The sequence below is a fragment of the Lycium ferocissimum genome, chromosome 5, assembly GCF_029784015.1.
Source record: "Lycium ferocissimum isolate CSIRO_LF1 chromosome 5, AGI_CSIRO_Lferr_CH_V1, whole genome shotgun sequence".
Lineage (NCBI taxonomy): Eukaryota > Viridiplantae > Streptophyta > Magnoliopsida > Solanales > Solanaceae > Lycium > Lycium ferocissimum.
The window spans coordinates 29,190,544-29,251,904 of NC_081346.1; the positions used below are offsets into that span (position 1 = coordinate 29,190,544).

General features: G+C 37.7%; 5 protein-coding genes across 6 annotated transcripts; 4 read left to right on the forward strand and 1 right to left on the reverse strand.

Moving 5' to 3' along the window:
• Nucleotides 1-6,717: 6,717 nt before the first annotated feature.
• Nucleotides 6,718-7,347, forward strand: LOC132057699 (uncharacterized). Its single transcript, XM_059450313.1, has one exon. The coding sequence runs from the start codon at nt 6,718-6,720 to the stop codon at nt 7,345-7,347; it is 630 nt and encodes a 209-aa protein (XP_059306296.1).
• A 4,576-nt stretch (nt 7,348-11,923) lies between these two features.
• Nucleotides 11,924-12,696, reverse strand: LOC132057700 (uncharacterized). The gene is made up of 2 exons (XM_059450314.1): nt 12,154-12,696; nt 11,924-12,043 (listed from the first exon to the last, which is right to left on the reverse strand). The coding sequence occupies exons 1-2, from the start codon at nt 12,694-12,696 to the stop codon at nt 11,924-11,926; spliced, it is 663 nt and encodes a 220-aa protein (XP_059306297.1).
• A 12,899-nt stretch (nt 12,697-25,595) lies between these two features.
• LOC132057701 (protein YLS7) lies at nt 25,596-31,225 on the forward strand. Its single transcript, XM_059450315.1, has 4 exons — nt 25,596-25,907; nt 26,205-27,056; nt 27,765-28,039; nt 30,476-31,225. Exons 2-4 carry the CDS (start codon nt 26,480-26,482, stop codon nt 31,223-31,225), a joined length of 1,602 nt encoding a protein of 533 aa, XP_059306298.1. The 5' UTR covers nt 25,596-25,907; nt 26,205-26,479.
• A 3,796-nt stretch (nt 31,226-35,021) lies between these two features.
• On the forward strand, nt 35,022-39,855 carry LOC132056655 (65-kDa microtubule-associated protein 3). The gene is made up of 13 exons (XM_059448940.1): nt 35,022-35,233; nt 35,945-36,032; nt 36,136-36,342; nt 36,540-36,791; nt 36,899-37,108; nt 37,211-37,366; nt 37,487-37,646; nt 37,739-37,890; nt 37,978-38,065; nt 38,386-38,459; nt 38,564-38,638; nt 38,740-39,064; nt 39,221-39,855. Exons 2-13 carry the CDS (start codon nt 35,961-35,963, stop codon nt 39,649-39,651), a joined length of 2,202 nt encoding a protein of 733 aa, XP_059304923.1. The 5' UTR covers nt 35,022-35,233; nt 35,945-35,960; the 3' UTR covers nt 39,652-39,855.
• Nucleotides 39,856-40,754: 899 nt separating this feature from the next.
• Nucleotides 40,755-46,171, forward strand: LOC132056656 (AT-hook motif nuclear-localized protein 6). 2 transcript variants are annotated; one of them, XM_059448941.1, is made up of 5 exons: nt 40,772-41,668; nt 43,086-43,153; nt 44,745-44,876; nt 45,114-45,275; nt 45,623-46,171. In XM_059448941.1, the coding sequence occupies exons 1-5, from the start codon at nt 41,335-41,337 to the stop codon at nt 45,893-45,895; spliced, it is 969 nt and encodes a 322-aa protein (XP_059304924.1). In that variant the 5' UTR covers nt 40,772-41,334; the 3' UTR covers nt 45,896-46,171. The 2 variants fall into 2 exon arrangements, with proteins under 2 accessions (XP_059304925.1, XP_059304924.1); XM_059448942.1 differs by lacking the exon at nt 44,745-44,876 and having other exon boundaries at nt 40,755-41,668.
• Nucleotides 46,172-61,361: the final 15,190 nt, after the last annotated feature.

The window sequence follows — 61,361 nt, forward strand, 5'->3', positions numbered from 1 at the left end:
TGGTTGCATGCTATGCTTACTTTAGATATTATCATTTGCCTTATGATGATTACCTTGTTTGTTTTGTGAGAGAGTATGTACTCATTCTCTTCTACATTTTGCAAGGTACAAATTCGAGGACGAATCCTTTTGAAGAATGGGAGGATGATACGATCCCGAGGAGCACACATGAGCCAAACCAAGCATATGACGTATCGATGATTGCTTGGTCTTGTGGAGCGAAGATAAGATGGGGGAGCATGATGGTGGCTAGCTATGCAAGAGGCTATTTTTGCAATTCAAGCCATTATCCCTAAAGTAGACTACCAAACAAGGCCCTTACTTCATTAAGGGTATCTTTGTAATAGCTAGTCTAGTCTTCTTTAGCCTAGTATTATAAATACTCTACTTAGTTTATTTCATTACTTAGTTTATGAATTATGATAAACAGAGAGTTGATAGGATTATCATAGTTTGTTTGGCTTACTAGCCTTTAGGTTTAGAATTAGTTGATGGAGTGTAATTCCATTGTTGCTTTTGAACCCATTTTCCATTGATTTCATGAAGAGTTGTTCATTTGTGGATATCAATTGAATTTCTCTTGCCTTGATTTCAAATAGTATAGGTTCTCTTAGGTTGAATTCGATTGGGAGGGTTTGGATTTCATATATCCAAGTTTGCTTATAAATCCAATCTTAATTGGGTCTTGCTTCTATCCCTCTTTTCTCATCCCCTTGTTTAGGGATGGCAAATGGGACAGGGCAGGTCAAAGGTTAAAGGGAATTTTACATAGTGTAGAGAAATATAATAGATATTTATATTTAGTGACTACAGTTTAGTTTAATTACATCTAGTAGCTAAATATTGTATTTCAATTACATAAGGTAACTAATTCAAAAACTATATCTCCTCTTATTCCATTGTATCAATCTTTTTGCTCCACCCCCCACCCCCCCTCTTTTGCAACCACTTGCGAACCAAAAATCAGCCAGCTACCTTCATCTTCTTCCATTTTGCTCGGCAAGAGCCTCTAGCTCGGTGAACGGAGGATGCCACCACGAACAACGACTCCGATCAAACGGCATTTGGGAGTCTAGTTAACTTGTTTTTCTTGTATGTGTTGATAGGATATTGCAGATCTGAAAACTATCTACTGGGTTATTTTATTTTCACTGGTTCCAAAACGTTACACTTCTAGATCTGAAAAAAAATTGAAGAACACCGTTTCCGGTTCCCTGGGATTGACGTCTTCGTAGCTTCGATTCAAAGGAAAGTTCGTCTCTAGTACTCACTTGGTAGTGATTTCGTGGTTCCAATCTGAAAACTTGATGAAAAATTTGCGTTGGGTTTAACATTGGAGCCGTTTGCTACTTGAAACTCCTCTGTAGAGTTCAGATTCGTAATACTAAGGTGTAGTCACCATTGTTGAGTTCTTCGACGAAGCTGGGTAGTTCCCGATCTAAAAATCTGGTTGGATCCTTACCGGACGACGACGCTGTTGCCGGCGATGGAAAATCTCTAGCGGTGTATTTTAAGATCTGAATATATTTTATTTCTTGTATCTCAAATCTGAGTGTATTTTTTTTCTTGTATCTCAAATCCGAGTGTATTTTTTTCTTGTATCTCAGATCTGAGTGTATTTCAGTGTATTCGTTATTTTTTTAGTGTAAAATAGAGTGTTTCTTTATGTATTTTTCATTTGTATTTTGAAAGAGATTTTTTTTGTATACAAGTGAATACAGTGTATTTTGAATACAACTGAATATCCCTGTATTTTTTGGCATTTGTGTTGTTTGAATACAACCGAATTTAAATATAATAAGTTGAATATAGTGTAAAAGCTGTTACGAATGAATACAACCAAATTGAATACATCCGAATTGAATACAGCCAAATTGGAATACAGCGAAATACAGCCGAATTTGAATACACGTTACTGTAGCTACGAAATATAATTAGCAAAAAGTGTAGCTATGCCTAAAAAAAAAAACCTAAAATGTAGTCATTTGTGTAAGTTGCCCAAGGTTAAACGGGACAGGGCAGGGCAATGCTTAAACGGAGCAGGATAGGGCGGGGCTGGTCAAAACACATTTTCAGAAAATTCTAAATAGGGCAGGGCAGGTGATAGGGCAAAGCTTTCCATGTGGAAATTTAAAAATAAGCTGAAACTCAGAATCACACAATAATTTGCTATATTTTTTTAAAGAACAAAGTTCACATTCAAACGTGCTTCCTTCTCTTACAGATATAAGTATTTCACCAAAATTCAAGATTCCCCACTATAATCTCCAAAATTCAAGATTATGGTAAATTCTCCATTTTACCATAATATTTAGTTGTAACTGTGAATATTTTATGAATGCATAAAAAATATACGTATCGTTGTACAGGAAAATTAATATTCAATGCGAAAATCTCTTCGATTGCTAATTAAAAGTTACTAATGAATGGTTACCAAAAAAAAAAATGAATCCTTGAGAAAATCACATTACTAATAAGATAATGGAGATTGTCTGATCAACTTCTCTTCCAACTTATCTCTATTAATTTGACTATTCAATATTAAAAAGTGAAATTTCAAAGAAATTCTCCGAGTTTTATTCTTGCTAAGCCGCGCATGTTCGTTAACCTTTGTCTAAGAGAAAAATTAAGCTTGTAGTTCATTATCATGCAATGGCAATAAAATCTAGGATTTACTTGCACAAAAATAAATCGAGTTCATTATTACTTGATGTCAATAAACTGATTGTTCATCCAATTTATAAAAATAAAAAAATTAAAATAAATAAATATACTAAACTGCAAAGTGAAAAATAAAGAGAAGAAAACTCAAAGATAACATACACAGGGCAGGGCGAGGTAGGGCAATTTTTTTATAAAATGCTAAACGGGGCAGGGCAGGTCGGGTCAAAATCTTAGCAGGTCAAGGCTTGCCCTGCCCCGCCCCGCCCTAACCTGCCCCATTGCCATCCCTACATGGGCCTAATGTAGCTACCCGGTGATTTTCTCTTACAAAAATGATTTTGAAGGCAAGTGGTCTTTGAATCTTGAACTTTTGACCTCGCTTGGAAAAAAATTCATATTTAATAAGAACCAAACTTTTGACTTTTGAAAGTTTGTCCATAGAGCAAGCAGGGTCAAAAGTTAAAATAACTCATTTTTAAGGTCATTAAGTGTAATATTCTACATATTGTAAGATAGGTTTCATCAAGGGTGAAAGTGCACAAAATAACCATATTTAGGACCCATATTTAATGAATAATGAAGTTTTTAGAGTGAGGTTAGAAAAAGAGAAGAAAGAAAATGAAACGTAAATATGTAAAAAAATACAACAACAACAACATACCCAGTGAAATCCACAAAGTGTGGTCTGGGAGGGTAGAGTGTATGCGGACCTTACCTCTTCTACGACATAAAAATAAATAAATAAAATAAAAAGGAAAATAAAAGTAATAGATATAAAAAAATAAATTTAAAGAAAAGTAATTAAAATAAATTTAGAAGAAAAGAAATTAAAATAAAAAAAAGTTAAAAAGTTTCCATATAATTACATGGTGTAATTATACCCAATTTTTAACCCTCCTTGAGAATTGAAGGTGTAATTACACCCTCTCAATTACAGCAATTCCCTTCTAACTTGGGAACTACTTACCAAACAAACATGCCAAACTAAGCCAATTCCAATTCCCTTGTGTCTTTCCAACCAGGCTCTTAAATGTAGCTCTCATATTGACAAGTGTCAAAGACTATGGTCAAAAATGCTATGCAGAGGAGTTGGCCAAAGAGGCAAGAAATAATTCTCCGTCCCATATTACTTATCCACATTACTAAAAATATCCGTCCTAAAATATTTGTCCATTTACAAAATTAAGATAGAAGTAATTAAAGTTTTCCTATTTTGACCTTAATATTGATTATTTTTTAAATTATTCAATATTGATTAGAGTATAATTTATTGGAGAGAGATAAGGATAATGTTGTAAAAAGTACACTTTTATTTATGATTTCTTAAAGAGCGTGTAAAGAGAAAAGTGGACAAGTAATTTGAGACGGACGGAGTACGAGGTGCGATTATTGACTCCTTAATTTTCAGTGCAGAAGTGAAAGTTATTACGTTACTGCTACTCAGCTACTTAGTACAGTGTTTGAGGTACATAGTACACGATTTTAGTCATCACAGAAATCATGCCTACTTTTTTTTTCCTTTCACACAGAGATCATGCCTCGATTGTAGGGATTGGATCCCCTCAAGTATTAGTGTGTCCAGTAATCTCTGGTATAGGCTTTGATTGGTAACATCTGTCCACTTTAAATTTTAAGGATTTAGATCTATGTAAGTTAACAACCACTTTAACCATAGTTTACCTTGTGTATACGGGCAAAACCGAGGCAAGGGTATCCTCGATTTCCCGACAAGAAAATTAAGATCATGATGGTTTTTGCTGGATCGGGCAAGTCCCGATCGGGGTCAAAGTTAAGCGCTGGATCGTAGCCAGACCGACCACATCTGGTCCCGGGTTGTTGAGTTCGGTTGGAGCTAAATACTGAGATAGGATGGGAAGGCGGTTAATCATGATAAGTGAGGATCCGAAATATCCGCCATCATCCGGATATGGCGGCACCGATCTTGCTTATCAGTTACTGAAGATTTTTTTACCTTATTTAGACTTGTACTAGAGTTAGGACTCCTCTACTATATAAAGAGGAGGACCCCCTTTTCTTTTGACCAGTTCTTTCACACGCACAAACATCCTAAGCAATACAGTTTGATTCTAAGTGTTCATTATTCTCTCTAAGTGTCAAATAATTGATGATTGGTCACTGTAACTCGAGCTCGGTTCAGCGGACCCGAGCCTACCGATCGGTTGCTTCCCAAAATCAATCGTTGTTTTGCTGTGGTTTGATTGTTCTTACTCGCTTTTGCATTATTATTTATTGCTTTACAATCATTAGTATTAGATTAAACCGCATATCTTTTGAACTGCGTATAAATTTAATTGTTATCCATTTTTATGGGTAAATAGTTTGGTGCCCATCGTGGGGCCTAGGATAATAGTGGTGGTTTAATACGAGTTTTGATAACACACGATATTTTACGCTTGTTCTTTGAAGTTTGATTTCAGATCTACCCAACATGTCAGACTCTCACTCTGTCAATTTTTATGCTGAACTGAGCCACCACGAGGAAAACAACAATGGGTTACCTAACAACAACGTGCCCCCAGTCGATCCTAATCAAACCGGGTCATCAGTAGGGGATGTGCCAGTAGATGGGGATAATGGAGCCACGTTGCAACAACTCAGGAACCAGTTGGAAATGGCTATGGAACAATTGCAGGCCCAACAAGCGGTTATAGCACAACTGCAAAATCAAAATCGAGCACCCAATGCTGCCCAATTTGAACAGACCGAGGAAACTGCAAAGGCACATTGCTGGGAACAACGGAAACGACCCCGGACAAAATGTCGAGCTGATAAGAATGCTCGATGAACTAACGAAACAAGTAGAATCCGGGGACAAAAAGATAGAGGCAAATGACAAGAAGGTGGAGAACTATAACGCGAGGGTCGATTAATTCCCGAAGCGCCCCCGATATTGAAAGGACCGGACTCGAAGAAGTTTCTTCAAATGCCTTTCCCACCGAGTGTTGCACCAAAGCCGATCCTAAAAAGGTTCCGCATGCCCGATATCCCAAAGTATAATGGGACCACTGACCCAAATGAGCATGTGACCGCGTACATATGTGCTATTAAAGGCAACGACCTCGCAGAGGACGAGAGGGAGTCGGTGCTACTTAAGAAGTTCCGGGAAACCCTGTCGAAGGGAGCAATGATATGGTATCATAATTTACCCGAGCATTCAATTGATTCATTTGCTATGCTTGCAGATGCCTTTGTCAAAGCTCATGCTGGAGCCATTAAGGTTGAAACGAGGAAGTCGGACTTGTTCAACGTCAAACAGCGAGATGATGAAACCCTCCGTGAGTTTGTGGCCCGATTTCAAATGGAACGCATGGATCTACCACCGGTTCAAGAAGATTGGGCCGTTCAAGCTTTTACTTAGGAGCTCAACCCAAGAAGCTCAATCACGTCTCCAAAATTAAAGCAAAATTGAGTATCCAGCAATTGCTTGGGCCAATGTACACAACAGATATCAATCGAAGATCAGGGTCGAGGATGATAAAATTTTGAGGGCTGCATCGGGATCATGGCGTTCCAAAGAAAGGGAACGATCGTTCGAGGTGAATGACAGATCGAGAATCGAGACCATCCCATGATAGGTATCAGCCTTATCTACCGGATCGAAGTGGCAATGGGCGCAATGCTGACTTGGGTAAGAACGATAGAAGGAATGATCGTGGTCTGAATAATCGAGGATTAATGAACAAAAATGTGATTGATAGACCATCGGGTAATAAAGAAGCCCTAAGATTATTGGAGTATAACTTCTGCGTCGATGTGGCGACCATAGCAGCAGCTGTCATCCACAACAGAGAAACGAGGCATCCAAGGCCTATCCAATCTGATCCAGAAAAACAAGCTAAAAGCCTGATTTGCAAGTACCATCATACCCATGGTCACCGAACCGAAGATTGTGGAAAACTAAGGGAGGAGGTCGCTCATCTATTTAATCTGGGTCACCTTCGAGAATTTCTAAGTGAATGGGCCAAAGCTCATTTCAAGAACGTGGATGCCAATAAGCTAGATGGATAGGAGGATCCCCAACATGTGATCCACATGATTATTGGGGGAGTGGACATTCCTCAGGGGCCAATAATGAAACACACCAAAGTTTCCATCACTAGAGAAAAACGTACACGGAGTTATGACCCCGAGAGTCCCATCTCGTTCAGCGACGAGGATATAGGAGGCATCGTTCAGCCCCACAACGATGCACTGGTAATATCTGTCCTTGTTAATAAATTTAGAGTTAAACGTGTGTTGATTGATCCAGGTAGCTCGGCTAATATCATCCGATGGAGAGTCATCGAGCAGCTGGGACTACTAGACCAGATCGTGCCAGCAGTCCGAGTCCTCAACGGGTTCAACATGGCCTGCGAAACGACGAAGGGTGAAATCACCTTACCAATCAACACAGCTGGAACCATGCAGCAGACCAAGTTTTATGTGATAGAAGGAGACATGGGATACAATGCATTATTTGGAAGACCATGGATTCACAACATGAGAGCGGTGCCCTCAACTCTGCACCAAGCATTAAAGTTCCCGACCCCAGAAGGGATCAAAACCGTTCATGGTGAGCAGCAAGCCGCAAAGGAAATGTTCGCGGTCGAGGAAGCGGTTTCGGCAGCTAAGAATCTAGTGTTGAAGGACAGGAAGTCGAACAAAGGGAAAGACGCCAAATAGCAATCATAGGTTCCGATCCTGGTGTCCTTGGAAGATCGAGATAGGAACGCACCAGATGAAGAAATCGACTTTGGAGTCCCGAGATCCTTCGTGGTACCCGATGATTCAGACGCCACTAAGTCAACGGTCGAGGAACTTGAGCAAATTATATTATTCGTTCATCTACCGGACAGGAAGGTATACCTGGGCACGGGGTTAACCTCCGAGCTCAGGAAAAAATTTATTAAATTTCTTAAAAATAACTCTGATTGCTTTGCCTGGTCCCATTTAGACATGACAGGTATCCCACCGGAGGTGACAACTCATAAGCTGAGCCTGGACCCAAGTTTCCCTCCAGTTAAACAAAAAAGAAGGCCACAGCCCAAGGTCAAGCATGCGTTCATCAAAGACGAGGTATCTAAACTCCTTAAAATAGGATCCATTCGGGAAGTTAAGTACCCGGATTGGTTAGCTAATGTTGTAGTAGTACCTAAAAAGGGAAACAAGTTTAGAATGTGCATAGACTATAAAGATTTAAATAAGGCATGCCCGAAGGATTCATTTCCTTTGCCCAGCATCGATCGTATGATCGACGCTACGACATGTCATGAGGAATTAAGTTTTCTCGATGCCTACTCCAGGTACAATCAAATACAGATGGACCCGGAGGACTAAGAAAAACTTCTTTTGTGACTAAGTTTGGCACATATTGTTATAATGTAATGCCTTTCCGCCTGAAAAATACCGGTGCCACTTATCAACAGCTAGTCAACCGCATGTTCAAACCCCAACTAGGAAAATCAATGGAAGTTTATATAAATGGCATGGTTGTCAAGTCCCTCATTTCTTCAGGGACCATTTAAAGTATTTGTAGGAAACTTTCGACATATTAAGGAAATACAACATGAAGCTGAACCCCGAAAAAGTGTGCTTTTGGTGTCGGCTTGGGTAAGTTTCTTGGATTCTAAGTTTCTTGGATTCATGGTATCGAATCGAGGGATCGAGATCAACCCGGACAAGCTAAAGGTAATAGAAGATATCACCGTTATAGACGACATCAAAGGGGTACAAAGATTGACCGGGCGGATAGCTGCACTAAGCCGCTTCATTTCCAGATCCTAGGACAAAAGTCATCGATTTTTCTCATTGCTGAAGAAAAAGACCGACTTCGCCTGGACCCCCGAGTGTCAGAAGGCTTTAGCAGAACTCAAGAGGTATTTATCGAGCCCACATTTGCTACACACACCAAAGGCAAACGAGCAGTTGTACCTGTACTTGGCGGTATTCAAGATAGCGGTAAGTGGCCTTCTGGTTCGAGAAGAAGAAGGCACGCAATAACCAGTTTATTGTGTGAGCAGGACTTTAGGTGACGCTGAAACCAGGTACCCACACTTAGAAAAATTAGCACTTGCTTTATTGAGTGCATCTAGGAAATTAAAACCTTACTTTCAGTGTCATCCCATATGTGTCCTAACGTTATACCCCTTAAGGAATGTTATGCATAAACTCGAACTCTCACGACGGTTAGCAAAATGGGTTGTCGAGATTAGCGGGTACGATAATGAATATAAACCCCGAACTGCTATCAAATCCCAAATACTAGCAGACTTCGTGGCCGACTTTACACCGGCCATGATCCCCAAGGTCGATAAAGAATTACTCCTTACCTCGGGGACTAGTTCGGGGGTGTGGACCTTATTCACAGACGGTGCTTCCAATATGAAAGGGTCCGGATTGGGGATCGTTCTTAAACCACCCACGGGTGATATAATAAGGCAATCTATTAGATCTATTAATTTGACTAACAACGAAGCCGAATACGAGGCTATGATTGCAGGTTTAGAACTGACCAAAGGCTTGGGAGCCGAGATCATTGAGACCAAGTGTGATTACCTCCTAATGGTCAATCAAGTAAACGGTACATTTAAAGTCAAGGACGACCGGATGCGGAGATACTTAGAAAAATTACAGGTGGTACTACATCGATTCAAAGAGTGGACGCTGGAGCACGTGCCTCGAGATCAAAATAATGAGGCCGACGCCCTGGCAAACTTGGGCTCATCGGTAGAATCGGAAGGATTCAATTCCGGAGCGGTGGTGCAGTTGATAAGTTTGGTAATAGAAACCGACCATGCTGAAGTAAACTCGACAGGTTTGACTTAGGATTGGAGGAACAAATATATAGATTACCTTGAAACGAGGAAACTGCCATCCGATCCCAAAGAATCGAGGGCCCTTCGAGCCAAAACAGCTAGATTTTGCATGGTCGACGGCCTGTTATACCGAAGGTCATTTTACGGTCCCATGGCAAGGTGTTTGGGTCCAGGAGAAACCGACTATGTTATGAGGGAAATTCACGAGGGAACTTGTGGAAACCACTCAGGAGTCGATTCACTGGTGCGCAAGCTGATCAGAGCCGGTTACTTCTGGAACAAGATGGAGAAGGATGCGAAAGCTTTCGTCCAAAAATGCAACGAGTGCCAAAGACACGCTCCATCGATACATCAACCGGGAGAGGAACTTCATTCGGTCCTTTCTCCATGGCCATTCATGAAATGTGGAATGGACATAGTAGGGCCTTTGCCCTGGGCTTTGAGTAAGGCACATTTGCCCCGTTGCTTGTGACTGACTATTGCTCTAAGTAGGTTGAAGGCATTCGAGAAGGTTAGAGAAAAGGAAGTCATCGACTTCATATATGACCACATAATCTGTCGGTTCGGGATACCCGCGAAAATTGCATGTGATAACGGGAAGCAGTTCATAGGCAGCAAAGTCAGCAAGTTCTTTGAAGAATACAAGATCAAAAAGATCTTGTCAACCCCGTATCATCCAAGTGCGAATGGTCAAGCTGAATCGACAAACAAAATCATATTGCAGAACCTGAAGAAAAAGTTGACTGGGTCTAAACACAGGTGGAAGGAGATTTTACCCGAGGTCTTGTGGGCGTATCGTACAACGGTAAGATCCAGTACCGGGGAAATCCCGTTCTCCCTAGTGTATGGAGCCGAGGCACTAATACCCGTCGAGGTCGGTGAACTAAGCTTAAGGTTTCAGCACGCCACAGAGGCATCGAACCACGAAGCAATGACCACTAGTCTAAATCTAGTAGATGAAAAAAGAGAAGCTGCCTATGTCCCGTTAGCAGCCCAAAAGCAAAGGATGCAAAGATACTATAAACGGAGGGCCAATCTTAGGCATTTTCAGATTGGGGACTTGGTCCTGCGAAAAGTCACACTCCACACTAAGAACCCCAATGAAGGGAAATTGGGCCCGAATTGGGAAGGACCAAATAGAGTCACCGACATAACCGGGAAAGGCTCCTATCAGCTCGAGTCTGAAAATGGAAAACAACTTCCAAACAATTGGAATGTGGCGCACCTAAAACGATACTATTGCTAAGGTATGAACAATCTTTACCTTTCCATTCTTTTAAGTCTAACCATGCAGGCATACATCGAAGTGGATGTCGAAAGCAGCACAATGGAAGTCGAGAAGTCATAGACTTAGGACTGAAAGCACGTGCTAAACTCTTTTTCCCTTCGACCGGTTTTGTCCCAAGGTGGGTTTTCGGCAAGGTTGTTAATGAGGCAGCGCCATACAGCGTGCTACTAACATTAGGAGGACCGGTCAAGAACCGGGGACTGGGGATTGCCTACGTCGGATCAATAATACTTGAGCCCTCATATTTAGGACTCCGGATTAGGGACTATCATACCCTCGAGCCCTCACATTCACCGGGCAAATCGATACCTATTCAAAGCCAAGGCTTGAACGATAGGATTTTTTGTAAGGGTCAAACGGTCGATTGAATCGTGCCCGATTAGTTTGTTCTTGCCACGACAACTATTGTAATCTTGTCTCGATCGATCAATAAACATGGAAAATTTTCAAAGTATCATTTTGGATGATACTATTCCTTTGCATTAATATTACATTTTATCGGACCCCCAAATATCCGAAATGTGCAAACTAAAGGCCAAATGCCTAAAGGTTAAAGGATAAAGGAGTCTAAATTGTTAAAGGACTACGGTCTAAAATATAAAGGACTACGGTCTAAATTGTTAAAGACTACTATCTAAAAATCCTAAAAATACAACCCAACTTGTTTAGTCGACTACGGTCAAAACGAGGTCCGAAGTCATTGAGATTTCAACCCGATCACACAATGCGACTCAAAGACGTCTAAGTTTGCAAATAGAAAAATAAGGCTTTTTGCATGCCACATATTCATTAACTTGTTAACGGTTAACAAATAACCTCGGGATCAACTCTAAAATTCGGTACTAAGGTAATATCATGTCGGTAACACTCGAGACTGAGTCACTACCACTTTAAATTTTATTTTTGCTAAGGCAATAATACATGCTAAGGCAATAGTGCATATCGGACAAGTACTAAACCAAGTCAATGATTATTCTAATCCTTAAACACAGAAGATAAAAGAATATAATGCAATGAAAAACGGTGAATAAAACCAAGCAAAAGCTTTCTTATATATATGTCAAATGTTTACAAAGGCTTAGAAAACGGCCTTGAGTTTCAAAAACATAAAGAATTACATAGAAAATCGCAAAAAGCAAAAAGAAATCTAAGGCTCCTAAGCCTGATCTTCATCCGAGCCCTCGGCATCACCCTCATCCGATTCGAGGTCACTGTCCGACCCCTCAGGATCATACTTGGCCTTCGCCTCTGCCTCGAGCCTCTTGGCCTCTTCGATCTGGTCCAATAAGTCCACCCGGTGGCATAAATTTCTTCTAAAGTCTCCCTTCGGGATAGACACCGCATATACTCGGCCCGAGTGTCGCTCTTTCTCTCGGTCGCGGTTACATCGGCTTTGTACTGAGCTAACATCCCATTAAAACTCGAGATTCGGCCCAAGGCTTCATTGTATTTGGCCTGCAGATCGATGTTATCACGGCCAAGATTGTCCCGCTCCGACTCGGCCGAGGCAAGTTTCGATCGGAGTTCTGCAATTAGCTTCGACCTCTCATCAGCCTTGTCCGTCATCACACGAAGCTGATCCTTAGCCGATGCCAAGTCTTCCTTGAGAGCATCTCGCTCGGAGGCAACACCATCCATTTTACCCTTGAAGGCCTCGAGCTCGGGCTTAATCTCGTTGAGCTCCAACCGAAGCTGGTCGATCTGGGTCACATACTCCCGGGCCTGAGAAGGGGTAGCGTTAGCATCGGCTATTAACCGCTTATTATGAACTTCAAAAGCCCTTACCTTCCCTGCTAGGAGGTCATGTTCCCGTCTGACCTCGATGGCCTCATTCCGAGCCATCTCCAAATCGGACTGAAGAGTGGAAGGGTCGGGTAAGCTAGAGATAAACTCTTGACCTTGCTCGTAGAGCTTCCTGAGCGATTCCATCTCCTGAGTTTACTTCTCGAGCTGATCCTTAAGATGGTCCACTTCCATCTTCAGTCGGTGAAAGCTTTCATGATGAAGCACGGAGGCCTGAAACCAAAAGGGAGCAATAGTTAGAATAAGAAAGGGAAATAAAGCTAAGTATAAAACAAAAGAAAGGGATGTACCCGATTTATGGCTTATTGAGCCTCGTTAAAAAGATAGGAGGCATCGACATCATTCATCTTCCTCTGATCCCTTGCAGTCACTAGAGGATACAGATAACTGGCCACCCCGATCGGCCCACACAGCATGTTCATATCAGCTGACACCATAAACGAGACCCACCTTTTTCATTTCGGGTCTATGCTCGGGGCCGAAAAATTTTTCTCCAATCGGGGACCAGAGTTAACCCCAAATCGATCGTCTACAGGGATAGGTAGATGGCCGAACCCTGAGTGGCCCTCGACCGTGATAGCATCTTTATCGAGCAAATGACCAGTAGCATCTTTCAACACAACAGGTTCCTCGGTCATTTTGCCTTTAGATTTTGGGCTCTCGGATCGGGCGGCCGTTGATCGAGGCGGCGAGTCCTGTATATAAATAATGGTCTCAGCTGAAGCCACATCTTGTACGGGAAGGATGGAACCTATACCATATAAAGGTGGAATGTAAGGTACCTTCGAGCCCGAGGCGGTAGAAGCTGCCCTCGAACTGGTTGTTGTGGCTGTCTCCTTCCCCGTTCTTCGAATGGAAGAAGGCACGGTAGCAGCATCTTCGGGGACTCCCGCTTCCGACCCGATGGATTTTAAACCCACCGGTGTCGGGGCATTATTTTTCGAGCCTGACGACTCTTGGTTTGTGCTTTCCACCAAGGGTGGAATGGTTTCTTTCGAGCTTTTCAGCTCTTGGTTGGTGTTTTCCTTAGAGGGTCGGTGCCTGACTAGCACGAGGCCCTCATCATCGGAGTGATTCTTGAGTTGGTCAATCGCCTCGGGGTCCAGAACCCGGGCCCTGGTATCTTCTTTAGAAGCCTCCTTGAGGGTAAGCCTCGGCTTCTTTCTGCTCTCGGAAGGAGCACCAGAGGATTCGGAGGACCGTCTCTTCTTCTTCTCGCTCTTCTCTTTCTCGGTGGCCTCGACCCCGGATTGCGGAAGGGTAGGAGGCTTAGAAGACTGCTCTTCACCGATGGCCTCAATATCGGCCTCATCTTCCGAAGCCTCTTCTTCATCCTGCCCTCGGATCTTGGTGGCCTTTGAGAGGCCTGCAAAGAAGAAAGAACAAAATGTTAAACGAAGTATGGCATAATATAAGAGGAGGTAAAACAACACCTCGGTCAAACACTCACCATGATTCTCGGCCTCCCATATGCCCTTGGAAAGTGAATGCCAGTTACGCTCGGTTTAAATTTTTCCGATCGACTACAAATTTTCCCGATCCATTCCTCCAAGTCAGCGACCGCATTGAGGGTTCGGGGAAGGGCTGCAAACATATGAACAAAGATAAAAATCACAAATGGAACATCAGAGGAGCCACTTAGATGTTTGGAAAGATAATTCACTTACGATTCGGGTTCCACTTCTCGGGGAATGGAATCTTATCAGCGGGGATCAGATCCTCGGTCCTCACTCGAACGAATCTTCCCTGCCAGCCTCGGTCCCTATCCTCATCGAGGCTAGAAAAGGGTGCTTTCCTTGCTCGTCGTGCGAGCTTAATCATACCACCCCGAAATACCCGGGGACTATACAACCGGAAAAGGTGGTTGATCGTGAAAGATTCTTCCACGTTATTCGCAAAATAACGGAGGAGTGTAACGATCCTCCAAAACAAGGGGTGGATCTGACCGAGACAGATCTCGTACCTCCTACAAAAGTCCACGACCACCGTGTCGAGTGGACCAAATGTGAAGGGGTATGTGTAAACACTCAGGTACCCCTCCACATGGGTCGTGATGGCTTCATCATGCTCGGGAATAACGACCTCTTTGTCTTCCCAACCGCAGTCCTTCTTGACCTGCTCGAGTTTATTCAGGGAATCGTGCATATGTAGTCCGATATTTCAGCACCCCGATCCCCTTGCTGAGAAGGCCTCTCGACCTTAAAATCCTTGGTCGTGACGTAATCAGATGGGACATAATCAGAAAGTTTTAGTTCCGATTTTGGAGCCGAGAAAGACTCACCGGTTTTGGCTTTCGAAGATTTAGTCATTGTTCTGAAAATAACAAGGTTTGAAGGTTTGATATGAAGGTTTGAAGATCTGGGTAGATTTTTTGAAGGTTTGGAAGTATGAATGTATGAAGGTTTGCGTATTCAAAGGCACGATGGTAATTTTGGAGAGTGAAAGTTCTGAAGGTAAAAAAATGAAATGGAAAGTTTGACTTTTATAGGGAGAGGCCGAGACGGTTGCCATTCCGTAACCTACGACTCACCCAACCGGCATATGACGAGTGGCTGATGTCAGAACGATGTGACTGATGGGACGCTTGATCTTATCAGCTTATATGAAACTCACATGAGGAGGAACCGGATCTACTTCCACTTCCCGTCGTTTTGAGATATCTACTGTATACCGGTGAGATCGAGGTCAAATCTACCTATGATTTCTCGTTATGTTATGTAATGATTTGGACCAGTATATGGGATTGAACAGGTTCCAACCAAGGGTCCCGCAGTCAAAACTTTAACATGATCGAGGGAAAATATCGACATTGATTCAACCGAGACCGGAGATGGTTGAGTTTACTGAGTATCCATCATGACCGAGCATAGCCCAAACGAACTAAGAGCACCGAGATGGAATAAGAAGCAGTTGAATAGATAAACATAGGGGCCGTTGACGGGATGCTTTGACTTTTCCCGCGTTATTTCAAAACTTACAAGATAAGGTATCCTTGAGTTTGACGTAACGAAAACATGAACGAAGATAAAAGTTCAAACGGAGGGTAAAGGCCAACCGTATTCGATAAAAACTGGTAAAAGGCCAGTCCACAAGTTCTACTAATTTTCTTCATATAACGAATTTTCGATTTCCTCGGTTACATCAGTTCCGCAAAACAAAAAGGCCTAACTTATGATCCTAAACTAGAACAGAAAGGAATCCCAAACTGGTATAGTGAACCGAAGGTTGAGAACTTCGGTCCATAATTCTACAATATTAAGCATCAGCTAAATGGCCCCGGGATTATCCTCGGGAGTGGCCAAACCAGGGCTATTTTGTTCCGGTAGATCCTCCTCATCAAGAACTATCACCGGGGGTGGTCCATCACGAGGTATTTCCCGTCGAGTCTCCAAGAGACGGTGCGATCTGACCCGAGAGCCTATCCCCGAGGGTATGGTCGAGGTGCTTGTAGAGACTCTCCGACTGGACGTTCTCACCGATGCAGACGTAGTCCTTCTTCCCCCAATGGCATCCTCGGCACCCTCTTCGACAATGTTCTTTCCTTTTGAAGACCTTTTCGTCGAGAGCCCTGAAAATCGAAGAGTCAAGGTTAGAATATAAAATGGAAAAACTAAGGAATTCCACAAACAGATTGAAAATTACCATGGTTCTTGCCTTTCCACCCTTCGGGTGCCATGCTCCTCTAAGAATGGCCTACGTTACGAGAGGTGCCTAAAAAAGCAACCACCCATTCAAAAATAGTGATTACGAGCTCAGGTTCGATCGCATTCAGGTGGAATTCCACGTTTCTGGGAAATCAACGAACAGGGAACGGTAGAGTTGGTCCGTGTGAATCATCACGAACTGATGTAACCATCCCCTATCATAGTCGTCTTTCGGATCTATGAGACCTCGAGTCCCACGGGGGAGCAAATGAACTATACCTCCTCGGATTACCCGGGGTACGTAAATATGAATCAAATGGTCGAGGGTAAAAGAAACCCCGGCTATGTTGGCTAAAATTTCGAGGCAATACACGAGCCTCCAAATCTGTGGAGCAATTTGGCCAATACAAACACGGTATCGACGACAGAAGTCCTCAATCACTTAAGGAATGGGAAGAGAAAACTCGATGGCAAAAGGGTAGGTATAGATCATCGAATAACCAACAACATGATAATTGATCCTTACCCCGCTTTCAACAGGGTGGACGTCGACATCCGCGCCGAGGTTATAATCATTCCGAACAGCGGGGATGGTAGCATCATCGATAAAGGATTCGAATTTCTCCATAGAATCAAGATGAGAAGATATTTTACAATCGTTTGCATACTTGAAGCCGGCAGAAAGAATGTCCGCAGCAAGGAACTCCAACTCCTCCTCAAGGCTGGTCGCTCCTATCGCTGACAAGGGCAATGAATGTGGTGGCGACGAAGAATGGTCCGCACTTTGAGTTAGCAACGGTAGAGAAGTCATGACTAAGAAGAAAGCGTAGTGACAAGAAATTAAAAATAATGGTTTAAGACACAACTCAGAAGAGAACGAGAACTTGGCAGTTGCAAGCAAAGGTTTTTCCTTGTTGAAAGGATGAGGTTTAGGGTTTAGGTTCAAAGTGCATGGCAAGAAGGAAGTATATGGGCTTTATATAATGGGGAGTACAAAAAGTTTTTGAAAGATTTAAGAGTTCTGACAAGGGGCGGATTCTCAAGACTGATTAGGTGGCTGAAGAAATTATGAACTGACATCGGGCAAAGTGCAAAGATTTGATGGGAACGTATTTTCCTAGGTGACTAGGTACGACATACTCGGCTTTATCCGGATCCATTTCCCGAAGTTAATACTCCCCTCCAAAAAATGGGGGGACTATCGGTATACGGGCAAAACCGAGACAAAGGTATCCTCGGTTTCCCAACAAGAAAATTAAGATCATGATGGTCTTTGCTGGATCGGACGAGTCCCAATCGAGGTCAAAGTCAAGCGCTGGATCGTAGCCAGACCGACCACATCTGGTCCCGGGTCGTTGAGTTCGGTTGGAGCTAGATACCGAGATAGGATGGGAAGGTGTTTAATCATGATAAGTGAGGATCCGAAATATCCGCCTTCAGCTGGATATGGCGGCGCCGATCTCACTCATCAGTTACTGAAGATTTTTTACCTTATTTAGACTTGTACTAGGGTTAAGGCTCCTCTACTATATAAAGAGAAGGACCCCCTTTTCTTTTGACCAGTTCTTTCACACGCACAAACATCCGAAGCAATACAATTTGATTCTAAGTGTTCATTGTTCTCTCTAAGTGTCAAATAATTGTTCATTGGTCACTGTAACTCGAGCTCGGTTCAGCAGACCCGAGCCTACCAATCGGTTGCTTCCCAAAATCAATTGTTGTTTCTTGTGGTTTGATTGCTCTTACTTGCTTTTGCATTATTATTTATTGCTTTACAATCATTCGTATTAGATTAAACCGCATATTCTTTGAACCTCGTATAAATTTAATTGTTATCCATTTTTAAGGGTAAACACCTTGGTTGTTCACTTGTTACTCCTAGACCTCACGCTCACAGTATATGTCGTAATTCACCCAAAAAAAAAATGCATTCCATCTTTCATTTACTTAATCCATTTCCTCTATATTGCTGAATAAATATTTGTTTTATGTAATTAAACTGCAACATTGCGCTCATACGACGTATAAAAATTATTATTACTGCTTCTTCAATGCCGTTTATTTCCAAGCTTAGAAGAATACAAACCTTAGCCTATCATAATCTCTTTCATTGGAAAATGACCTCATATCAAGTTATGGTAAGATTCCAAGATACCCATCCACAATACATTACTCTCCGTCCCAAAATACTTGTCACATTTTGCTTATCGAGAGTCAATCTGACTAATTTTTTAAGCTAAATTGGATTAGATTAATTTACTATTTTAAATTTAATTTTAAATATTCAAAAATTATATAAGTTGCAATTCTTCTCCTATCAATTCGGTGAACAAAAAGACATCTCAAATGTTGATCAAAAGTTCATGTACTTTGACTCTCGAGGATCGAAACGTGATAATTTTTTGGGACGGAGGGGATAAGAATTTAGTACGGCACTGATGGTGGGTGGGACCGTTGTGAATTAGGGGGAGGATTTAAAACTTTTTAAGTCCTCTAGGGAGATTCTCTAATGTTGTAAATATGGAACGGATTTCGACTCTCTAACTATGGTTAAAGTGGTTGTTAACTTAGAGCCCGTTTGGATTGGCTTATAAGTTGCTGAAAACAGCTTTTTTGAGTGTTTGGCTAGCTAGCGTAAAGCCATTTTATACTTAAAATAAGCTCAAAAAAATAATTGAGCCTATTTGGCTTAGCTTATCTAAAGTAGCTTATAAGCGGAAAACAGCTTATAAGCCAAAAAAAAATAAGTTGGGGTGACTTATAAGTTGTTTTCAGCTTATAAGTTACTTTTTTAAAGCCCATCCAAACAGGCTCTTACATAGATCTAAATCCTTAGGGGTTGTTTGGTAGAAGGTATAAGCTGGGATATCCCAACACTAATTTTTATACCATGTTTGGTAGAAGGTATAAATTTAGTGTTGGGATATCCCAACTTATACCTTCTTATCTCACTTATATTGGGATTATTTTATACCATCTTTTAGATGGTATAAAATAATCCCAATAGATGGAGTAAATTAGTCTCAGAATTATAATCCCGGGATAATTTCGACTATCTGCCCTTTAAAGTTTAAAGCGGACAGATGTTACTTATCAAAGTCTATACCGAAGATTACTGGACACACTAATACTGGGGGATCCAATCCCTCGATTGTAGGGAGTAGGGACAACCCTTCCCCACACACTCCTATTCCCCCGTCGATTGGAATCTTCTATTGTGCATTTGCTCTTATTGATAGCATTGCAAAAAAATATTTTTGTTTAATGTTTTGTGTATTTTATTTAATTATATTTTAAGTTATGTCTCAAAATTTATCTTCTTAATTTTGAAATTTGGATAAAAATAGTTTGGGACTAGGGAGCTCTATTTTACTTTTAGGGGTCGTTTGGTTGACGATCTAACACTAAGGGAGTATAATGTACAGATTGTTTAATTATGCGGTGATAACAATATAGGTATAATAATTATGTGGCAAGTAATGATTCAGGAATATGTAGAGTTAATCATATCTAGACTAGACATATGTATTGCGAATAGAGTTAAACATATAGATAGGGGCGTATAAAGAAAACCGACAAACCGCACTAAATCGATAATCCGACTCAAATCAAGAAAGAAATCCGACTAGTGGTTTGGTATTGGAAAAAACCCGATCATAATTGATTTGGTTTGGTTTTAACTAAAAAAAGTCAAACCGAACCAAATCAACCCAACGTTACATGTATATAATTTTTTAAAAATATTTTATACATAAAACGTTATTTGAAATGTAATTTATAGATATTTTTTAAACTTTTCATAGTTTTGGTCTTTTAACTTATTATTTCAAACTTGAACTTAGAATCTTGAATGGTCAAATAAGTTGTATAGTCTATAGATGTTAGTAACTCAAATAATACCCAGATTAAAACCAAAATGCTAATAAAAGATCCACTTATTGTCGTTTGAATAATCATTCATAATCACACGGAAATCCATTCACACTTTTAATCTGTTTTGGGTATTTTTTTACAAAAATAGTTTTCTACTGCCATGTCACCACATTGGCCATATAGTCAAAATACTCCCCAACGTTTGACCAAAATGCCAACTACACACCGAACCTTTGCTTTGGTCCTATTACCCCCTTGGACAATTTTTTTCAATATTAAAATGCCCTTTTTTATTATGTGGCGTCAATATGACAACCTCAAATTATTTACGAGTCTTGTCCACACGCGCGCAGCCCACGTGCCACATCTTTAATTTCCCCTCATTTTTTATTAATTTCCCCTTCCTCCATCCATTTATTCTTCTTCAAAAAAAAAAAAAAAAAATCTCTCAATTTTCCACACTCCATTTTCGATGAGGATCCAAAAACCCATACCCAATTCTTCTTCATCTTCATCAACATCATCATCATCATCATCTTCATTAGGAGTTGAAAAAAAAAATCACACCAACTTCCTCAAATTTGATCCAAAAAAACCCAAATGTGAAAGAAAGCTTCCTAATACCAAGTAGAACAAAGTTCATCCATTAATTTGATCAAACAATTAAGAATTTAAAGAAACCCACTTGGTGTTCTTCATAGTTTTCTCCAAATTCCTAACAATGGAGTTTAATTTTCTCCCAAATCAACTCAAAGAATTAGTGCTTAGCTTAAACAACTCCAACCAAGCAACAAGTAGTAACTCCAAACAAGCAACTTTCAATCGATTTTCTTTTAACAGATTAGATTTTCAACCCTTTTTTTTTTTTTCCATTTTCGGTTTTTTTTTTTTTTTTTTTTTTGAATTTGATTTGGGAAAAAAATTCAAATGTGAAAGGAAGCTTCCTAACACCAAGTAGAACAAATTTCATCCATTAATTTGATCAAACAATCAAGAATTTAAAGAACATTTTTTTGCGCGGACTGCCCTTCTTTTGGGGTGGTCTTTAAATTTTGCCCCTCTCAAATTTGTGGTCTTTAAATTTTGCCCCTCATATTTGTGGTCTTTAAGTTGTGCCCTTCGCTTGAAAAGGTGGGCAAATACATAAAGTTACGGGTTCGAACCCCCGCTCGAAGCATAAAATAAAAAAATAATTTCGCAAGGCAGATCGGGGGAGAGTATGCCGGATCCGCATACAATCTTTAAGGAAAAGCTAAAGTTATGCGGATCCGATAACTAAAAGTCCGCCCCATAAGGCAGAATTTTTCCTAAGACATAGTTTAGTTATGCCTTGTAGGGCGAAATTTTAGTTAAGGCATAACAAAATTATGCCCCGTAAGGCAAACTTTTCCTTAATGCATAGACTTTGCCTTATAAGGCAAAGTTTAAGTTATGCCTTAAGAAAAACTTTCGCATTATGGGTATACTTTTAGTTATGTCTTTGGGGCATACTTTTTAGTTAAGGCACAACTAAAAGTTTACCTTGAAAATATATATATATATATATATATATATATATATATATATATATATATATATATATATATATATATATATATATAAGGCAAAGTCGCCCCCTTCGGACTTTTACTTAAACACAACTAAAAGTCCCGCCCCCTCCGCGTACTTTTACTTAAACACAACTAAAAGTCTGCCCCCTCCGGCAGACTTTTACTTAAACACAACTAAAAGTCTGCCGGAGGGGGCAGACTTTCCCTTGAAGCATATATATATATTTTTTTAACTTTTCAAGGGAAACTTTTAGTAATGCCTTAGCTAAAAGTGTGTCCCATAAAACATAACTAAAAGTATGCCCCATAAGGCGTAAGTTTTCCTTAAGGTATAACAAAAGTTTGCCTTATAAGGCAAAATTTAATGGGCAAACTTTTATGCGGACCCGCATAACTTTGTGAAGGAATTATCAAAGTTATGCGGACCGACATACTTATGCCAAGTCGCCCATAAGGCATAAGTATGCCGGTCCGGCATAACTTTGGTAATTCCTTCACAAGTGTATGCCGTTGAGGGCATAGCGAAATTTAACTCGCCTTGCGAATTTTTTTTCAAATTTTTGACATGCGTGTGGGTTCGAACCTGGAACCTATGGGTTTTAGCCGAAGGGCAAAATTTAAAGATTTCAAATATGAGGGGCAAAATTTAAAGACCACCCCAAACGAAGGGCAATTCTGCGAATTGCCCTTTAAAGAAACCCACTTGGTGTTCTTCATAGCTTTCTCCAAATTCCTAACAATGGAGTTTAGTTTTCTCCCTAAATCAAAGAATTAGTGCTTAAACAACTCCAACCAAGCAACAAGTAGCAACTCCAAACAAGCAACTTTCAATCGATTTTCTTTAACAAGATTAGATTTTCAACCTTTTTTTTTTTTCCGCATTTTCGTTTTTTTTTTCTTGATTTTTTTTTTTTTTGTGAATTTGATTTGGAAAACAAGATTATAAGAATAATCACTATCCTAGCTCTAAATTTATAATGGGTATTATTTTGACCAAAAAAATGGAAATGGGTGTTAAATAGGGTGAAGAAGAAGATGAAGTAGCCTAAAAATGGAGGGAATTTAAATTTATCTATGTGGCATCTATGTGGCGGTCCGAGTTGGCATTTTAAAACACATCGATGCTTTTTTAAAGGCTATAACGCGCCACCGAGCGGTGTAGTCACGCTCTTGTCCACATCGGCAAAAAAAGGCATTTTAATACTGAAAAAAATTATCCAGGGGGGTAATAGGTCCAACGCAAAGGTTAGGTGTGTAGTTGGCATTTTGGTCAAACGTTGGGGGGTATTTTGACTATTATCTCCTTAACTTTTCAAAATATAAAATATACCAAAGAGTAAATTGGAACAATTACATTAATTACTACAAAATTTGGCTTTAACCTTTCAAAAAGAAAAAATATTGAACTTATGCGAGCACCCTAGGAAAACATGACTCACTTGATCTTATGCGATTTCACTATCTTTTTTGTCAAATATTTTAGTATAATGCAATAACTCATCTCACATTTTAAGTTATTTTCTTAAAACACACCTTATTAGATAGTTGCATTTTACTACGACTAAAGAAATATTTGAAACACAAATCATATGTTTTGTATGAAGACTTTATCTAAAGAATCCGAAAAACCCAAAAAAAATCGAAAAACCCGAGAAAATTCGAGGTTGAAAAACTCGACTTTTGTTGGTTTGGTTTGATTTATAAATTTAAAAACCCGACACAATTAGTTTGGTTTGATATTTGAAAAAACCCGAACCAATCCAGTCCATGTACACCCCTACATATAGACATATGTTTAGTGAACTAATTTCTTATCTCTAGCAATTAATATAAGCACGCAAAATTAGCATGTCTTCAACTCGAAATTTTGTATGTTCATGTTCTTCTCTCGTTGCTACTCATAAAATATCACAGAACACAACCATTAGCGAGAACTAAAAATGCATAGCCAAAAAAAAGAAGAAAAAAAGATCCTTAGGATAAAAAGTTCAAAATGCTAAAGAGATTTGCGGGCACAAACTTTTAATTTTTACATGAAAGTTTCAAGTAATTTCTTTGTTGAAAGGAAATGTTTATAATTTTTTTCTCTCCATCAAATTAGCTAAATATTTCCTTGATATTTTAGGAGGGTATATCGAAGTCCCCGAATTTATGAGGAGCTTTGTTATTCAACGAATTTATGAAGATATGACTATCTCTTTGTTTTTGGTCCAAAGAGGATAACTATCTCACTTCTTTTGATTCTAGAAAGAACAAGGGGTTAATTTTTTTTAAAAACAAATGAGGTATTACTACTGTATAGTACCCATGCTTTGTGACCAGTCACCCTTAAAAAAAAAAATAAGGTAGGCTCCATACTAAAAACACCAAGCAATATTAAAAAAATAAAAAAAAAGTGGATTCCACCATCTCTAAACTAATGAAAAAAAAAAGTGGACCCCATATTACAAAAATTAAGCAATATCAAAAAAAAAAGTGCACTCCATATTAAAAAATCAAACAATATTCATGTAATTCTCAAAGTATCCCCATTAAGTCAATAATGATGGATTCATTGCCACATGTGTATCAACCCATTAGTGGGAGCAAATGAAATTATTGCACAGTAAAAAATATGGACCCCATATTATTGTTTTTCTTCAAAAGGTTAAGTAGCTAAATCATACAATTTCCTTTCTTTTCTTATATTAGCCTGAGATCTAATCTAGATATTTAAGCAGTATTCTTGTATTCCGCCATGTCATTTATTTGTTATGTTTACTAAAAGAAATATACTTAAAATATTTACATTTTAAAATAAGATAGAATTTAATTACTTTTTCATTTTTTTCCTTACTCAAATAAATGCGAAAAGAGATTAACGTCGTAAAAGAAAAAATAATATTAAATTGAGATCAAATAATTAATAAGGTAAATTAGTCAAATTATAATCCTAATTGACGTTTCCTTAAAAAACCGTGCAAAAGATAACATGACAAGTAAAATGAGCTAAACCAAGTATATTTACCAAAAATTAAAAAATAGTAGTTTTTCGTTTAAATAGAAAAAATAAATTTCTACTTTGTTTCGTTTTAAACATGTAAAATTAATTTAATAATTTGAATTAGAGTTATCCAAATCAAAATTTGATAAAAAATAATAAGTATTGTTTAGGTCCAATCTACATACATTAACAATAAAATATTTTACACTTTTAAATTAATCGAATTAAAATTCAAAGTATCAACTGTGCTTAAATATTGCTATTATTTTATCTCAAAATGAGGAAAATAGTTTCCTTCTAAACAAGTCTTCTCTTTTAAAAAGTATTAATAAATTTTTGCCAACTTTGTATTCGTAGCAAACACTAATATAATAAAGTTTTGGATACGGAGCACAAACTGCAATGTTATATTAATCGTGTTTTGAACATAGTATATATATATATATATATATGCATAAAAACAGTGCAAACTTATGTATGTTTATTAACAATATAAAATATATATATTATCACTATCCAAACACAACTATATACACATAGATACACTATAATCCAAAGTGTTGCGCACGGGCATACGCCGTCTAGTTATTTCTAAGAACATAAAAAACGTGTATCAGTGAATGATATGTTTGTTAACTAAAGTTCACAAAATTTCTCTTTTCTACCAAATTCACAACATATAGACATTTCCTTTACCATGCCTAAAACAAATTCAACGCATAAAGAGTAACATTCCTTTCTTTGCACCCCAAACCAAGAAAGTAAAGAATGCAAAGTTTTTTTCAAAACTTTGGGAGTAATTATGATTATTGATTAACAAAGTCTACACATAGTTAATAAGTAATAAATGTTGTATTTAATGTAATTAAGTTAATTGTGACGACCACACATGACACACAGACAAGAAAATAACAATTCACAGCAGTATCTAACCTGGATCCACACTTGGCTTGTTAGTAGGTTTCTAAATATACCAACAAATCTCATTTAGCAACTTAATTCTGTGTATTTAGGCAATTAGATTCATCTGGTTCATCTGTCCCTTATCTCAAGTGTTTTATTATTTCCAATTCGATCCATCTAGATCTTATAAACTTTTTTAATTTAATAATAATCCCCATATTATATATCAATTATAGTAGTAGTAATTTGCATAATCGGATCCAATACGATTCTTCTGACATTACTTTCATTCTACTCCAAAACTTTGTGTATTCATTGCTGGGGACTCGTAATTTTCAAGATTCATTTGTGGGGTTGCTTTCCTCAGCATTGAATTACACCAAGGTTAGTTGTTCTTGGATATATCTGTTATTCTTTCTTTTGAAAAATGAAATAAAGTAAGTAAAAAACGGTTCTTTGGGTCGAGTGGTTTGATTTCTGTGAAAATTGGATAAATTTAGGTGGTGTTTTAGGATTTTTGTTTCGTAGTTTGATATTGATTATCCCATTTAAGTGTTGTTGCTTGCTAGATTGACTTTTTCTACTTTGTGCTTTTGCAATCCTGTTCTTCTTTTTTGCTGTGGATTGCTGTTTTAATTTGTTGAAAGTCTTGATCTTTCTGCTTATGCTTTGCATTTTCAGTTCTCTGTAGGTAATTTGATGGAGTTGATGTTCAGGAAGTGATTTGTTTTCGGAGACTATATTGTTGTATTTATTTGTTGCCACAGAATTTGCTCTGAAGGCCCAATTTTCTGGCAATTGATAGCTTCAACACTCTCAAATTGGAAAAAGATTCAATCTTTTTGTAGTTTACTTTGGCTTGGGAGTTGTGGTTTTGAAGCCATATCCAAGTGACATCAGTTGTTGTAGAAAACCCCATGTTTTCTGTGTGGATCTTGCTGTAAATTTGAGAAGCAATGGCTTCTTTTTCATCTAAGGATCCTTCCACGCTGTCCTATCCAAAGTCATTATTGTCTATTGTAACTACTGTAGGAGGCCTTGCTGTATTTTTAATTCTTGCTTCCTCATTTCTGGTTTCTCAACCCATTGGGGCTGCAGTACATGAGTATTTTTATGGTGTACAGCAGCATTCACTAGTTGGGGATGGGGTAACATTTCCTGATCCTCGACGCGATGATGTTGTTATTAATGATACTCCAAACTTTAATAATTTGACGGCGGTGGGAAAAAATGACAAAGGACTTGAGGATGAGAAGGACCAGACATCCAAGTCTCAAGACGAAAAGAAAGAGCCAGATTTGAAGGGGGAAATTATTGAGAATTCTACGCAAACACCTGTTTTGTCAGAATCCAGTCATTCTGTTGTTCAACCACATCCTGAGTCAAGGCAAGAAGACGAAGAGAGTAACAATTCTAGTTTGCAGAAGGAAAGCAAGAATGAAGGGTCTCTTCAATCTTCTGATGCCCATTCAGAGGACATAAAATCTTCATCTACTGAACCCAATAGCATAAAGCAGGCTAAGCTAGATCCAGGTTCAACTTTCATCCTTATCTTTTTAAATTCGTATCTTGCGGGCTAAGTAGTACTTATTCGTTTGATTTCTGAATTGCTTTTTAGTTCTCCTTATTATTCAAATTCGTCGTTCATGAAATTGATGCGGGCAATTGAACATTAAAAACCGTGCTTATGTAAAGAAACAAACAAATCCAGGATAGCTTGAAGGCAAACTAAGTTAATGGGTGGTGATGTTTAATGGTGATCATACATCTTCGGATGTACTTTGCAGCCTCTTACATCCTTAGTTTTATTCTCTAGTGTTATATCCTACTTTCTTTCTCCTTCTTTTTGTGTAGCTAATGTAAATGACATACACAATTTGCTGCACTATTCAAAATGCCTCATCTTCAGTTTCCATCCTGCTGAAATCTCATTCTAACTACCTGTTAAGCAAGTCTATTAGATGAATTTCACCATACATAGTACAGATGGCAAGTTTTCTGCAAGCAAAATACTACATTAGAGATGCTCCACTTACATACTGATAAAATACGGCCCTCCTGTAGTCTTTTGAGAAAATATGAGTTGTTGAAAGACTTGAGATTTATTTGTTCTTGTAAATGGAATTGTTTCATAGTTGAATTTAGCTTCAACTTCTTTGCTTGCTGTTACAAACTTTGTTGCTAAACCCAATTCTTTGTGATGCTGTTCTGTAACTCTTAACATGCTTGATAATGTTGCAGAATGTGATCTATATCATGGAAAATGGATTTCTGATCAGTCCGGACCATTGTACAGAAATGACTCCTGCCCTGTCCTGACACAGATGCAGAACTGTCAAGGAAATGGAAGGCCTGATAAGGATTATGAGAACTGGCGGTGGAAACCAACTCAGTGTGACCTGCCACGATTTGATCCAAAGAAGTTTTTGGAATTAATGAGAGGAAAAACTTTAGCTTTCATAGGTGACTCAGTTGCTCGCAACCAGATGGAGTCAATGCTGTGTATCCTTTGGCAGGTACCTTTATGCTCCCTTAAAATGTACAGTATATTTGGAAATTCTAGAGCGTGACTTCGGTCAACTATTTAGTAACCTTGGATCTTGATCTCTTTGTTACTTTGTGCAGTATTTCCTTTGACTTTGTCTTGTTTTTTGATTTTCAGTATCTTAAAACTTCATTGCTCTTTCTATGTTGAAGATACCAGCTATATTTTTACATGAAATTTCAAAACTCTTCTTGAGTTAGGAAAAAGTGCTGCCATTTCTTTCTCTTTCTTTTTTAAGATTAAAAGTTCAATCCAATTCTTGGACCTTATCTCTTTTGTTCTTCTGTCTTCCTGCTTGTTTTTTCCTGTGCATGATCAAACCGCCTCTGTTTATGGTCTAGCCTCCGTGTTTTATGCAATTTCATTAATTAAACATTTTTAAACATCAATTGAACTTGCTTAGGTGAGGCCCGCCACTGTTCTGCCGGATTACAATTAAAGGCTCAAATGTGAAAGAAACTTAAATAGGGACACAAAGGCAAACACATTGAAAGTGAAAATTACATTAGTTGAAAAATATAGAACAGGATCGATATTGTTATACTCCCTCCGGATCAAAACGAGTGTCCACTTAGCCTTTTGTTCTTGAATCAAAAAGAGTGTCCACTTATCAAATCAAGAAAGAATTAACCTTATTTTTCCAGATTCGCCCCTATTAAGTGCTATGTGATCAAATCCTAATACCTATTTAATTAGGGTAGTTTAGTCAAATTACCTATTTTCTTTCTAGGAATTAGTATTTTCTTAAGGGGTGTGCAAATGGCTAAGTGGACACTCTTTTTGATCCGGAGCGAGTCATATATATATGTCAAAGTTCTCAGCTCCTGAAACAAGGTCAGGTTGTAGTCACATTTCCCTATTTTTCACTTTAAAGTTTTACCTATGGGATGAGCAGTACAACTATAATGTACTGAGTGCTTGTATTATACTATTAGGAGAGTCACAACCTCGAGTTTTTTCAACTCTGTAGTTTAGTAAATATCAACAAAAACATGTGAGCTTGCTTTTATGCCATGAACATCTTCGCTGGTAGAAACTTCATCAGGTCAGTGTCATAAGCCGAATTATTGTAATTTCTTTCTCTTTTACAATTTGGGTTCTTTTACCTATTGTTTATAAAAGGTTTATTACCTGCAAGGGTGGCTCAGTTGGTTGAGCATGGGGCTTTCATAATAGAGGTCTCAGGTTCGAAACCCCCTGCCTACGACAACAAGGGATTTGCCTTCTGGGTTGAGCTCGTCACACCGGGCTTGCCTAGTGCGGGTTACCTCTCCTGTGTGGTTTGCGAGCTATTGCACAGGAGCTGGGTTTACCCTGTGCGCACCCGAAGTTTAGCGGCTGCGGGTTCCCATGTCATCAAAAAAAAAAAAAAAAAAAGGTTTATTTTATTCATACTGAGTGTAGGTTGGTTACAATCTCCTGCAGTGTTGAACTTGGGATTGTGCAATTGGGATTAAAAAGTGGAGCCCACTTTTGGTTCATGAAATTTAGTACGATGTTTGCGATGAGGACTAAATGGACTTTCCATTTTTACCTTTTGCCTGAAACAGTTATGCGAATATAAGCACAAATAGATATAGAAGGGTGCCAAATCCAATAATACGGCTATAAGTTATAGTTTTTACGCAAAGTTAAAAAGAAAAAAGAATAACGTGGTTGATGGTGGCAACTAAGGCATGGGATGGTCAAAGGGGGCCTAGTGAGGAAGTTGGATAAGCGGAAGAGGTTGACAAGGTGGACATGGAGCAGATAGGGGGGCCTGCCCCTTAATTCTGGTCTCACTAGGTCGGATATGTCGATCATGAACAAAGTACTCAATAGATGCTCTCTGGTATCTAGTCACTATTCATTTGTATTTGATATATACTTTCTGCTGTCTATATACCCGTCATTTCTGGACCTAACTTTATCCTTGGTGAATCATTGATGTTGCTTTATTTAAATTATATGATCCTCTTGGTTAAGAGGTAGCTTAATTGGCGTTCCAACCACTAAATGCTGTTTAGTAATGAGTTATAGTGCCCTGTGAAGTGTTCCAGAATTGTTTCTTATCTGCCTTTTCCCTATATCTTTTTTTCTTCTTTTCTACTTTGAGGATCTAATGACTGCGGTTCCTGTATCCTAACTCGGCTTTTCGTTATTTACATTTCATTTGGAATCTGTGACGGGAAACATTATCCTTGAAGCCCTTTTGAATGTTTATTATCCATGAAGCCCTTTTAATGTTTATTATCCATGAAGCCCTTTTAATGTTTATTATCCATGAAGCCCTTGGAATTTCGAATTGAATTACAGAACTTCAGACATGCTTTGTCCCTCTTCCAATGTACATATTATCAAAAGCCAGGTGTTGGTTCCTTGTGCTTCATCATCTAATTTTTGTGTCTTATTATTCTCTTTTTGACAGTATGAGGTTCCAAAAAACCGCGGGAACAAAAGAATGCAGCGCTACTATTTCAGATCCACATCTACTATGATCGTTCGTATATGGTCTTCATGGCTTGTCAACCAAACATCTGGGCCTCTTGATTTCGCTCCAGCAGGTGTAGTTAAGCTCCACCTAGATGTTCCTGATGATGGGTTCATGCAATACATCCCCCAGTTTGATGTGGTTGTGCTCTCCTCTGGCCACTGGTTTGCAAAGCAATCCGTTTATGTTCTGAATAATGAGATTGTTGGAGGACAATTGTGGTGGCCAGACAAGTCTAGAAAGATGAAAGTCAATAATGTTGAAGCTTTTGGCATCTCTGTTGAAACCATCCTGACTGCCATGGCAACACATACAAAATTCAGTGGTATCACCATTGTTCGCTCCTTTTCACCTGATCATTATGAGGGTGGAGCATGGAACACGGGAGGATCATGTACTGGAAAGGTGAAGCCTGCAGAGGATGGTGAATTGGTCGAAAATGGCTTCACAAACATAATGCACGAAAAGCAATTCACGGGTTACAGTCGTGCTATTAAGAAGAAATCCAACAAGTCCGCCTTATTATTTATGGATATCACACAAGTCTTTGCATACCGCCATGATGGACATCCGGGTCCCTACCGAAGCCCTGACCCGAATAAAATCACAAAAAGAGGTCCTGATGGTAAGCCCCCTCCACAAGACTGCTTGCATTGGTGCATTGTTGATACAATGAGTGGTGCATGAGAGAAGACCAATGCTTCATGAGGAGGCGGATCGTTGTTGCTAAAACCATTTTTGGTGCTTCTACAGCACAGCTACGGGAAGATTATTTATCTCTCTGGAATGGAGTTTAGCTTGTAGTTACTTTAGATCTCTTGTTGTAGCTGGTTGTAATCTATGTTCAGATATCCACGTTCCCCGATAACATAGAAATACATGAAATTTTCACAGGTCTCACGTATGAGCAGGATGTTAATTTATAACTATTATACATACAAACCTTCCATGAGGTTTTCGCCCTCTTGAGGTTCATTTAAAACTTTAGCATCAAAGACAGATACTTTTCTCTTAGTGGAAACGATTGATTTTATCGGATGTTGCCGAAAAGGGACAATTGATTTTCAAACAAATGTTATCTTTTGGAGACTTCTAATTAGTAGAGTGCTCAGGTACCACCAAAAGTTTTGGTAAGATTATTTATCTCTCTGGAATGGAGTTTAGCTTGTAGTTACTTTAGATAGTCCCTCTATGATAGTAGGTTCAAAATAGTCCCTTAACTATGCACTTAACAGTTTGTCCTTAAGTTTGCCACAAGTTAACATGTTTAACTATGAGAGTATCCCCTTAACTATGCACTTTTGGTCCTTTAAGTTTGCCATAAGTTAACAAAAATAACATAGGGTTGGTTAAATACATGAAATTTTCACACATTATTAAAGAAACGATCAAATCACGAAATCGACAGACATCGCGGTTATAGGAAAGCAGGATGATAATTTTATAACTATTATAAAACATAAAATACACTAGACTTTACAAATAAATAGAAATCCTTCACTTGCAAGCAAAAAAAAATAAAATCGAGTGACCATTTTTTTTTTTATTGTTTTTATGAAAACCATCTGATTTTCCCAAAAAGAATCACTCGCCCATTTTGTTTTCGAAAATGAATCTAGTGTATTTTACTTAGCGAATGGACTTGAACAGGTTCATTTTTGTGTTCCGAACTATTTTCAACATTAGATAGATACTTTTTCTCTTATAACCGAAACGATTGCAAGATTTTTATCGGATGTTTTTTTTTCCTTTTTTTCAACCCCCAAGGGACAATTGATTTTCAAACAAATGTTATCTTTGTCGAGACTAACATGAAACTTTTCAAGAACTTAAAGGCTCAAAACCACCAAAAGTTTTGGTAAGATGGTAAGTATTTTGGATTCGACTTTGATGAGATGGTAAGTACCATTTATGTTTTAGGATGGAAACGTTTTGTTAAGGACCAAAACTCATGGGTCAGAAACAAAATTTCCTCCAACCTACTATCATAGCGTGCGAAGGAACTATTTTTATCTTGACTAAATTAATATATAAAATTTTCGTTTGATATCATTCCAAAGATAGACAAAAACTGCAAAGGACAAATAGCTATTGAACTAGACAACTCTTTGACTTTGTTTGTTCACCCTATGCCAGAAATTAAAAAGGAACGAGAAGTATGTTGTCAAAGTAGTCCATACATTAGATTGAGATTTTTACTATATTCAATTCATCGTTATATATTATAACTGGTCTCAACCTTTGACAGATCTTTCAAAAGCCGTGCTTTTTAATTTTTCCCCTTTTTTGGGTGTGTGTGGTGGGGGTGGGGGGTAGGGGATAACATGGTAACATCCCCGTGAGTTGGGACTTGTAAAAGTGGAGCTATTCTCCCATGTTCGAGTCGGGTTCCCTATTTCTCCCATGTTCGAGTCCTTTCTTTTTTCTTTTTGTTATTTTTTCTTTCTCCTCCTAGTTTTTCATGTCTCGGACTTTCTTTTTTCCATTTATTTCCTAAATTTATTATGTGTCACGGGAGTTCTCTTTGTTATCAGCGCCAACAAATTTGGGGCTAATTCTAGAAACATATCATATTTAAGTTAAATATGTTGATAATGTAAAATTTCGTTATATTATTAGTAATTTTAACTTGTGACAACATGTTAGTTATCATTCTAAGCTTATTTAATTATTATAGTAATCAAATAAAATAACATGTCGAATGGAAAGATACTTGCGACATAATCGACCTAAAATATCAAATTTTGTAGCATTTAATTGAAAGAAATGAAACGGATAGTCATTTGCTGTTTCTTTACTTTGTTTGGCTAAAGAAATATACAAATGAAACTTAGAAAGGCAATTCTTGCTTTGGATCGATATGAGATAAATATTTGGATACGCATAACACATCGGATAATGTTAAGAGAGAAGAAAATCTTATTGAAAAATCATTTCTCCTTTTGACCACACCAAAATTTACCTTTCCAGTGAGATTTCATATTTCCCATTGGCCTTACCAAAAGTTACCTTGACCATGAGATTTCAATCAATGATGGATAAAACCATTTTTTCCCTCCTCCAATTCATTTGAACTCTTTTCTTTCCTCCAGTTCATTTGAATTCTTTTCGTTCCTCCAATTCATTTGAATTCTTTTCTTTTAACCAAATAAAGAAAGAAAAAAAATTCTTTCCCAACTTTTTTCGCATTTTTCTTTTCTTGTCCTTCCCTCTTTGATTCCAAGCACATCATAGGTCCCCTTATTTGTTTTCTCATATGTCCTTGCATAAAAATTTGAGTAAATTTCACAAAATATGTAGTGTTTGGTCTTAGATTTGATCTAAGTCATTGACATTTATTAAGTAAAAAATTGTCTAGATAAAAGCTCAAATTTTGCCGTTGGACTTACTTCTATTCACGTTATTTTCATACAACTAAGAACAAATGAAAAAATTAGCACGAACAACTGGAAAGGATAGTCATTGACGATTTAGAAAAAAAGAAGTATATGTGACAATTACGTCCTACTTTTCATAAGGAACTTTTACGTTTGTAATAGAGGCGGATCCAAGATTTCGAGAAGATAGTTGTACTATTACGAAGAGAGAGATCTAGGATATAAATTTGACCGGTTCAATCTTTACGTTCTTACCATTGAACTCTCTATGTTATTGAAATTATAGGTTCAAAATTAATTAATTTTTTTAAAGGGCATTCTTTTACATATAGTTATACCCCGTGTTGAATACATTGGGATCAGTTGAACCTATTGACTATATACTACATCATCAACTACTACTAGCTTTAATATACAAATTTGGTTTGACTATATGCAATTTTATGTTGAGAAAAGAAAAAAATGAATTTCAATGCGTTAGGCTTGAAAATTTTGAACAAACAAAGCAAACGAACAAAGAAAGAAAAAACAAAAAGACTTAATAAATACACAAGAAGTAACAACAATAACCATTAAAAGAGGTGCACCTAATTCCGGAAAAAGCAACCAAAAAAAGAAAAAAGAAAAAAAAGATAGACGTAAGATTTGAATTTCCAACCTCAATTAAAAATGATACTTTAAGGTCGGGTAAACACACACACACATATATATATATAATTTTTTTTTAAAATAAACATTACTATACATGATTTAGGCAGAGAAGTATGAGTTCAGGTAAGCCGAAGAACCCCTAGATAAGCCACACTATCATTATCTATCCCTTCCTCTTCATACGCTAACATCAGCAACTCCTTATCTTCCCTCTTTTACTTTTGCTATTCTTATCTTACCCTTCTTCTTTGGTATATAAAAATATCAGTTGTGTGAGACACATAGTAAAACTTTTCACAAAATTAGCATCCGTGGACTAAAATTTCACTTGCCGCAGTATAAAACTCAAAACTCGAGGACTGAATTTCCGTTTTCTCCAAATTGAGGACTAAACCGAAACATCAGAAACTCTAGGGACGAAACTGAAGCAACGGTCGAACGTTACTGAAGAAATATGAGTCATTATTATTATACTATAGATCCGCTCACATCTTCAACGGTCGAATTTTTCATATTTTAACGGCTACTGTCCTTCCCCATTTCTCTCTCTCTCTCTCTAGCTTACATTTGAATCACAAAATTTAATTTAAACAATCTTTCAGTCAGCTTCAAAGAACAAAAACATCTCATTTTTCGATTCCAAATTGCTTCACCACTGTTGATTCAGGTACTTTCTTTCAGATCTACCATGAATTTAACCGATGTTTTAATTTATCGGGGAAGTGTGTAAATTGATGCTAAAAGGATGGGTTTTTGTTCTTTTTCTTCCTTTGTTAAATGATAGAAAGAGTGAAAGTAAATCAATTTGGTCTCGATTTGAATGTTTCTCTAGGGGATATTGATGATTCCAATAGCTAATCATATTAGTACAGATTTGAAGCATAATTGTTGCTTTAGTAGCATATGTTACATTGGAATTCTTAATTGAACTGGTTATGACTTTTTTATGTCTGTTTTAGCATGGGGTTTAGGGTTTATGGCAGAAATATTTTTATGGGGTTTCATAAAGCAAATAAATTTTTAGACAATAATCATCTTATTGATCGAAACAATATTTTTCGTACCTTTAATTTTTAAAAAATGGATACCTTGTTAAACTATAATCATGGTGAAAAATATTGTTTAGCCTTTATATTATCGTAAATTATTTTGAAATTCTCGAGCAGAGAATTGGCTGTGTTGTCTGGATTTGTTAAGCAGAATTTGTCGCGCTGGGACAGTGAGTCAGGAAATTGAAGGTTTAGGGGCTATTAAAGGTTTAAGTTTCACTTCAGTGAGTGTTTGTGTTCAATAGTTACTGTTGATTTCCAGTGAAATTGCTCCCATGGTGTTTGTTTTATGCTACAGTGATCTTATAAAGGTTAATTTTTGTTATGAGATCCAGCATCTTTAAGATGACAGCTGCTCAAAGTGATCCAATTCAGCAAATGGAAACTACATGTGGAACATTGCTATATGAATTGCAGGTAATTTTCTTGAATTAGCCACTACTGACTTGTTTGCAGTTCATCCTTTCTTGATATACTAATCTTACAGTTCAAACGTTTTCTTTTTTCTCCTCTTTTAAAGATATTATGGGATGAAGTCGGGGAACCTGATACTGAAAGGGACAAAATGCTTTATGAGCTTGAAAGGGAATGTCTAGAAGTATATAGAAGAAAGGTGGATCAAGCAAACAAGAGTAGAGCACAATTAAGGCAGGCAATTGCTGATTCCGAAGCTGAGCTTGCAGCTATCTGTGCTGCAATGGGGGAGAGACCCGTGCACATTAGGCAGGTTAGGAAGATGTAAACAAATATAGCCTTACAGTTTTCCATATACAAGATGTTATTCGTTAATAAATCTCTACGATGGTAATTCTAGACAGTAGTTGTAACTGTATATCCTGTTTGTGTTGATTTCGAATTAGATTTACATGCTAATTTTAGTTGCATAAGACAATTAATCAATTTTACTATGAATCTTGTTTTCAGTCTGATCAGAGCCTAGGTGGTCTGAAGGCAGAACTTAGAACCATTCTTCCAGAATTGGATGAGATGCGCAACAGGAAATCTGAAAGAAAGAATCAATTCATTGAAGTTACAAAGCAGATACAGAAGATTAGGGATGAGATATTTAGGCCCACTGGTTGTACTTCTACTACTGTGGTAGTAGATGAATGTGATTTATCAATAAGAAAGCTAGAGGAATTACATGCAGAGCTGCAGGCACTTCAAACAGAGAAGGTGGTTAATATTCTGCTGCACCAACTTCAGTTTTTCCAAATCCCTACACCCCTACCAAATGAAATAAGAACTTATTTTGACTGACTTTTACTATCCTTTTGCGGCAGAGTGAACGCTTAAAGCAGGTTTTGGACCACCTAAGTACTTTGAACTCACTATGCCTGGTTCTTGGTTTGGATTTTAAACATACTGTCAATGAGGTTCATCCGAGTCTAGGGGAATCTGAAGGAACAAAGAATATAAGTAATGATACAATCCAACATTTGGCTGCTGCAATAGGAAGACTACGAGAGGTTAAGTTACTCAGGATGCAACGGGTATGCACATGATTAAATTGTTCTGAAGTGACTGTTTTTTTATTTTTTTATTTTTTATTCTTTCTCGCTCAATAGACATTGTTGACCTTCTTATTGTTGCAGCTGCAAGATCTTGCATCTTCCATGTTGGAACTATGGAATTTGATGGACACCCCCATTGAAGAGCAACAGGTTTTTCAGAATGTTACTTGTAAGATAGCTGCCTCAGAACATGAGATAACGGAGCCAAATATCCTGGCGGTGGAATTCATTAATTATGTAAGTTATAGTAATTGTAGAATTAGATGAATTATTTTGGCCTTATCCCACTGCGAGACCATTCCTTTGTCTATTGAGAGTGAAACTCTTGGTACTGACGCTTAATATTTAACTATCAAGGTTGAGGGAGAATTGTCCCGCTTGGAAGAGTTGAAAGCAAGCAAAATGAAAGAGCTTGTTGTAAAGAAGAGGTCCGAATTAGAAGAGATCTGCAGAAGAACGCACATGGTTGCTGATTCAGATAATGCAATGGATGTAGCTATTGAAGCTATTGAATCTGGTATTTATCTTGTCAAGAAAGCGGACCTCGTCTAAGCCTATGACCTTTATATGTGATTAATGTCAAGATCTTTTCCCTTTTCTCTCTTGAAGGTGCTGTTGATGCTGCTTCTATCCTTGAACAAATTGAGCTCCAAATAGCTCAAGTTAAAGAAGAAGCTTTCAGCAGGAAAGAAATATTAGACAAGGTGGAGAAATGGATAGCTGCATGCGAGGAGGAGTGTTGGCTTGAAGAATACAACAGGGTTGGTTCGCTTTTGACTTGGATTGTCATGTGCTTTATAAGTAGTATACACATAATTACTTAATTGTCTCCTTTAACTCCTGCCCAGGATGACAATCGCTACAATGCTGGACGAGGTGCCCACCTTACTCTAAAGCGTGCTGAGAAAGCTCGTACTTTGGTTAATAAGCTTCCAGGTATGAGTTCCTTCCTGATTGTTTGTCCCTTTTGTCTGGAGAGCCTCATTTCTAATCTGAAATAATATTGTCTCATAGATCCGGTGATTTCAGTGCGTAGAAAAAAAAAAGTTATAATTGTTATCTCTGAACTATTACTTTCTTGACAGTTTGTATTAATTCCTATTGTTTGGGGAGTCTCATTTCTATCAAAACTTGTTAATGTTTTCTCTCATAGATCTGGTGATGAAATTTCAGTGTTGAGAAGGACAAAGTTTTTAATTGTTGAACAAATATATCGCCTGATAATAATCTCTGAACTTATTAATGTTGTTGAACAGCCATGGTAGACGCACTGGCATCAAAAACAAAAGCATGGGAAAGTGAGAGAGGAATTGATTTCACTTATGATGGAGTATGTACTCTCCACTTTTGCCTTTTTATAATATGTCAGTTTTCTGGTATGAGTTGCAGACACGTGAGCATTTTTCCTCAAGTTTTTGATTTAATTTATGCTAGATCCGTCTTCTGGCTATGCTTGAAGAGTATAACATCTTACGGCACGAAAAGGAGGAAGAACGTAAAAGACAACGAGTACGAACTGAACTCTCAATTGACTTTTTATTGAAGCTAGAAATGTTTGCTTATCATTGAGAGAGTCAGTCTCTTAAACCTTCACATTTATCTTATCTCAGGACCAGAAGAAACTTCAGGGGCAATTAATGGCAGAACATGAGGCTATCTACGGCTCAAAGCCCAGCCCTATGAAGAACCAAAGTGCCAAAAAGGGTCGTAGAATGTCATGTGGTGGTGCAACCAATAGAAGGCTTTCTGTTGGAGGAACAATGCTTCAAACTCCGAAGCTTTCTATTGGAGGAACAATGACCCAAACTCCGAAGCCTGAGCTCCATTCGACTAAAGCTACCCCGAACACACATCACGCAAAGAAATCTGATCTCTTTCATCAAAGAGATCAATTTAATCATTCTACGGATGATGGATTGCCAGCTTTATCAGCAGGTAATTTCTTACAAATTTTATCTCCTTGTATAATCTTTCCTCTGGCAATTAAAGGTATCACATTTTTGCATATTTTCTTTTTGTGAGATGTGTATTAAACAATTGTGATTCGCATTCGCCTTTTCTCAGTCTAATATATTACACTTGTTCGTGTAGGGAGGAAAGGTTTGGATCTTGCTGGACTTCCTTTGAAGAAGGGTGGTGAGATAGAGAAAACAATGACACGGAAGCCTTTCTCGCCCATTTCTTCCACTGATTCATCAAAGTCCAATGCAGCTAACATTTTGGAAGATCTGAATAGAAAGCACACTGAGATGGCGAATAAGACGCTTCCAAGTAGCCACAATATTCCATTCTCTACTCCAGTGAAGACAGTTTATACCACAGAAGAAGAGAACAGAACTCCTACAGCAAAGCCACCAATTCCTGTCCCTTCTACTCCATTAACTGTGTCTGCACCTATGCAGACGGCTATAACACCCGCTCAGTATGCTGTTGTTCCTTACAATTCCAAGCTTGTTGAGAAGATTGCAGAAGAGATTGAGTATTCTTTTGAGGAGAGAAGGCTTGGATTTGTTCTTTCCTAGTACACAAGTCTAACAACAACCAGTGCCAGAAATTCATTAACTAGTGCTTTCAGTACTTATTTGGTAGTCAATTCCTTTTCTTGCTATGGTTAAAAAGTCAATTCATATTGGCTTCTTTTAACATGTACATAGTCTACGAATATTGGACGTGGACTGGATTTTTATAATATTTGCCACTGATAAGCAGTGGAAGTCTCTCTTTCATATTGAGAATCTCCACTAGATTTATTGTTGTGTGCTTATTGACACAACCTTAACTCCCTGGTCCCAGAATATATTCTTTTCCTCTGAAACCTTACTTGTCCACATAGTGGTTATCTCAACATCAATCATACAGATAAGCTCTTTTGCTTCCTCATCCACCAACATATCCAAAAAGAAAATGTGCTGCACATCATTCTAAAGTCCCACAAAGACGGTGACAAGGAGGGGTATATAACAAACAAATACTTTTTTAGAGTGCTGCCAATTTGACTAATTATAATGGCTCATAAGTCATAATTCCAGGGTTCTTGGAATAATATATCTTGCAATTGCCTCTTCGGACTTGGGACGTTCAACAGTGACATTTTAGCATTTTTTGAATTGCTTTGTATAAGTCATACCTGGAGTAACATCTTGCAAAATTGCGTTTTTAGATTTGATTCGATTTTCAACATTTTAGCCTTTTTCGAATTACCTTGTCATTAAATCTTGCAACTTCAACCCAAGTGGAAAGATAAAAGCTCCATAATAAGAACACTGACAGTCTCTAGGATCTGCCTACGCAGGGTTATTCCTTTTTACCATAGTACAAGGACAAAAACTTCACAGTGGCATGGACAGTAAAATTTTATTTAAAAAAATAAAGGGTGTCATTTTTTTATTTTGTTTGAATGGTCAACTGTAATTCACCTAAAAAGACAAAGACTTCGACCAGGTCAGAGATTGGCAAATTTTGTATGGCTCCAACGTTAACTTTACAGCTTGAAATAATTAAACCACAATTTAAAAGGGAATGGCAATTTTCTTTTTCCCAAATTTCTATTGCTTTTTTTTATATTCAATTCACTTAACTTTGCCATTTTCAAAAGCATCATTTATTTATTTATTAAATTTCCAAGACGGACGTCAAACCATTTAGTTAATCAAAATTTAATGCTACTTTCAATTTTCAATTTAAATATTAGCTAGTAATTGTTAATTTTCCCATATCTTAATTAAATTTTAAATTATTTTCAACTTTATTTTTTGTCCTTCACCTTTTTCCTGCAAAAACCCTAATTTCACCAACTCCTCAAGAAATAGAAAAAAATTACCAGTCCATATTTTCTTTCCATTTTCATAAAATTAGTTTCTTCTTTTAAAGCTCTGTACTTTTTCTGCAGTAATAGCAGAGTATGTGTCACAGTTCAGAATATCAGTTAGTCATTAGATTTTCCACTGCACAAGTTTGACATGGTCAGATGATCTTTCCTTAGACACAACTAATTCTAGCATTTGCAGATTTGCTCAGTTTGTACTTTTCTTGGTACTTTGCTTGTTATACATAGCATTTGGAAAAGACTGTATTTTTATGCTCTTGTTACTCTGAGGTTTTGAGTTCTTGAAAAAAAAAAAAAAGGAAGATCTTTTTGTTGTTTTTGGGGGCTTAAGTTATTAGGAGTTTGAGGGGTTTTGATTATTTAAGTATTGTGTATATGAATGGAGGAGAAAGAAGGAGTTAATAGTTTTGGGGTTACAGTAAAAGGTGATGAAGCTTCTGAAAGCTACAGAGTTGCTCCAAGGATTGAAAGTAATAATAATGAGTTTATTAGTGTAGCAGCAACACCAGTGAGTGTAACAGAAGAGACTAAGAAGAGGAGGGGAAGACCTAGGAAGTATGGACCAGATGGTAAAGTAGCAGCTGTGGCATTGTCACCAATGCCAATATCAGCTTCAATTCCTCTTACCGCAGATTTTTCACCTTGGAAAAATAGCACAAGTCGCCCCGTTGATTCAATCAAGAAGAAGAACAAGTTTGAGGTCGAAACTCCAGGTGATATTGCCCCCCCCCCCCCAGTCTGTCTTACTTTTTATAATTTGAATCGAATTTTGATAGTTGATGCTTGCTTATTTAGGTTAGAATTTTCTAAACATTGGCTCGTGCTGTTGAGTTATTAGTTGTGATTAATAATGTTTCCGTATGAGGCTGAATCTAGGAGTGTGGATATGTTTGCTATGTTTCTGCATTGTTCATTGAAGTGTGTTGTTGTAAGTAATTAACTTAGAGTGGGTCCCTCTTATCAAGAAGGGTCTTGATTTCCTGGCATTTATATGATGTTGAAGAAGATACTGAAAGGGGAGAATCTTTTCACTGCATCTAAAGCTGCTTGTTTTCTTGGCGAGAAGCAGCTTGATGCATTGAGCCAAATACAGGTGGACCACTTGGTTTGTTGTCTTTTAAATTGATATGAATGGACACGTCCGTCTGTCTTTACCCAATAATTGTGAGATGAGATAAGAACAAATAACCAAGTGCATATAACGAAGATACTGATTAACTTTTACAAAGACAACAAAGTGATGAATCTGACCCGTGAGATCACCTATTCATCTTTTTACAAAAAAAAAAAAAAAAAAAAAGAAGCTGAAAATCAGTTTATTCAGTTATAGTTGTAGAAGTAATTATACTAGCTAATGATGTTATAAGACTCAGCACTCTTGTCTAAGTAATCAGATAGATGAGATCTGACGCAAAACATACGCTTTTTGAATATTCTGTAATTCACTATTGTAGAAGACATTCTAATGCTCACGATAGAGAATATGGGATATCCAGTAAATCTACCTTATATATGTTTGCACGGCCCTATGAAAGTAATATTCTTTTAGCACCTCATTGATCGTTTATTATTTTTGATTTCAACAAGATTATTATTATTATTATTGTTTTTTTTTACGGCAAGATGTCTCTTAAGATATTTTACTCTCTCAGAGTAATAAAAGGGTTATCATCATTTTGCAACATTTGAAGATATGTTCTCATGAATGAACGCATGCAAGTAACAAAATTCAGTTTATTATGCTGTATATTAAAGTTTGAAGGCAAATATACGTGGACATTTTGTCAGTAGATGTGACTCTGTTATTAACACCATATTAATAGATGTAATACTGTTGTCGTATATAATCATGCAAAAATGAAGGGCCTCAGTGGATCTATTAATAGGTTATCAAAAAATTTTAAAAAGTGAATCCGTTAATAGACCTGACAGTGAACCATTGTCAAACTTAGGATAGTTTTCTCCAATTTGCCGTTGAGCTGGTTCTCTTTGTGTTTTGCAGTCAAAATAATACTATCATGCTTATGATTTTTACTTGTTGGAAGCTGATATTTCCTTTAAAAGTTTAGTTTCCTGTGTCTTGAAGGTTTAACTTCGTCTAAGCTATTACTAAACTTTGTATTTCATTAGGAGAGAGGATGGCATACCCAGTCGGCGCAAATTTTACACCCCATGTGATCACTGTTAATGCTGGTGAGGTAAGCCGATATTTCATTATGATGACCAAACTTTGTATTTCATGGTCAGTGCAAATTCTATCCGTTTCTTTCCTCTATGAGTTATGACTATAAATATAAAATATTTTGGGGGAGGGATACAAGAGAAGTTAATCTGATGTAATGGACTGCTTCACGAAATTTTCTTTTGACTTATCCAGCCAAATAGTGGTGTAAATGAAATAGAAGGAACAGTTAACCTAACTAGTGAAAGTTCATCAGTGCTAAATTTTAAAAACGTCATATCCCCTTCTAGTTATACTATTCGAAAGTGGGTTAAATATGGCTTTTAGCTGGCGGAATGTGCAATGTGTTTCTAGAGAAAGGAGTGATAAAGCACGAAGAGGTGAATACTATGGCTTTGAGAAAATGTAAGATTCTATATGTCAAGTTTGAATTTCTCTAGTCTATTTGACTAGTCAAAAAGGAATAAACTATAAGAGGTGAAAATAAGCAAAAAAGAACTTCCCTACAGATATATTTTGGATTTTGGCTATATATGTCAGTCAGCCAAAGGCGTCAGACCTATATTTCAGACAGTAGTGCAATTTGACAAATAGTGAATACGCATGCCACCCCTTGGTGAAGAATATAGAGAACATATATTGATGAAAAGTAAGAAGTTTCTCTTGAATTTGACTTGGGCATGAGGTATATAATTTCTGATGTATTTCAGGAGAAAGCACCTGAATAAAGTGTGCTTGTTGGAACATGGTAATTCTGCATGGTGATAATTTGATCTGAAAGAAGAAATATCTACTGAACCTCGTTTCCTTTAAAAGAAGATGTATTTTTAATTCCAGTAATAAGCTTAAATTGGCTACTTTCTCGGTTCACCTTCTCCTCCTTTTCTTTTTTCACCTCACCAACTGAGGGAGCTTTATTTGAATGATAGGAATCAAATTAGGTTTGCTGCCTAGACCCTTGGATACTAGGATTAATTATATGGCTGTATCTTATGTGGTCTGCATGACACATGCATGTCATGAGATTCTGTATTTGAAATTTTCTCTGGTATGAATATCTATTCCCACTAAACCAGGTGACTAGGATGTACAAAAGTTTCATAGATACCTGTAAATGGAACTCTATGTTATCTCTTCAAATGATTTGTAAATCAAGAACTAGCCCTCTTTGTTGGGGCATGTGCTGCATTTAGACAAATATGTTGGCTTTTGCTTTGCGGTAATTCTTGCGCACTTAGCTTCTTGCTGGTTGCATGCTGCTTCCTACTGCTGAATGAAATGAGGTCATTATCACCATGGTTATTAAGGCATCATAGGCTGAGGAACCCTAGATTTCTTATAGAAAATTGACAAAATGTTCGATCTTTCAGGAAAGGGAAGACAATGAGTTAGGCAGAGGTAGTTCTAGTAGTTATTCTTGTTGTGATTATTACTTCCTAGCCAGTATGATTGATACAATATCCTAGAACTGACTGGATAAGTAATTAACATGGCTTCAGTGGTATTTTGAACGTTATTTTGCTGAGATTTCGTTGGTTGTTTGTACTTATGTGAGGAATATTTAAAATCCAATTTCTTTATGATTTGTGATTACTTTGGTGTATTAGGATGTCAACATGAAAATAATTTCATTTGCTCAACAAGGATCTAGAGCTATTTGCGTGCTGGCTGCAAATGGTGCAATTTCAAATGTTACACTTGGTCAGCCTAATTCTTCTGGTGGTACCTTGACCTATGAGGTGTGAGCCATTTACTTTTACTATGCTTATTTGCATGTATGGATGTGCTTGATTTTGCCGCAGCATATACATTTTATAACACCGCTTGATTTGCTTCATCAATTTACAGGGATATTGCACCACATAACTATTGAATAAAAGAAAGAAAATTTTCCTGCATGCATGAAAAGTATACTCTACTTCTTTCCCATTTTCTTCTTATCTAAATTATGATTAATGATTCTGTGTTTGCTGCAGGGTCGTTTTGAAATTCTGTCTCTGACAGGATCATTTATGCCTAGTGATAATGGAGTAACAAAGAGCAGATCTGGTGGGATGAGCGTCTGTCTTTCAGGCCCTGATGGTCGGGTTATGGGAGGAGGACTTGCAGGCATGTTGCTAGCTGCTGGTCCCGTTCAGGTTAGTACCGACATTTTTGGCTTACTGTTGTTCTTATTCCAACAAGGTGTTAGGTAACAAGCTGTTCAAGTCACATTTTGGGCTATTTGTGATCTGTGGAATTGGAGATGATTGGCTGGAGTTGCAACACCAAAAAAACATAATCCATCTCTTTTCCTGTACTTTTTCTTTGTGTGCAATATGCATCCATGTTGGCCGGAAAGTTCTTCAAATCTTATGAATGACCAATTGCACCCACAGATAACTGCTAGTTTGAATATCTTCTTCCTTTAATTTTTTCACCGATTCCTCATTTTGTGTCTGGCAGTGAGCTTCCAAAACTAATCTGAACATCTTGAGTGCATCAGGTAGTGGTCGGTAGCTTTATACCTGGTCATCAGCTGGAGCAGAAGCCAAAGAAGCAGAGAGTCGAGCATGCTGCTTTTGCCGCTATTCCTGCCCCTCCCATTTCTGAAGTACGAACTGGCGGAGCTTACTCTGGGCCAAGTCCCAACATTGCTGCTTCTATTTCTTTTCCCGGGGATAACGCGAATTCTATATACAGCTCAAGAATCTCAACGTCACAAAGTAACATTTCTTTGCCGGGGGAGGAATCTAAAGAGCAGAACCCATCATCCTGATTGAACTGGATGTTGTATTGTTGTAACCTTATTGTTAATTGTTAATTGACTTTGATAGGTGCAGTAGGGCATAATTTGTGTTAGTTTAACCTAGGACATCACTCTTCTTATAGGTGTCATAAGATAGGAATTTTCTACCGGTAGGAGCTTGTTATCACTTGTCACTGTTTTTCTGATTGACTTGATGTTGATGTACCAAGTCATTGTATGAAATTGCAGAATGTCATTCTGACATTTGATTACTGGAAGCTACTAAGGTTGTTTCTTTCCTTGTCATCGGTCATTTTATAGTTCCTTCCACTTACATACCAAAAGGTACAAATATACTTAACTTTGCTAGTGAGAGAGCTAATATACCCTCGTTAAAAAAATGGTTCATATATACTTCTGTCGTTATACGAATGGTGCGAATATACCTTTTCGCTGACAGATTAAAAAAAAAATCATTTAGCTCATTTAATTTTAAAAAATGTCACCTGACTTTAAAAAGATCGTTCGTTTAAAAAAAAAAAAAATCTGTGGCTTTAAAAAGTATAAGTCTACCCATTTTTAAACGAACCAGACCGGATCCACTAGGAAAAAAATTACCAGGTGGCATTTTTTAATTAAAAAACAAGTTGAATTGTTATACCCCGCATTTTGTACGTATGAATATTCCGAGTTAGTTGCGACAAGTTAAAGGCGAAGCCATCTTCCGGTTTTGTTTTAATACGCAAGCCGCTTGTGATTATTATTATTGGCATGAAATGATAAGGGCGAACTTGGAATTTGGAAAGTGTTATTAGTTCATAACCTCTTGGAGAAGCCAAGTGGCCGTGGGTCCCACCCATGGTTGGCCAATTGTTTTGAGCCAAGAAATGGTATGTGTTCATTTCATAATTATGGGAGCTAAGTGTACATAAATAAAGATGACCATGCAAGAATAGTCATCTTTTTCACTTGGAAATCTCTAGAAATTTGAAGAAAATTTGGAGGGAAAAAGAAAAGAGAGAAAAAGAGGGCACATGGTCGGCCATGTGCTTGGCCATGTGCATGGTCATGTGCCATATTATTATTATATATATGGGAATTGGATGACTAAGTTCATCATTTTCATCAATTCTTACTCTAGAAATTTCATGAGGAATGAAGAAAAAAAAAAGAAGGAGAAAAACGGCAATAGGGGGCTGGCCGAACCAGCCCCATGGAGTTGGTCAAGAAAAATTTGTTTCTTTTAGCTTTTATACTAATTGGAAGGTCCTCGTCAACATGGAAGGGTCGTTGGAGCAAGAAGAACATCCGTTGGTGCGGTTGGGGAGCCTAGCCGAGTGAAGGAATTCAATGGAAGAAGGTGAGTTTTGATCTTCTTTGCATGTTTTATAGATGTTTGTGCATGTTGTGCGATGTGGAAATGAATGGAGTTCGTGAAAATAGGGTAGGGGAGTGTGGCCGTGCATATGTATTGTGTGAATAAGAACGATGAACTAAACTACTTGGTGTTTGATTGATATTGTTATGGACGTTTTGCGCATGTTGTGATGTGTTGAAATGAATAAAATTCATAAAGTTGTGTGTGATGATGGGTTGGCCGAATGGTGGCTGTTTGTGTGGAAGAGATGGACAAATTTTATTTGATATAATTTGGTTGTCGTATTGTGAATTCTACAATGTGAAATGAAGGTTTAATGACGTATGTTGGCGTTGCAATTGTTGTGGGCTGTTTGAAAGTCAATATGATTTTAATATGTTTTCTCATAATTGTAAGGATCATGTTGTAATGTATGGGATTGTGGATGTAGTTCATGAATTTGGAAGGTAGAAATGTGATGTCGTTGGCAAAAATTATTGGTATTGTCATTGATAATGTGGCCGAGTTCCATTCTCGGGTTTGTTGTTGTATTTTTGGCCGAGTTGAATTCTCGGGGATGGCGCATTCACGGGGGGAAATGCTGCGCCAAATTTACGAGACAATTGATACTTTAAGATTCAATTTCTAAAAAAGCTCTAATCAATGTTTGGTAAACATGACCATTTGTAGATTTTGGAGCGTTTGGAATTTGAATTTGGAGTAGCGTAAGGAGCGGAAAAGGTATGTAAGGCTTACCCTTTCTTTCTCTTGGCATGTCCTAGATATACTTGGCTTGAATTTGGACCTTGGGGACAACTCTACTCTTCGGAATCCACGTCCGAAATTGCCCCTTTTTCTTTCAGTAAAATTGAATCAATTATGTTGCTAATGGTTGGAAAAGTTGTCTAAACACCTAGAACTTGAACAAATGGGACCCGACTATCTTAAAACTATCACGAATGATATTATGAAGTGTAAAATACGTAAATTGGGTACGCCACCTCATTTGACCCGAGGTGGGCCCACAATCCCCGAGACCTATGTATATTGTTCTATTTGCCTTATTTCCGTACGATAAATAATGAAAACCTTTGGCTAATGTTCCGAGTTTGTTATAAGTACTTGGTAACTCAGATGTGAGCATTCCGGTTCGACCATTCTGATATAAATGCTTCGGTACGGACGATCTGATTTGAATATTTTGGTATAAGCATTCCGATGTAAAAACTACGATTTAAGTATTCGATATAAGTATTCAAAATAAATATTCGATGTATATGTTCGACATCGGTATTCGATCTAAGTATTTTGGTATAAGCATTCTGATATGATAACTCGATATGAGTACTCGGTGCGAGCGTACGATATAAGTGATACGCTATGTGTATTTGGATATGAGTCGTCGATCCGGTATTTTAATATGAGTATGCTCTATAAGCGTTAATGTTCTTCATGTACGATCTCGGATCGCTTAAACGATCCGAAGAGGTTTCGTATTCCAAACGCTCATAACTTTCCGATACTAACTCGGAAGAACCCGAAACTCGTTTCCGAGCCTTCGAATGTTGGTAAGTGTACGTATTCATCGAGTCCGGATTTATGTGCATATGGTTTCTCACGACTCGCTCGTGCATGCTCAATGTATCTTTCACTTAGTCCGGGCAAGGCATGTTATGTTCTCGTGCGTACTCTACGGTATGATTCGATTCACCGAGTCCGGGCCGGGACATGTTCTCGTGCGCATTCCACCGCATTGCTCGCCGAGTCCGTACTGCGGGCCGGACACGTTATCCGTATGTATTTATGATTTGATGGTACGGGGGATGGCGGCCGGATGGCACATGATGATTATTCACCGAGACCCGCGATGGGGGGCGGGACACGTTATGTATATTTGGTACATGATTCTGACATGCATGATTCCATATTACCGAGTCCCTTAACAAAGGGCCGGGACACGTTATTTGCCTATATGACATATGATTCTGTTATACATGATCCTATTCACCGAGTCCCTCATCAGAGGGCCGGGACACGTTATATGCATATGTGATCTATGATCCTAACATGCATTGATGAGTCTATCCACCGAGTCCCCTCGCGGAGGGCGGGGACACGTTACACGCATATAAGATATGTTACTTTGGCATATGGTGATTCTGTTCGCCGCGTCCCTTCGTAAAGGGGCCGGGTTCTGTATCTGTGTAAATTCTATATGATTCTGATATTCATAATCTAATCTGTGTCCGGAAAGTAAGCATTCTGAAATTCTATACGCTCGGTATTCCGTCCGCTATATGACCTCATCTGAATATTCTGTACGTTCTGTATTCTGTCCGGTATAAGTCATCTGAGCATTCGCGCGTTTGGTATTCCGTCCGACACACATCTTATCCGAATAATTTGTACGTTCGTACTCCGTCCGACGTGTGACATCTCCGGCACTCGTATTTTCTCGCACCTCTTCGGACATGCGGCTTTGTGATTGTAAAATAAGCATTTTGGTACTACGTTGACCTACTTACTTTCCGTACCTTTTACGCGTATGAGACGGTATGTATGGACCGTGTCCGAAAGGTAAGCGTCGGTATTCCGAGTAGTGTATGTACACGATAGTTCCGTACGTTCAATTATAGTTCCGTTACTACGTATTGCATGCCTTACATGCTCGGTACATTTTCCGTGCCGACCCTCTCTCTTATCTCGGGGTGCGTTTCATGCCGCGCGGTACTCCCGACGATAGTGAAGTTATTATAGAAGATGTTCCGGCGGAGATGGCAAGCTCCATTTTCCGAGTGTTCGCCGAGTCGAGTTTGTCCGTTATGATTTACGGATCCGTGTTGAGACTTTGCAGACAGCGTCGTGGGTGTTGGTTGTCGGTCTGTAAGCGGCTTCGTCAGCCGATATGTCGGTCCGTGTTACGCATTGAATTTTGTACGATTATAAATTTGTTCGACTTGAAGGCTACGAGAAAGAATATTTCTGAAAAATTTTGCTATGTATTTTATCCTATTTGATTTAAAAAGTCTGGAGTGATTTTGCATGCAAAGAAGAGTCTGAGGGCTCGCTCGGCCCTAGGTAAGGGTCGGGTGCCCATCACACCCTAATAAGGTTAGGGTGTGACATGAATGATTCTCTTTTTTAAAAAATTTTGTTACTAAAAAGAGTATATTTGCTCCATTTGTGTAACGACGAGGATATATATGCATTATTTTTTTAACGAGAAGTATATCTGCTTTATATCGCAAAGTTGAGGGGTATATTTGCACCTTTCCCTAACTTTTATCAGTGATTTAAAAGGCGTGGTCGTAAGGCGAGTCATTTTACATATGCCTCGGTGAGGCGTAAGCCCCGAGGCATGGGACGTAAGCCTCATGGATATTTAATTTTTAGTATTTTTATAAATTGATATAATAAACATATAAATTAAAAAATGCATTAAAATTATGAAAAATAATAATAAAATTAGTAGGAAAATGTATATATCTATTATTAACATGCTAACATGTGCACGAACCATTTTAAAAAAATCTTGAAAAATTGAATGAGGTAAAGAAGCAGCACACTAATAATATAACTATGATGAAACATAAGTAGAGTTGTAAAAATGATACTCTATCCTAACAATTCAGAGATAATAATGACAATAATATAAAGTTATTGTTTTAAAACTTAAAACTAGATAACAAATTAATACTCATTATAATACAAATAGCCAAAATAGAGTCTTCAAAATATTATCTAAACTAGAGCGATACCAAAAGAAATTCTAACTAAGAACTATCTTAAGAAAGATAAGTTGAAGAATGCTAAAAAAAAAAAAAAAATTAACTTGAAGAAAATAAAGCATAAAGAAGGAAAATGCAAGCATCGAGGCATTGTAAGAACTGGAGGACAAAACTCTTTGCTTTGTAGTTTGCACTTCGCATACAAAGGTTTAAAGTGTATTTGTTACTCCGAAAACAACAAAGAGAAAAGATTATGAAATTAGGATAAACAATTAGAAAAAACTTTTAAATTTTTGAGATTTTTAATTTGAGAATTTACTATGAGTTAACTTTTAAAAAAGATTTAATAAGTAATTTTTGTTAAATCTATGTGTTCAAGACAGTATTTTAACAAAACCAGTTTCTGTTATAAGAATGTAAAATAGAAAAAATGTTAAGGACAGAAAATAGATGAAGAAGAAATTTCCGAGCCCACAAGTTTCTTGTGTGTCCTTAAGAAATCTAATCTCCTCACAGTTGCCAAGGTTACTGGATTAACTTCTCCCATGATAGAACGGAAAAACTATTCTGTAATAGCGGCAATGCAAATTATAGAACTTCAGCGAACTCAAAGATCGGCAACAAATCACACTAGACACTTACTGTTTTGTTTGAAAAGTATGCAGTATGCAGAATGCAGAAGAGAGAGGGGAGTAAAAACATTTTCAGTGTTCTGGACTTTTTTTTCAGTAACTGAAATGAGGCGAAGCCTCCGAAAGTTTATAGCCATTGAACGCACCTGTTCGGGAAGAAGATGACCGTTTGGTCAGTTAATTTCCGTTGGAAATTTAATATTAATTTATTTCTTGTATTAATTAAATAAATAAATAATACACGAATTAATATTAAGAAAAGGAAACTTAAGTGATGAAAAAGGAAAATCAATTTGGTCCAAAAAGATTATCAATCAATCAGATCATTTGACCAAATCCAAATCTGAATCCAAGCGACGGCGACGGTGCTAGGGGAGTCCCTCTTCTCAACTCTTTAAGAGCTAGAAGAAGTGTTTTCTATATAAGCACATACATATCACTTTCCACCACTAATGTGGGAGAATGGTCACTTAGAAAAGTTACATTTTCAAAATTTTAGTTCCCTCCATTTCCCAATTCACACTTCACCTTTAAAGCTCACTACTTATTGACTTTAAATCCCAACAATCCCCCACATGAATGGGGAATGGCTATATCATGAAAACATGCATGAAAATCTTGTGTGATTTGCAAGCAAGGTTTAATCGCATCTGGATAAGTAGGTTTCCCTTTGAACTTTCCATAGTAAACACATGTCGGATACACTCGATCAATCGGTAGATTTGATATCTTTGAACCGTCGAACTTTGGTGTATACCAAGAAAACCACATGTCACACAATTAACCCTTTAACTGTCTTTGGTTCTCATTATTTGGTTCGTTTCAGCCATGAACCGCGCCTGGTCTCGTAAGTGCGTAGAGAATTGGCCTTACAGAATTCTCCTTGAAGCGGCTTACACTTCACACTTACATAGGCGATTCCTAAATGTGTAATCCTCTAGAAACACAATTTGATATACCCTGTATCAAACTTAGAAACTATTAAAAAGCCTTAATACTTTATCCTTGGTACTGAACATTGTCTTCATCATGAGAATGGACCAAAATTTTGTTTGACAATGTTGAACCGTCAATCATAACTTTGTTTCATCTCCTTGAACCTAGATTTTGGGATCTCCAGTCTTCTAGGTAGAGTTACCACCATGTTGACTTGTCCTCGGCCGCAGTCCCATTCCCTTTAATGACGTCTCAACTACCTCTCTAGCTAGGCCTTTTGTTAGTGGATCCGACACATTATCCTTTGACCTTATATAATCAGTTGTGATAATTCCACTAGACAGTAGTTGTCTAACGGTATTATGTCTTCATCGTATGTGACGAGATTTGCCGTTATACATAACACTCCTAGCCCTTCCTATTGTTGCTTGACTGTCACAATGTATGCATATAGGTGCCAAAAGTGTCATACCCCACCCTTGGTAAGGCGTGATTGGCACCCGGCACCTTACGGAAACCGAGCGAACCAACTTATAACTTATATCCTTCGTGTCTCAAATGGAAACAATAGGATCAAGAGGCTAAATACGAACATAATATCATGCATAAATATATGTACAATGGACCCATGATGCCGACATTGCTACCATCATATTATGACTAAGCTACACACAGGAACTATTTGCAAAGCCTCTATGAATATGACTGAAGTATACAAGTCGGGACAGGGCCCCCGACATACCCTGAACACAAATCATACACACACACACATACACACACACACACACACACACACACATATATATATATATATATATATATGACTCGGACACTAAGAATTCTTCAGGAATAAGTGGAGCCACCACTTAAGACCAGTACCTGGAGGCAACCTACGATGAAAGATCCTCGTCTCGTCTATCTACACATGCGGGCATGAACGCAGCGTTCACAAGAAGGGACGTCAGTACAAGCAATGTACTGAGTATGTAAGGCATGTATAGTAACATGACATAAGAACGAAGATAACAAAATATGAAGCAAGAAACTATACCTTGTACACTTTCTGAGATTTATGTCACGTAAACTACCTTGTCTATCGGGAAAACATTTCATACGCATCCATACACAATGTACACACAGTTACATTCACATACATTTACCATACATATATACGTATATCCGTACTCAAATTTTCTCGGACTCGGTGTTATCCATACTCGGCCACTTTGCGGACTCGATATTCGTACTCGACCCTTGCGAGACTCGATGTTATCCGTACTCGGCCTTGCGGGACTCGATGTTATCCGTACTCGGCCCTCATGCGGACTCGATGTTATCCCCAACCGATCGAGTGCAAATGCATACATACATATATATACATAAAAATACATAAATGAAATCAACATCATCATTAGCATTATCATTATCACTATATCCTTCCTTAGAAGATCAACTTATCTAAAGGTGAAGTCGACGATGTCATGGGAGTCTCGAGAATCATGAACTTAGATAAAGACCGAAAATAGAATCATTATCTTCGCTATATCTCACCTCGAAGGAACGAGTAACATGAGGTGAGACCATCAACAATAAGTAAGATCAAGGGATTCATGGAATGGCTCAATAATCTCATATTGCTCTCAAATCATAGCTTCGGAATTTCTAGAATAGAGTCATCATCATCGTCACAATCATTATAGAACATTTTTCATTTAACATTGTAAGAAGCTTTAAGAGTCATGAACTTCTAGCTTTTGAAAACAAGGAGGTTATGGAAACATTTATGGGATCATAACATAGGAATCATGCCTTTTGAAAGAAAGGGACTAGCCTTAACATACCTTTCGGTTTCCTTGGTCACTTAACGTTTATTCTTCCAAGCCCGCAAATCTACACATAAACCATTCACACTATCATTAGGCGCGTTGTCACCTATTTGTCTTAAGCATTTAAATAAAATCCCTTTAGGATCTGTCAAAATTCGGGCAATATGTCCCCTGTTTATATGCCTAGCCCAAAATCGTAATCCAGCAACCAACAACAACAACAACAATACCAACATCAACAACATCATTATCAATATCAATATACTCAATAAAACATCCCACGCGATATTTTTCTCAATTTCTCAACCAACCAATTCATTATACGACTATTTAATAACTCTATCTTTATACGTAAACTGAAATAAACATCAATAAGGAGAGATCCATACCTTATTCTTGCTAGAGCAGCAATATCTTTAATATTTACTTTGAAACCAAGCCAACTCCATCGCAAAACAATATTATAACCACAACGACACGTTACCCGAGCCTTGATTAATACTCCGTCACTTGAAATCACTCAAAATCCTCAATTTTGTGATATAAAATACTCCCATATGTTGGCTGAGCTTTGGGGGAATGTTTGTGGTGAAAATAAGGGGTTTTCCCCCTTTTATAGAGGGTATAAGTCGGTTTGCACCGACGCAAAATTTTCCCTTCGCGTTCGCGGCCTTGGGTCGCGTTCGCAAAGGGTAAATTCCTACTACTCTTTGAGTTTGCGGGCCTTTGGTCGCGTTCGCGCAGGGTAAATTCCTGCTCTGGCAGCCTGAATTGTAACGTCCATAACTCTCTACTCCGATGTCCTATCAACGAGCGGTTTGTTGCGTTGGAAACTAGACTTCATGAACTTCAATTTAGGCTTTTTCTTTGTTCCAAAACTCCCCATATACTAAAAGATTTTTTCCTCCAAGTTGGGCCAAAATTGCCCCTCATATTTTCTCCAAAGTCTGACAAACTTAATTTCCTTGATTGACCTGCCCTCCAGTCCTTCCGATACTTCTTATACATAATCTTAAACCCTCATAATCATAAGGTAGGTGCATATCACTCCAGTGTCCATACCTAAACCAACCAACACCTAACGAATCTCAGCGTACAAAACTACGGGGTGTAACAAAAGGTTTGGGCCAAAATGGAATATCTTCTAAGAAATTCCGGAGCCATTCAGCTTCTTCACCGGCTTTGTCTAAAGCTATGAACTTAGACTCTATTGTAGAGCGGGCAATACAAGTTTGTTTGGATGACTTCCAAGACACTGCTCCTCCACCAATAGTAACAACTTATCCATGTGTGGACTTAGTTTCAGCTGAATCGGTAATCCAATTTGCATCACAATATCCCTCTATTACTGCGGGATACGAATTGTAGTGCAAAGCGACGTTTTGTGTGTATTGTAAATACCCCAAAACTCATTTTATTGCCATCCAATGAGTTTGGTCGGGATTACTTGTGTATCGGCTTAATTTACTTATCGCGCAAGCTATATCTACCCGTGTACAATTCATGATTTACATTAAACTTCCCAACACTTGAGCATACTCCACTTGAGACTTACTTTGACCTTTATTTCTCACAAAATTATGGTTTAAGTCAATTGGAGTTCATGCTACCTTAAAGTCCAAATGTTTGAACTTTTCAAGTACCATTTTGATATAATGAGATTGAGACAATGCTAGGCCTTGAGGAGTCCTGTGGATTTTAATTCCTAGAATTAAATCGGCAACTCCTAAGTCTTTCATATCAAACTTGCTAGCAAGCATACGCTTAGTAGCATTTATGTCGGCAATGTCTTTACTCATTATTAGCATGTCATCAACATACAAGCAAACAATGACCACATGATTTGGAGTGCTCTTAATGTAGACACATTTATCATACTCAATAATCTTAAATCCATTTGACAATATTGTTTGATCAAATTTTGCATGTCATTATTTCGGTGCTTGTTTAAGTCCATAAAGGGACTTAACAAGTATGCACACCTTATTTTATTTTCCAGGAACCACAAACCCTTCAGGTTGTTCCATGTATATTTCTTCCTCCAAATCGCCATTTAAGAAGGTTGTTTTAACATCCATTTGATGAAATTGAAGGCCATACACGGCGGCCAACGCTATTAACACCAGAATAGATGTAATTCTCATTACCGGCGAGTATGTGTCAAAATAATCAAGGCCTTCTCATTGTCTAAAACCTTTGACAACTAGTCTTGCCTTATATATGTCAATAGTTCCATCATCTTTCATTTTTATTTTGAAAATCCATTTGGAACCTAAAGGTTTGTTCCCTGGAGGAAGATCAACCAACTCCGAAGTATGATTGATTAAAATGGATTCAATTTCACTATTAATTGCCTCTTTCCAATATTGTACTTCGGAAGAAGACACTGCTTCCTTAAAAGTTTGAGGCTCTTTTTCTACTAAGAATGTCAAGAAGTCTGGACCAAAGGAAGTAGATATCCTTTGACGTTTTCTACGTCTTGGGTTCTCCTCATTCAAAGTACTTTCCTTTGTCTCTTCCCGAGGTCGTTTAGATCTTTCGCTAGACGACTCACATTTCACTTTATACGGATAAATGCTTTCAAAAAATTCTGCATTATCTGTTTCCATTACCGTATTAACATGAATGTCCGAAATTTCTGATTTGTAAACCAGAAACCGATATGCTTTGCTATTGGTGGCATATCCTATGAAAACACAATCTACGATTTTTGGTCATATTTTCATCCTTTTGGGTTTAGCAACTTGTACCTTAGCTAGACACCAACACACTTTGAAGTATTTCAAGCTGGGATTTCTTCCTTTCTATCTCTCATAGGGAATGGATTGTGTTTTGCTATGGGGAACTCGATTAAGTATTCTATTAGCCGTAAGAATAGCTTCCCCCCATAGTAAGGCATTCATCATCTCCTTTAATGTTCTATTTTTTCTTTGTGCAATCCCATTGGATTGTGGAGAGTACGGGGCAGATGTTTGGTGAATAATGCCAAATTCCAAACAAATTTCTTCAAAAGGAAATTCATATTCGCCGCCCCTATCACTCCTTATCATTTTAATCTTTTTGTTAAGCTGAGTCTCAACTCACTTTTGTATTGCTTGAATGCTTTAATTGCTTCATATTTACTATCAAGTAAATAAGCATAACAATAATGAGTGCTGTCGTCAATGAAAGTAATGAAATACTTCTTTCCACCGTGAGATGGAGTTGACTTCATGTCACATATATATGTGTGAATTAAGTCTAAAGGATTTGAATTCCTTTCAATTGACTTGTAAGGATGTTTAGCATACTTAGCTTCCACGTATTTGACATTTTAAATTATCGCATTCAAATTTAGGCAATACATCCAAATTAATCATTTTTCGCAAGGTTTTATAATTGACATGTCCTAAATGGTAATTCCATAAATCATTTGACTCAAGCAAGTAAGACGAAGCAAAATTTTTATTATTGTCAATGACCATTACATTTAGTTTAAAAAGGCCCTCTGTAAGGTAACCTTTTCCAATGTACATCTCGTTCTTACTTATTACAACTTTTTCTGAAACATAAACACACTTAAAACCGTTCTTCACTAGAAGTCCGATAGAGACTACATTTTTCCTAATTTCAGGAACATGACAGACGTTGCCAGAAGTCATTTTCAGAAATATCTTTCCATAACCTTCAATCTTGGCCGTTGCAGAATTTCTCATAAAAATGGTCTCGTCGGGTCCAAATGGGGAGCATATGAAGCGAATAGTGGCGCCAGAATCGATCCACCACTCTTTAGGATTTCCCACGAGGTTGCACTCAGACAACATAGAGCATAAGTCATCAATTTCCTCATTTGTTTCAACCATATTAGCATGACCTTTTTTCTTTTCCTTTTTCGGAGCACGATAACCTGCAGCTTTGTGTCCGATTTTTCCACAATTGTGGCAGTTTCCCTTGAATCTCTTCTTGTCGAGATAGTTCCTTGGTCCCGACGCCCTTTTCCTCTTTTTCGAATTTGTTGGAGTAGTTTCGACAATATGTGCTTCCCCTATTGCTGATCTCCCATTAGCCTTCTTCTCTGCGACCTTGTTATCTTCCTCGATTCTCAGCCTTACTATGAGATCTTCCAGTGTCATCTTTTTTCGTTTGTGTTTCAAGTAATTTTGAAGTCCTTCCATAAAGGAGACAACTTTTCTATTACTGCCGCCACTCGAAACGCGCCACTTATCACCAAACCTACAATAAATAATATGTAACTAACAACACACTTAATATTTTTGGTAGAAGTATAAATTAGACTTATACCTTCAGCCAGGAGATCGTGGATGATAACCTGCAACTCTTAAACTTGAGTAATAACAGACTTGCCATCTATCATTTTGTAGTCCAGGAACTTGGCGACGATAAACTTTTTCAATCAGGCATCCTCAGTTTTATACTTCTTTTCCAACGCATCCCATAGTTCTTTCGACGTTCCCACATTACTATAGACATTGTAAAGATCATTCTCCAGTCCACTAAGTATATAGTTCTTACACAAAAATCTGAGTGCTTCCAAGCTTCGATCATAATGAACCGTTCATTTTCAGGAGTTGATTGGGACAGAACCAGAACTTCTTCCTTAATGAACCTTTGTAGACTTGAAGTTGTTAATTAAAAGAACATCTTTTGTTGCCATCGTTTGAAATCAATCCCGGTGAATTTTCCGTTTCTTCTGGGACCTAAGTGCCGGTGCGGACACGGCGGGAGGAAGCAACATTGCTTGTAGAACCAACCGCGGGAATTAGTGTGGCAGTAGCAGTAGCACTTAAATTTGGAGTTGGGTCTCCTGTTTCTGTTGACAAACACAAACAAAATTAAACAAAATCGATGAAGGTTTTATATCTTCAAACCGAAATCCAACCGTTAATAAATAAGTGAAGTTTTTATATCTTCGAACTGAAAAACAAATGTTAATTACTCGATGAAGTTTTTATATTCTTCGAATCGAGTAAACAAGTGAGTAGAAAGTATGAAAACTTTAATCTCAAACGCATAGTAGAGATGAAAAACTTCAATCTCCAACACACACAGAATATAGATTATTAAACAAATTTAGATTTCTTAATCTTGTTAAATCTATATGTTCAAGACATTTAAACAAAACCAATTTCCGTTATAAGAATGTAAAACAAAAAAGTGTTAAGGACGAAAATAGACGAAGAAGAATTTTTCTCGAGCTCACAAGTTTCTTGTGTGTCGTTAAGAAATCTAATCCTCACGAGTTGCCAAGGTTACTGGATTAATTTCTCCCGAGGATAGAACGGAAAAAACTATTCGTAATAGCGGCAATGCAAATTACGTAACTTCGGTGAACTCAAAGATCGGCAGGAAATCACCGGACACTTACTGCTTTTGTTTGAAAAGCATGCGACGTAAGAGAGAGGAGTAAAAACATTTTCGGTGTTACGATTTTTTTTTCAGTATCTGAAATGAGGCGAAGCCTCTGAAAATTTATAGCTATTGAACGCACCTGTTCGGGAAGAAGATGACCATTTGGTCAGTTAATTTCCGTTGGAAACTTAATATTAATTTATTTCGAGTATTAATTAACTAAATAAATAATACACAAATTAATATTAAGAAAATGAAACTTAAGTGATGAAAATGGAAAACCAATTTGGTCCAAAAAGATTATCAATCAATCATACCAAATCCAAATCCGAGTCGAGCGACGACGACGGTGCGAGGGGAGTCCCTCTTCTCAACTCTTTAAGAGCTAGAAGAAGTGTTTCTCTATATAAGCACATACATATAACTTTCCACCACCAATGTGGGAGAATGGTCACATGGAAAAGTTACATTTCCAAAATTTCACTTCTCTCCAATTTTGTTTCCCTCCATTTCCCAATTCACACTTCACCTTTAAAGGTCACTACTTAGTGACTTTAAATCCCAACAATTTTTGTTGAATTGAAAAAAAATCTCGGGGCTTACGCTCCAAATGCATGGCAGAACGTTGGGGTTTATGCCTAGGCGAACGTCCGAAAGGTAAGCCCTGCATATACACCTCAAGGTGTTTTTGGTATGCTCACCCCGAAATGCCTTTTAAAACACTGCCTTTTATTTCTCTATATTTCTTCCCATTGAATTTGAAATAGATGGACATAGTTTGCAATAGCCATCTAGAAGTTTTTGCATGGATTTCCCTTCAAATGCACTGGTCTTTAATTTTTTCCTCTACTGCTCATTTAATAAAAATATCCAGACCTGCGTCGCTCGGCATAAGTTCTGTAATATTTATCTTAAGAAACTGCATATTTGCTTCGCTCGGTAAGTTCCGTATGAATTAAGTTATGTGCAAATATGTTGTATAGTATTTTAGAATTTGATGTAGTTTTCTTTAAACTGAGTTATGCTTTTTGCGGCATATATTCATTATACTTTTGGAGTTGAATAATGTGCATGTTTTTGTGGAGTTTGATGCGCTTTTGCCATTTTTGTGTTGAGTTTTGAAAGTTTTGCCGTGTCCGGCATAACTTGTGGGATATTATGATGCGAAAATATAAATTTATGCCCCGCGAAAAATGTTCAAGTACAAAAATTAAAATCACGATTTGAGCGAAAAATTAAAAACCACCCCGAAATAGGACATTTATGTGAATAACTCGACCATCTAACAAATTGGTTCACTTGGGTGGGAAGAATTAGCCTAATGGTTGCTATAATCGTACATCATTTTACACTATAATTGCATTGTATATAACGTCAATTAGGGGTGTACAAAGAGAACCAACAAATCGCACCAAATCGATATTCCGAGTCAAATCAAGAAAAAACTCGATTAGTGATTTGGTTTGACTTGGTTTTGATTTTAAAAATAAAAACCCGATCATAATTGGTTTGTTTGGTTTTAACCAAAGAAAGTCAAATCGAACCAAATTAACCCGACATTATATGTAAACAATTTTTAAAAATGTTTTATACATAAAAATATTTATTTGTAATGTAATTTATAAGTATTTCTTAAACTTTTTCATAGCTTTTGTCTTTTAATGTATT

Bases quoted from the DNA above. Each gene is read 5' to 3' on its own strand.
- LOC132057699 (XM_059450313.1), top strand. From the start codon at position 6,718: ATGATTATTGGGGGAGTGGACATTCCTCAGGGGCCAATAATGAAACAC.
- LOC132057700 (XM_059450314.1), bottom strand. From the start codon at position 12,696: ATGGAATCGCTCAGGAAGCTCTACGAGCAAGGTCAAGAGTTTATCTCT. The intron at 12,044-12,153 runs GTAACCGCGACC...TTATTGGACCAG, and splicing joins TAGCTCAGTACAAAGCCGAT to ATCGAAGAGGCCAAGAGGCT.
- LOC132057701 (XM_059450315.1), top strand. From the start codon at position 26,480: ATGGCTTCTTTTTCATCTAAGGATCCTTCCACGCTGTCCTATCCAAAG. The intron at 27,057-27,764 runs GTTCAACTTTCA...ATAATGTTGCAG, and splicing joins GCAGGCTAAGCTAGATCCAG to AATGTGATCTATATCATGGA. The intron at 28,040-30,475 runs GTACCTTTATGC...TCTTTTTGACAG, and splicing joins TGCTGTGTATCCTTTGGCAG to TATGAGGTTCCAAAAAACCG.
- LOC132056655 (XM_059448940.1), top strand. From the start codon at position 35,961: ATGACAGCTGCTCAAAGTGATCCAATTCAGCAAATGGAAACTACATGT. The intron at 37,367-37,486 runs GTAAGTTATAGT...TTAACTATCAAG, and splicing joins CGGTGGAATTCATTAATTAT to GTTGAGGGAGAATTGTCCCG. The intron at 37,891-37,977 runs GTTGGTTCGCTT...ACTCCTGCCCAG, and splicing joins GGCTTGAAGAATACAACAGG to GATGACAATCGCTACAATGC.
- LOC132056656 (XM_059448941.1), top strand. From the start codon at position 41,335: ATGGAGGAGAAAGAAGGAGTTAATAGTTTTGGGGTTACAGTAAAAGGT. The intron at 44,877-45,113 runs GTGTGAGCCATT...TGTTTGCTGCAG, and splicing joins GTGGTACCTTGACCTATGAG to GGTCGTTTTGAAATTCTGTC. The intron at 45,276-45,622 runs GTTAGTACCGAC...TGAGTGCATCAG, and splicing joins TAGCTGCTGGTCCCGTTCAG to GTAGTGGTCGGTAGCTTTAT.